The sequence below is a fragment of the Oncorhynchus mykiss genome, chromosome 10 (assembly GCF_057628025.1).
Source record: "Oncorhynchus mykiss isolate SJ-2025 chromosome 10, ASM5762802v1, whole genome shotgun sequence".
Taxonomy (NCBI): Eukaryota; Metazoa; Chordata; class Actinopteri; order Salmoniformes; family Salmonidae; genus Oncorhynchus; species Oncorhynchus mykiss.
In genome coordinates, this window is record NC_143031.1 from 80,841,110 (window position 1) to 80,913,198 (window position 72,089).

General features: G+C 43.4%; 4 protein-coding genes and 1 pseudogene across 5 annotated transcripts; all 5 read right to left on the reverse strand.

Moving 5' to 3' along the window:
- Positions 1–13,858: 13,858 nt before the first annotated feature.
- Positions 13,859–17,625, reverse strand: LOC149980490 (uncharacterized; annotated as a pseudogene). The gene is made up of 2 exons (XR_016483962.1): positions 16,904–17,625; positions 13,859–16,039 (listed from the first exon to the last, which is right to left on the reverse strand). The product of XR_016483962.1 is annotated as an uncharacterized LOC149980490 (transcript).
- A 457-nt stretch (positions 17,626–18,082) lies between these two features.
- On the reverse strand, positions 18,083–21,936 carry LOC149980491 (uncharacterized). Its single transcript, XM_090188078.1, has 2 exons — positions 21,410–21,936; positions 18,083–20,607 (listed from the first exon to the last, which is right to left on the reverse strand). The coding sequence occupies exons 1-2, from the start codon at positions 21,675–21,677 to the stop codon at positions 20,084–20,086; spliced, it is 792 nt and encodes a 263-aa protein (XP_090044204.1). The 5' UTR covers positions 21,678–21,936; the 3' UTR covers positions 18,083–20,083.
- Positions 21,937–37,609: 15,673 nt separating this feature from the next.
- LOC149980492 (CD5 antigen-like) lies at positions 37,610–47,681 on the reverse strand. The gene is made up of 6 exons (XM_090188574.1): positions 47,648–47,681; positions 41,747–41,776; positions 41,207–41,515; positions 40,473–40,778; positions 40,072–40,347; positions 37,610–37,938 (listed from the first exon to the last, which is right to left on the reverse strand). Exons 1-6 carry the CDS (start codon positions 47,679–47,681, stop codon positions 37,610–37,612), a joined length of 1,284 nt encoding a protein of 427 aa, XP_090044700.1.
- Positions 38,231–40,051, reverse strand: LOC149980493 (CD5 antigen-like). Its single transcript, XM_090188718.1, has 3 exons — positions 40,042–40,051; positions 38,793–39,146; positions 38,231–38,667 (listed from the first exon to the last, which is right to left on the reverse strand). The coding sequence occupies exons 1-3, from the start codon at positions 40,049–40,051 to the stop codon at positions 38,312–38,314; spliced, it is 720 nt and encodes a 239-aa protein (XP_090044844.1). The 3' UTR covers positions 38,231–38,311.
- Positions 47,682–68,975: 21,294 nt separating the features above from the next.
- LOC149980494 (scavenger receptor cysteine-rich type 1 protein M130-like) lies at positions 68,976–70,572 on the reverse strand. Its single transcript, XM_090188075.1, has 3 exons — positions 70,264–70,572; positions 69,530–69,835; positions 68,976–69,403 (listed from the first exon to the last, which is right to left on the reverse strand). The coding sequence occupies exons 1-3, from the start codon at positions 70,469–70,471 to the stop codon at positions 68,976–68,978; spliced, it is 942 nt and encodes a 313-aa protein (XP_090044201.1). The 5' UTR covers positions 70,472–70,572.
- Between the last annotated feature and the right edge of the window lie 1,517 nt (positions 70,573–72,089).

A 72,089-nucleotide genomic window follows, 5' to 3' on the forward strand; every position in this document is an offset into this window, starting at 1 on the left:
AGGCTATATACAGGGGGTACCGGTACAGAGTCAATATACAGGGGTACCAGTACAGAGTCAATGTGGAGGCTATATACAGGGGGTACTGGTTCAGAGTCAATGTGGAGGCTATATACAGGGGGTACCGGTACAGAGTCAATGTGGAGGCTATATACAGGGGGTACTGGTACAGAGTCAATGTGGAGGCTATATACAGGGGGTACTGGTACAGAGTCAATGTGGAGGCTATATACAGGGGGTACTGGTACAGAGTCAATGTGGAGGCTATATACAGGGGGTACTGGTTCAGAGTCAATGTGGAGGCTATATACAGGGGGTACCGGTACAGAGTCAATGTGGAGGCTATATACAGGGGGTACTGGTACAGAGTCAATGTGGAGGCTATATACAGGGGGTACCTGTACAATGTGGAGGCTATATACAGGGGGTACCAGTACAATGTGGAGGCTATATACAGGGGGTACCGGTACAGAGTCAATGTGGAGGCTATATACAGGGGGTACCAGTACAATGTGGAGGCTATATACAGGGGGTACCGGTACAGAGTCAATGTGGAGGCTATATACAGGGGGTACCAGTACAATGTGGAGGCTAAATACAGGGCTACTGGTACAGAGTCAATGTGCAGGGGTACATACAGGGGGTACCGGTACAGAGTCAATGTGCAGGGGTACATACAGGGGGTACCGGTACAGAGTCAATGTGCAGGGGTACATACAGGGGGTACCGGTACAGAGTCAATGTGCAGGGGTACATACAGGGGGTACCGGTACAGAATCAATGTGCGGGGGTACATACAGGGGGTACCGGTACAGAGTCAATGTGCAGGGGTACATACAGGGGGTACCGGTACAGAGTCAATGTGCGGGGGTACATACAGGGGGTACCGGTACAGAGTCAATGTGCAGGGGTACATACAGGGGGTACCGGTACAGAGTCAATGTGCGGGGGTACATACAGGGGGAACCGGTACAGAGTCAATGTGCAGGGGTACATACAGGGGGTACCGGTACAGAGTCAATGTGCAGGGGTACATACAGGGGGTACCGGTACAGAGTCAATGTGCAGGGGTACATACAGGGGGTACCGGTACAGAGTCAATGTGCGGGGGTACATACAGGGGGTACCGGTACAGAGTCAATGTGCAGGGGTACATACAGGGGGTACCGGTACAGAGTCAATGTGCGGGGGTACATACAGGGGGTACCGGTACAGAGTCAATGTGCAGGGGTACATACAGGGGGTACCGGTACAGAGTCAATGTGCGGGGGTACATACAGGGGGTACCGGTACAGAGTCACTGTGCAGGGGTACATACAGGGGGTACCGGTACAGAGTCAATGTGTTGGGGTACATACAGGGGGTACCGGTACAGAGTCAATGTGCGGGGGTACATACAGGGGGTACTGGTACAGAGTCAATGTGCAGGGGTACATACAGGGGGTACCGGTACAGAGTCAATGTGCGGGGGTACATACAGGGGGTACCGGTACAGAGTCAATGTGCAGGGGTACATACAGGGGGTACCGGTACAGAGTCAATGTGCAGGGGTACATACAGGGGGTACCGGTACAGAGTCAATGTGCAGGGGTACATACAGGGGGTACCGGTACAGAGTCAATGTGCAGGGGTACATACAGGGGGTACCGGTACAGAGTCAATGTGCAGGGGTACATACAGGGGGTACCGGTACAGAGTCAATGTGCAGGGGTACATACAGGGGGTACCGGTACAGAGTCAATGTGCAGGGGTACATACAGGGGGTACCGGTACAGAGTCAATGTGCGGGGGTACATACAGGGGGTACCGGTACAGAGTCAATGTGCAGGGGTACATACAGGGGGTACCGGTACAGAGTCAATGTGCGGGGGTACATACAGGGGGTACCGGTACAGAGTCAATGTGCGGGGGTACACACAGGGGGTACCGGTTGAGAGTCAATGTGCAGGGGTACATACAGGGGGTATCGGTACAGGGTCAATGTGCGGGGGTACATACAGGGGGTACCGGTACAGAGTCAATGTGCAGGGGTACATACAGGGGGTACCGGTACAGAGTCAATGTGCGGGGGTACATACAGGGGGTACCGGTACAGAGTCAATGTGCGGGGGTACATACAGGGGGTACCGGTACAGAGTCAATGTGCAGGGGTACATACAGGGGGTACCGGTACAGAGTCAATGTGCGGGGGTACATACAGGGGGTACCAGTACAGAGTCAATGTGTGGGGGTACATACAGGGGGTACCGGTACAGAGTCAATGTGCAGGGGTACATACAGGGGGTACCGGTACAGAGTCAATGTGCGGGGGTACATACAGGGGGTACCGGTACAGAGTCAATGTGCGGGGGTACATACAGGGGGTACCGGTACAGAGTCAATGTGCAGGGGTACATACAGGGGGTACCGGTACAGAGTCAATGTGCGGGGGTACATACAGGGGGTACCGGTACAGAGTCAATGTGCGGGGGTACATACAGGGGGTACCGGTACAGAGTCAATGTGCAGGGGTACATACAGGGGGTACCGGTACAGAGTCAATGTGCGGGGGTACATACAGGGGGTACCAGTACAGAGTCAATGTGCGGGGGTACATACAGGGGGTACCGGTACAGAGTCAATGTGCGGGGGTACATACAGGGGGTACCGGTACAGAGTCAATGTGCGGTGGTACATACAGGGGGTACCGGTACAGAGTCAATGTGCAGGGGTACATACAGGGGGTACCGGTACAGAGTCAATGTGTAGGGGTACATACAGGGGGTACCGGTACAGAGTCAATGTGCGGGGGTACATACAGGGGGTACCGGTACAGAGTCAATGTGCAGGGGTACATACAGGGGGTACCGGTACAGAGTCAATGTGCAGGGGGTACATACAGGGGGTACCGGTACAGAGTCAATGTGCAGGGGTACATACAGGGGGTACCGGTACAGAGTCAATGTGCAGGGGTACATACAGGGGGTACCGGTACAGAGTCAATGTGCAGGGGTACATACAGGGGGTACCGGTACAGAGTCAATGTGCGGGGGTACATACAGGGGGTACCGGTACAGAGTCAATGTGCGGGGGTACATACAGGGGGTACCGGTACAGAGTCAATGTGCAGGGGTACATACAGGGGGTACCGGTACAGAGTCAATGTGCAGGGGTACATACAGGGGGTACCGGTACAGAGTCAATGTGCGGGGGTACATACAGGCGGTACCGGTACAGAGTCAATGTGCAGGGGTACATACAGGCGGTACCGGTACAGAGTCAATGTGCAGGGGTACATACAGGGGGTACATAAGGTAATTGAGGTAATATGTATGTAGTGGAGTTATTAAAGGGACTATGTATAGATAATAACAGAGAGTAGCAGCAGCATAGAAGTGTGGGACAAAGAAAACAGTCTGGGAAGCCATTTGATTATCTGTTCAGGAGTCTTATGGCTTGGAGGTAGAAGCTGTTTAGAAGCCTCTAGAACCTAGACTTAGTGCACCAGGACCGCTTGCCGTGCGGTAGCAGAGAGAACAGTCTGACTAGGGTGGCTGGAGTCGTACACAATTTTTAGGGCACTCCTCTGACACCGCCTGGTATAGAAGTCCTGGATGGCAGCAAGCTTGGCCCCAGTGATGTACTGGACCGTACCACTACCCTCTATAGGGCCTTACGCACTACCCTCTATAGGGCCTTACGCACTACCCTCTATAGGGCCGTACCACTACCCTCTATAGGGCCGTACCACTACCCTCTATAGGGCCGTACGCACTACCCTATATAGGGCCGTACACACTACCCTCTATAGGGCCGTACGCACTACCCTCTATAGGGCCGTACGCACTACCCTCTATAGGGCTGTACACACTACCCTCTATAGGGCCGTACACTACCCTCTATAGGGCCGTACGCACTACCCTCTATAGGACCGTACACACTACCCTCTATAGGGCCGTACCACTACCCTCTATAGGGCCGTACCACTACCCTCTATAGGGCCGGACGCACTACCCTCTATAGGGCCGTACACACTACCCTCTATAGGGCCGTACCACTACCCTCTATAGGGCCGTACACACTACCCTCTATAGGGCCGTACACACTACCCTCTATAGGGCCGGACGCACTACCCTCTATACGGCCGTACACACTACCCTCTATAGGGCCGTACACACTACCCTCTACAGGGCCGGACGCACTACCCTCTATAGGGCCGGACGCACTACCCTCTATAGGGCCGTAGGCACTACCCTCTATAGGGCCGGACGCACTACCCTCTATAGGGCCTTGCGGTTGGAGGTCGATCAGTTACCATACCAGGCAGTGTTGCAACCCATCAGGATGCTCTCGATGGTGCAGCTGTAAAACCTTTTGAGGATCTGAGGACCCATGCCAAATCTTAGAAATACAGATAAACCTAGGGTATGGCTAAATGGGGTGTGTAGAAATACAGATAAACCTAGGGTATGGCTAAATGGGGTGTGTAGAAATACAGATAAACCTAGGGTATGGCTAAATGGGGTGTGTAGAAATACAGATAAACCTAGGGAATGGCTAAATGGGGTGTGTAGAAATACAGATAAACCTAGGGAATGGTTAAATGGGGTGTGTAGAAATACTTGTTGGGGTCAGGGAGAGAGTTGAGTTATGTACTAGACTGGTTGGGGTCAGTGAGAGAGTTGAGTTATGTACTAGACTGGTGGGGGTCAGGGAGAGAGTTGAGTTATGTACTAGACTGGTGGGGGTCAAGGAGAGAGTTGAGTTATGTACTAGACTGGTGGGGGTCAGGGAGAGAGTTGAGTTATGTACTAGACTGGTGGGGGTCGGGGAGAGAGTAGAGTTATGTACTAGACTGGTGGGGGTCAGGGAGAGAGTTGAGTTTTGTACTAGACTGGTGGGGGTCGGGGAGAGAGTTGAGTTATGTACTAGACTGGTTGGTGTCAGGGAGAGAGTTGAGTTTTGTACTAGACTGGGGGTCAGGGAGAGAGTTGAGATATATACTAGACTGGAGGGGGTGGGGGAGAGAGTTGAGTTATGTACTAGACTGGTGGGGGTCAGGGAGAGAGTTGAGTTATGTACTAGACTGGTGGGGGTCAGGGAGAGAGTTGAGTTATGTACTAGACTGGTGGGGGTCAGGGAGAGAGTTGAGTTATGTACTAGACTGGTGGGGGTCGGGGAGAGAGTTGAGTTATGTACTAGACTGGGGGTCAGGGAGAGAGTTGAGTTATGTACTAGACTGATGGGGGTCAGAGAGAGAGTTGAGTTATGTACTAGACTGGTGGGGGTCAGGGAGAGAGTTGAGTTTTGTACTAGACTGGTGGGGGTCAGAGAGAGAGTTGAGTTATGTACTAGACTGGTGGGGGTCAGGGAGAGAGTTGAGTTATGTACTAGACTGGTGGGGGTCAGAGAGAGAGTTGAGTTATGTACTAGACTGGTGGGGGTCAGAGAGAGAGTTGAGTTATGTACTAGACTGGAGGGGGTGGGGGAGAGAGTTGAGTTATATACTAGACTGGTTGGTGTCAGGGAGAGAGTTGAGTTATGTACTAGACTGGTGGGGACTGGAGAGAGAGTTGAGTTATATACTAGACTGGTTGGTGTCAGGGAGAGAGTTGAGTTATGTACTAGACTGGTGGGGGTTTTTTGCACGCCCAATTTTTCAGTTATTGATTTGTTAAAAAAGTTTGAAATATCCAATAAATGTCGTTCCACTTCATGATTGTGTCCAACTTGTTGTTGATTCTTCACAAAAAATACAGTTTTATATCTTTATGTTTGAAGCCTGAAATGTGGCAAAGGGTCGCAAAGTTCAAGGGGGCCGAATACTTTCGCAAGGCACTGTATATCCAATGTAAACCCCATTGAATACCTTTAGGGATGAATTGAAACGCTGACTGCGAGCCAGGCCTAATCGCCCAACCTCACTAATGCTGTTGTGGCAGAATGGAAGCAAGTCCCCGCAGCAATGTTCCATCTTCTAGTGGAAAGCCTTCCCAGAACAGTGGAGGCTGTTATAGCAGCAAAGGGGGGGACCAACTCCATATTAATGCCCATGATTTTGGAATGAGATGTTAGATGAGCAGGTGTCCACATACTTTTGGTCATGTAGTGTACATTCCCCTTCCATGTAAATGTGTAACTCTCTTTGCAGATGAGATTAAATCTAATTTAAAAAAAATTTAAATCATTTTTAAATCATTAATATCAGAGGTCAGGGGTCAAGCTGAGCCGGACCAAGAGTGGAAAAGGTTGCTGGTTATGATGACATCACTGGTGAGAAGTCAGTAAAGACAAGATATTCAGTTGACTGCATGTTAGTCTGTCAGCCCTATCTCTGTTGACATCTCACTTTCTCTCCACGCCTTCTCTCTCTCTGACTCTGTTCCTCTCTCTCTCTTCCTGACAGATAGCATCAGACCTGTTGCCTTGGTAACAGACCTCTATCATCTACACCCCCCTTCTCCTACTCTAACATCAGACCTGTTGCCTTGGTAACAGACCTCTATCATCTACACCCCCCTTCTCCTACTCTAACATCAGACCTGTTGCCTTGGTAACAGACCTCTATCATCTACACCTCCCTTCTCCTACTCTAACATCAGACCTGTTGCCTTGGTAACAGACCTCTATCATCTACACCCCCCTTCTCCTACTCTAACATCAGACCTGTTGCCTTGGTAACAGACCTCTATCATCTACACCCCCCTTCTCCTACTCTAACATCAGACCTGTTGCCTTGGTAACAGACCTCTATCATCTACACCCCCCTTCTCCTACTCTAACATCAGACCTGTTGCCTTGGTAACAGACCTCTATCATCTACACCTCCCTTCTCCTACTCTAACATCAGACCTGTTGCCTTGGTAACAGACCTCTATCATCTACACCCCCCTTCTCCTACTCTAACATCAGACCAATATAATATATAATATGTCAAGTATAAGTAGTTCCATAAAACACTACTTGTTATTGGGGTTTAGAATGGTTTGTATGGACACATGACTTTCTCCATGTGGGATAATAAAGTTTACTAATATTGAACTGCTATAATCACTGTAGATTTATACTCTACCTACCTGGTGGGCTGACGCTTTGAGCCTGGAGATCTGAGGAGAAAGAGAGAGAAAGAGGAGAAAGAGAGAGACAGAGGAGAAATAGAGAGAAAGAGACAGAGAGACAGAGTGAAACAAAGGAGAAAGGGAGGAGTCAGGAAGAGAGAGACAGAGGTTAAATGAACATCAACATGACATTTCATGATGTGATGGGGAAGACAGGCTTATCGTTGGTATGGTGCAACAACACCTATGTGTAAACACATTCCCCCTCTCTGCTCTACCCTTCCCTCCCTCCTACCCTCCTCTCCCCTACCCACCTTTCTCCTCAAATCTCTCTCCACTACCCTCCTCTCTTCACTCTCCCCTTCCCTCCTCTACCTTCCTCTCTGTCCCCTACCCTCTATCCCCAACCCTCCAATCTCCCCTCACCTCTCCTCTCTCCTCTACAATTCTCTCTCCTGCCCTCCTCTCCCCTACCCTCCTTTCTCCTTCACAAATCGCTCTCTCCCCTACTCTTCATTACCTCTTCCATCCTCTCGCTCTCTCCTCTACCCTCCTCTCTCCTCCACCCTCCTCTCTCCTCCACCCTTCTCTCTCCTCCTCTACCCTCCACCCTCCCCTACCCTCCACTCTCCTCTACCATCCTCTCTCCTCCACCCTTCTCTCTCCTCCACCCTCCTCTCTCCTCCACCCTTCTCTCTCCTCCTCTACCCTCCACCCTCCCCTACCCTCCTCTCTCCTCTACCATCCTCTCTCCTCCACCCTTCTCTCTCCTCCACCCTCCTCTCTCCTCCACCCTTCTCTCTCCTCCTCTACCCTCCACCCTCCCCTACCCTCCTCTCTCCTCTACCATCCTCTCTCCTCCACCCTTCTCTCTCCTCTACCCTTCTCTCTCCTCTACCCTCCACCCTCCCCTACCATCCTCTCTCCTCCACCCTTCTCTCTCCTCCACCCTTCTCTCTCCTATACCCTCCACCCTCCCCTCCCCTCCTCTCTCCTCCACCCTTCTCTCTCCTTCACCCTCCTCTCTCCTCCACCCTTCTCTCTCCTCTACCCTTCTCTCTCCTCCACCCTCCTCTCTCCTCCACCCTTCTCTCTCCTCTACCCTCCTCTCTCCTCCACCCTCCTCTCTCCACCCTACCCTTCTCTCTCCTCCACCCTCCACCCTCCCCTACCATCCTCTCTCCTCCACCCTTCTCTCTCCTCCACCCTTCTCTCTCCTATACCCTCCACCCTCCCCTAACCTCCTCTCTCCTCCACCCTTCTCTCTCCTTCACCCTCCTCTCTCCTCCACCCTTCTCTCTCCTTCACCCTCCTCTCTCCTCCACCCTTCTCTCTCCTCCACCCTTCTCTCTCCTTCACCCTCCTCTCTCCTCCACCCTTCTCTCTCCTCTACCCTCCACCCTCCCCTACCCTTCTCTCTCCTCCACCCTCCTCTCTCATCCACCGTTCTCTCTCCTCTACCCTCCACCCTACCCTTCTCTCTCCTCCACCCTCCCCTCCCCTCCTCTCTCCTCCACCCTTCTCTCTCCTCTACACCCCACCCTCCTCTCTCCTCCACCCTTCTCTCTCCTCCACCCTTCTCTCTCCTCTACCCTCCACTCTCCCCTACCCTCCTCTCTCCTCCACCCTTCTCTCTCCTCTACCCTCCACTCTCCCCTACCCTCCACTCTCCCCTACCCTCCTCTCTCTCCTCCCCTTCTCTCACCCCTACCATCTGTGCCCTATATTCCTCTCTCCTCTACCTCTTTTTCTAAAACTCTTCTCCTCTCTCCCCTACCTTCCTCTGTCCTCGACATATCTCTCTCACCCCCACCCTCATCTCTCCCCTACCCTTCTCTCTCCCCTCCCCTCCTCTCTCCCCTCCCCTTCTCTCTCCCCTCCCCTTCTCTCTCCCCTACCCTCCTCTCTCCCCTACCAACCTCTCTCCTATACCCTTCTCTCTCCCCTCCCCTCCTCTCTCCCCTCGCCTCCCATCCTCTCTCCCCTCCCCCCGTCTCTCTCCCCTACCCTCCTCTCTCTTCTACCCTCCCCCCCTCCCCTCCTCTCTCCTCAAACATTTTCTCTCTGTCCTATCTTGCTCTATGCCCTCCCCTCCCATCTCTCCTCCCATTCTCTCTCCCCTCCCCTCCCATATCCCCTCCCCTCCCCCCTCCCCTCCCATTCTCTCTCCCCTCCCATCTCTCCTCCTATTCTCTCTCTCCTCCCCTCCCATATCCCCTCCCCTCCCCCCTCCCCTCCCATTCTCTCTCCCCTCCCATCTCTCCTCAAATCTCTCTCCCCACCCTCCTCTCTATTCCATCTCTCTCTTGTTCTCTCTCTCTTCGTGACGTATAGTGTTGGACCTGTTGATCTTGACTCAGCTCATAGAACTCTATCATCTACACCCCTCCCTTCTCCTACTCTAACATAACACCAATATAATATATAATACATAATATATACTCTCATTCATTTACATAGAGACAGATACAATCAATCATTGACACACTGAATATACAACAGTCAGATGCATGACACCATCACAACTTAACTGACATTAGTGCCTGTCCCCAGATGGACAGTTAGACTACAGTAAAGTACATTTACAGGTGATCACATCATTGTCCTGCTTTGAGACACATTTTTACTGTCTGCTTCCAGTTGTATGTTATTTTACTAACCCTGCAAATATTAATATATCTTACAATATTAAATCATATCTCAGTAACTGTCACAAGTGTATATCAGTATAACAGCATCATACCTGTGCTCCACAACAGGGTCATCAGTACCACTGCAGGTATCATGTCTGTCTCTAACTGGGGCTCCACTGACATACACAAGTCACTGTCATGTAGAGAGGACTGAAGACTGGAACGTACTGCTCGGCTATATGACTTCTATGTCATTCGTTCGTTGGGTCTTTGATGTGAGATAAACTTCTTAGCAACTTATCTTGGATCAGTGGTTGAACTCACTACAGCAAACTGAAAAACTCCACAGGAAACTGCTGACAGAGCAGCAACGTTTCACATAGTGTGTCCTATAATATCACCTCTAACTTTCTACTGCTTGAGTTCACCTCTTATAGAATATTGGCTTAATGTTCCAGCACCTAAATATAAACAGTACCAGCACCCCAAATGAGTACTGATGAGGTCTCATGTTAGAGCAGGAGAAGGGGGGATGTGGTGTAGAAGCTAGAAGTCTGTTACCCAAGTCAACTCAACAGGCCTGATGCTATATGTCAGGGTCAGGCTGGGCTGGGACAAGAGAGGAAAAGGATACTGGTTATGATGACATCACTGGTGAGAAGACAGTGATAAAAATATATTCTCTCTCTCTCCCCCTCCTCCCTCTCTACCCTACTTCCCTTCCCCTCCCCTTCTCTGTCTCCCTCCCATCCTTTAATTTATATTAAATAAAGTAAGGGGAGGTAGAAGAAGGGGAAAGGGGGAGAAGAGGAGAGGAGAGGGAGGAGAAGAGGAGAGGGGGAGAAGAGGAGAGGGAGGAGAAGAGGAGAGGGGGAGAGGGGGAGAAGAGGAGAGGGGGAGATGAGGAGAGGAGAGGGAGGAGAAGAGGAGAGGAGAGGAGAGGAGAGGAGAGGGGGAGAAGAGGAGAGGGGGGAAATGAGGAGAGGAGAGGGGGGAGATGAGGAGAGGAGAGGGGGGAGAATAGGAGAGGAGAGAAGGGAGAAGAGGGGGGAGAAGAGGAGAGGAGAGAAGGGAGAAGAGGAGAGGAGAGTAGGGAGAAGAGGAGTGGAGAGGGGGAGAAGAGGAGAAGAGAGGGGGAGAAGAGGAGAGGAGAGAAGGGAGAAGAGGAGAGGGGAGAGAATAGGAGAGGAGAGAAGGGAGAGGAGAGGAGGGAGGAGAGAAGGGAGAAGAGGAGAGGAGAGGGGGGGAGAAGAGGAGAAGAGAGAAGGGAGAAGAGGAGAGGAGGGGGGAGAAGAGGAGAAGAGAGGGGGGAGAAGAGGAGATGAGGGGGGGAAGAGAAGAGTGGGAGAAGAGGAGAGGAGGGCCTGCCTGCCTGCCTGCCTGCCTGCCTGCAGTATATACACGAAATCAACAAAAGTATGTGGGCTCGCAGTCACCGTTCCAATTCATCCCAAAGGTGTTTGACGTTTTTAATGTCAGGGCTTTGTGAAGTTCTTCCACACCAATCTCAACTAACCATTCATGTATTGAACTCACTTTGTGTACAGGGGCGTTGTCATGCTGAAACAGGAAAGGGCCTTCCCCAATCTGTTGCCACAAAGTTGGAAGCACAGATTCCTCTAGAATGTCATTCTATGCTGTAGCATTAAGATTTCCCTGAACTGGAACTAAGGGGCCCAAACCATGAAAAACAGCCCCAGACCATTATTCCTCATCCACCAAACTTTACAGTTGTCACTATGCATTAGGGCAGGTAGCGTTCTCCTGGCATCCTCCAAACCCAGATTAGTGCGTTGGATTGCTAGAAGGTGAAGATGATTCATTACTCCAGAGAATACGTATCCACTGCTCCAGAGTCCAGTGGCTGTGAGTTTTACACCACTCAAGCCGACGCTTGACATTGCCCATATTGATCTTAGGTTTGTATGCAGCTGCTCGGCCGTGGAAACCCATTTCAGGAAGCTCCTGACAAACAGTTTATTGTGCTGATGTTGCTTCCAGAGGCAGTTTGGATCTCGTTAGTGAGTGTTGCAACCAAGTACAGGCGATTTTTACACGTTACACTCTTCAGCACTCGGCGGTCCTGTTCTGTGAGCTTGTGTGGCCCACTACTTCTTGGCTGAGCCGTTGTTGGTCCCAGATGTTTCCACTTCACAATAACAGTACTTACAGTCGACCAGGCAGCTCCAGCAGGGCAGGAATTTGACAAACTGACTTGTTGGAAAGGTGCCATCCTATGACGGTGCCACATTGAATGTTACTGAAAGCTCTTCAGTAAGGCCATTCTACTGCCAATGTTTGTCTATGGAGATTGCATGGCTGTGTGCTTAAATTTAAACACCTGTCAGCAACTGGTGTGGCTGAAATGGCCCAATCTACTAATTTGAAGGGGTGTCCACATACTATTGTATATATAGTGTATTCACCCAGCTGTCTGGTCCAGGAGAATATCACCTGTGATGCTGTCTGGTCCAGGAGAATATCACCTGTGATGCTGTCTGGTCCAGGAGAATACCACCTGTGATGCTGTTTGGTCCAGGATAATATCACCTGTGATGCTGTCTGGTCCAGGAGAATACCACCTGTGATGCTGTTTGGTCCAGGAGAATATCACCTGTGATGCTGTCTGGTCCAGGAGAATATCACCTATGATGCTGTCTGGTCCAGGAGAATACCGCCTGTGATGCTGTCTGGTCCAGGAGAATATCACCTGTGATGCTGTCTGGTCCAGGAGAATATCACCTCTCACAATATTGGGACGGCAGGGTAGATTCATGAAGTGGAGTGATGATGTTATGTAAGGATCAGACTGTATAGGCTATATTACATGTATATAGTGTATTATTGGGGCAGCAGGGTAGTGGTTAGAATGTTATGTAAGGATCAGACTGTATAGGCTATATTACATGTATTTAGTGTATTATTGGGGCAGCAGGGTAGCCTAGTGGTTAGAATGTTATGTAAGGATCAGACTGTATAGGCTATATTACATGTAATTAGTGTATTATTGGGGCAGCAGGGTAGCCTAGTGGTTAGAATGTTATGTAAGGATCAGACTGTATAGGCTATATTACATGTATTTAGTGTATTATTGGGGCAGCAGGGTAGTGGTTAGAATGTTATGTAAGGATCAGACTGTATAGGCTATATTACATGTATTTAGTGTATTATTGGGGCAGCAGCCTAGTGGTTAGAATGTTATGTAAGGATCAGACTGTATAGGCTATATTACATGTATTTAGTGTATTATTGGGGCAGCAGGGTAGCCTAGTGGTTAGAATGTTATGTAAGGATCAGACTGTATAGGCTATATTACATGTATTTAGTGTATTATTGGGGCAGCAGGGTAGTGGTTAGAATGTTATGTAAGGATCAGACTGTATAGGCTATATTACATGTATTTAGTGTATTATTGGGGCAGCAGGGTAGTGGTTAGAAAGTTATGTGAGGATCAGACTGTATAGGCTATATTACATGTGTTTAGTGTAGTATTGGGTCAGCAGGGTAGTGGTTAGAATGTTATGTGAGGATCAGACTGTATAGGCTATATTACATGTGTTTAGTGTAGTATTGGGGCAGCAGGGTAGCCTAGTGGTTAGAATGTTATGTAAGGATCAGACTGTATAGGCTATATTACATGTATTTAGTGTATTATTGGGGCAGCAGGGTAGCCTAGTGGTTAGAATGTTATGTAAGGATCAGACTGTATAGGCTATATTACATGTATTTAGTGTATTATTGGGGCAGCAGGGTAGCCTAGTGGTTAGAATGTTATGTAAGGATCAGACTGTATAGGCTATATTACATGTATTTAGTGTATTATTGGGGCAGCAGGGTAGCCTAGTGGTTAGAATGTTATGTAAGGATCAGACTGTATAAAAGCCAAGTACTAAGAATGAAGAGTCAGTTCTTCCATGGAATTGTTCAGCTTTGTTACTGTTTGTAATAAAGTCTAGTTGAATTCACAGGTTCTGGTTTGGTGAAATAGTTGATTCAATATTTTCAACAACAGTCAATGTGTCTAAACTGCACGAACATTGAAATTAAGTTGTTTTCAAGTCGTTATTAACAACAACCTGAAAATAAATATTTACAACCTTCAACTAAAACCAAACGTATATTGGACGTTGGGTATCGTCTTCTTTTCAACGTCTTTTCAATGACATTTAGCTTGGTGGTACAGCCCAATGTCAAAACACAGCTTTAATGTGTCCAAATGAATAACCAATATGCAGAAACCATTTGTGATACTGAAAACCTCAACATAAAATGTACCATCTGCACAAACATCTGCAACAATAATCATCTTACTGAAACAAGCACCTTTTAAAATGCACCAGCACCAGAAACACTGTTGTTCTGACAAGTAGCAATAAATCACTGATATCAATTAGGGGGGAAATCAGGTTGTTGGTGCTGTTGAAACTAACACGACTAAAAACACATGGAAATGGGAGATATATTTTACCTCCCTGGTTAGAGGACAAATCAGGTTGTAGGTGCTGTTGAAACTAACACAACTAAAAACACATGGAAATGGGAGATATATTTTACCTCCCTGGTTAGAGGACAAATCAGGTTGTTGGTGCTGTTGAAACTAACACAACTAAAAACACATGGAAATGGGAGATATATTTTACCTCCCTGGTTAGAGGACAAATCAGATTGTTGGTGCTGTTGAAACTAACACAACTAAAAACACATGGAAATGGGAGATATATTTTACCTCCCTGGTTAGAGGACAACCTGCAGAAGACAGTCAGCTACATTTTGGAGAGATGCATTTACATTTAGGGGTTGATAAACAAAGGAACGCAAAACACTTATTTTTCATCCCTCATCGATATCATGTTGAAATCATTTGTGTGAGAGTGGGGAGATGAGTTTGTCCTGTTAAAACTAACAGCTCAAAAACCACACGGAATCTGGGAACAATGTGTACATCACTGGTTAGAGGACAACTTGTAGAAAACATCTAGCTACATTTTGATTCCAGTGGGTCACCAATGCTGTAAGTGTAACACAGCTCTTTTTGTGTTAGTCACTTTCTGTTATATCATATAAATAGCACTCTTTCAATTCAGAGCCTGGATTTTCCCCCTGAGGCTAATATCCATATCATGCAGAAATCAATTGAACAGGGGGCAAACGTTTATTGTTCTACATTGTGACATCATTAAAATACTCCTACTACAATGTTAAAACATTCTACATTGTGCCATCATTAAAATACTCCTTCTACAATGTTAAAACATTCTACATTGTGACATCATTAAAATACTCCTTCTACAATGTTAAAACATTCTACATTGTGACATCATTAAAATACTCCTACTACAATGTTAAAACATTCTACATTGTGACATCATTAAAATACTCCTTCTACAATGTTAAAACATTCTACATTGTGACATCATTAAAATACTCCTTCTACAATGTTTAAACATTCTACATTGTGACATTAATTCATTGATATCATGAAACAACTCCATCATTAATGTATTTTCTGATGTTTGATCAGAGATCTGTTATCAGAGTATCTCTTGTCACATTGACCACAGCTATGAGGTTTCTCTCCTGGGTGTGTTCTCTGGTGTATAATCAGATGGCTGGATGTAGTAAAATTCTTCCCACATTGTTCACAGCTATAAGGTTTCTCTCCTGTGTGTGTTCTCTGGTGTATAATCAGATGGCTGGATGTAGTAAAATTCTTCCCACATTGTTCACAACTATAAGGTTTCTCTCCTGTGTGTGTTCTCTGGTGTGATACCAGGTTGCTTGACTGAGTAAAACTCTTCCCACATTGATAACAGCTGTAAGGTTTCTCTCCTGTGTGTGTTCTCTGGTGAGATAACAGGCTGCTTGACTGAGTAAAACTCTTCCCACATTGATAACAGCTGTAAGGTTTCTCTCCTGTGTGTGTTCTCTGGTGAGATAACAGGCTGCTTGACTGAGTAAAACTCTTCCCACATTGATCACAGCTATACGATTTCTCTCCTGTGTGTGTTCTCTGGTGTATAATCCGATGGCTAGATGTAGTAAAACTCTTCCCACATTGATCACAGCTATACGATTTCTCTCCTGTGTGTGTTCTCTGGTGTATAATCCGATGGCTAGATGTAGTAAAACTCTTCCCACATTGATCACAGCTATAAGGTTTCTCTCCAGTGTGAATTCTCATGTGTACTTTTAGTGAATTTGATCTTAAGTAACTCTTCCCACAGTCAGAGCAGCAGTGAGGTTTCTTCCCTGTTGGTCTCCACTGGTGATTCTTGAGGTGATATGATCTGGAGGGACTCTTCCCTGCCTCGTCAGCTTCATGATGTTGTTGAGGCTCCCCAGAGGATCCACGATAGTCACATCTCTCTCCTGTGTGAACAACAAGTCAGACAGATGGTTAAAGGCCCACAACAGCAGAAATCCACTGTAAAAGGTGATGACAACAGCGTAGCCATGATGTTGTACAACAATTGACGTCTGTAATGAATGTTACAATGATTTGACAATTGTCTTAAGACAGTCAAGTGAGCAACAATAGTCATATTTTGTCTTGTTTTCACATTAGTAGTAACATCGATGATTGTCGGCTATAAATAAGTTATTACAGTTGCTGAACCCCTAAGCAGTGTGCCAGACAACCTTTGGTCATCAATATAGGCCCCTTTCTGTGTTTGCTAAAATAGGTGCACGAGGGAAATGAATTGAATGTGAGAGTGGTTACATTTATCCAGCCCCCATCCCTCAGCTGTTTACCAAACCAAGTCTCAGGGCAGGCATTTTGTTGCCGTTTAAATCCTAGGTTGTCCCTTTAAAAAAGCCAAATCAAATCGATCAACCAATCTGCAGATCAAACAATAACAAAGATGTCATTCCACCACTGTTTTGGTAATAAGATGATGGATGGGTCTAGAGAAATGTAACTACTCCCAAATTCATAGACAGACCTACGGATGCAAGGACTGACCATCCATGAAATCAACATGATAGTTTTAACCATGTTGAGGCTCTACAGTGTTGATTCACATTGTTTCTAAACATTGGAGTAAAAAAATCTTATTTGGCAACCTGATGGGGTACAACAGTTGAACTAAGCTCATGAGGTATGTGTTATATTCTTCAAGAATCAATGGCTATAAATAATATAAATGTAGCAATTACATATTTCCCCTTTAACACCACACATCAGTTCAACAACTGCAGAGTTTGTGCCTCTGTTTTTAAGACAGTACTTACTAGTGTTAATCACGGCCCGGTTTCTCAAAACCATCTTACGGCTGAGTTCACCGTTAAAACCATAGGATGCCTTAAGATGCGTTGGGGAAACCGGGCCCAGATATCCAGTTTCCTCCTCTTCGTCCTCCTCCTCCTTTTTCGATGTGACAGTCATCTCCCCCTCCTCCTCTTCGTCCTCCTCCTCCTCTTTCACTCCAAAAACTGCATCCTCCTCTCTCCGCTTCCTCTTCTTTTACTGTAGCATCCTCCTCCTCTTTCACTCTGAACGAGACTTCCTTTTCTTCCACTGAAACGTCTTTCTCTTCTTCTTTCACGGTAACAGCCTCACCCTCTACTTGTTTTTGTATTGTAACATCCTTCTCTTCCTCCTCCTCTTTCAGGAGAACTTCTTTCTCCGTCCAGAAGACCTCTTCTTCTTTAGCAGGAGGAGAGTAACTTAGTGAACTCATGGTCGGAGATGTTCGCTAGCTAGCATTAGCAACTAGCCTAGTTCTAAGCTAATTTAGCAAACCAGCTAGCTGACAAACAACGTAATTATATCATTAAATGGGCCAACACGTACATACGACAGAAGTGTGTTTAATACACAGCGACTAACATACACCAAAACAGTGTAAAGAGAGTGAATGTTGTAGCTATGTTTGCTATAAAGCTACCGAGGTGTCTAACTGTTGTTGTTGAAGGAGCGTCCCGTCCACTAGATTATACGTCACACTGGCAGCGTCGCCTGAACCTAAAAGACGCACATCGCCATCTGCTGACTGGAGTGGCAACGCAGTTGAGGAACCAAAAGTTTATTTTTCATTTATTTCATTAAAGTTGATTATCATATTAAGTCGTTCAAAGAGAAGCATGTGTTGATTGATTCGTGTTTAATGAGTGATAATTTAAAACAAACTCTAGACCCACTACATATTTACATTGAACCATAGTTCTGACATGGATCATTTAGACCCACTACATATTTACATTGAACCATAGTTCTGACATGGATCATTTTGAACTGAGGCATATCTTTTATCACAGCCAAAATGTGGTTCATTCAATTCATCCAATTTTTCATGACTTGTCAATCAACTTGTTCTTAATACATCTAAATCCTGGTTTAGTGTTTCTGTATCAATAAGGACTTTTAACAAATTAAAATCCTTTGGAGTCATTTTGACTCCATCCAAAATCACCTTTGATAAATAGGACGTTTATTTCAAATCAAAATCACATTTTATTGGTCACATACACGTGTTTAGCAAATGTTATTGCAGGTGTAGCAAAATGCTTGTGTTTCTAGCTCCGACACTGCAGTAATATCTAACAAGTAATATCTAATATTTCACAACATATACCCAATACACACAAATCTAAGTATTTGAATGTAGGTTTCTCTGTAGACATGATCCATCCCACCAGAGGGTGGAGGGGCACCTGTATCAGTGGTTTTGACCAGATAGACACCTGCAGACACACAGTATAGTGCCTCCCATGTTCTCTCCTAAGATTGGACTTTCTATACCACGTATCACCTGACTGTGTACAAAACTGCCAATGATAGAAACCTCTTCCAGTGGTATACAGTGTATTCATTAAGTATTCAGACCCCTTCACTTATTCCACATTTAGTTACATTACAGCTTCATTCTAAAATGTAATATGTTTTTCCCCTCATCAACCGACACACAAAACCCCATAATAACAAAACAAAAACAGGTTTGACATTTTTGCAAATGTCTTTACTTAAGTATTCAGACCCTTTGCTATGAGACTCAATATTGAGCTCAGACATCCTGATTCCATTGATCATCCTTGAGATGTTTCTACAACTTGATTGGAGTCCACCTGTGGTAAATTCAATTCATTAGACATGATTTGGAAATGTAGACAGCTGTCTATATATGTCAGAGCAAAAACCAAGCCATGAGGTCAAAGGAATTGTCCGTAGAGCTCTGAGACAGGATTGTGTCGAGGCACAGCTCTGTGGAAAGGTACAAAAAATGTCTGTAGCATTGACGGTCCCCATGAACACAATGGCCGCCATCATTCTTAAATGGAAGAAGTTTGGAACCACCAATACTCTTTCTAGAGCTGGCCACCCGGCCAAACTGAGACATCGGGGGAGAAGGGCCTTGGTCAAGGAGGTGAACAAGAACCCGATGTTCACTCTGACAGAGCTCCAGATTTCCTCTGTGGAGACGGGAGAACCTTCCAGAAGGACAACCATCTCTGCAGCACTCCACCAATCAGGCCTTAATGTAGCAGTGATTAAATTGTCAACATTTATTTCAATGGACAATTATGTGAACTGTTCTGTGAAATGTGTTGGTTAGAGATGAATTGCAGGAGCTTGCAGGGATTTGTAGGCATGTTGTCTACTTTGATGCTAATTAGCATTTTCGAATCTGAGAGTAGAGAGAGACATCCTCATTAGTTCCTGCCAAGGCAGCAGCTACTCTTCCTGGGGTTTATTATGGATCCCCATTAGTTCCTGCCAAGGCAGCAGCTACTCTTCCTGGGGTTTATTATGGATCCCCATTAGTTCCTGCCATGGCAGCATCTACTCTTCCTGGGGTTTAATATGGATCCCCATTAGTTCCTGCCAAGGCAGCAGCTACTCTTCCTGGGGTTTATTATGGATCCCCATTAGTTCCTGCCAAGGCAGCAGCTACTCTTCCTGGGGTTTATTGTGGATCCCCATTAGTTCCTGCCAAGGCAGCAGCTACTCTTCCTGGGATCCAGCTAAAATAAAGGCAGTCATACCATTTTAAAAACATGACAATAAATTGACAACACACTGTGTCCTCAGTCACCTTGTCCCAGAGAGGTTTACATGGTTATCAAAACATCACACCAGGGTGAGTCTAAACAAAACACAGCCCTGTGGGGAAAATGAATGGAACCATCTCCCTGTTTGACCTCTAGTTGTTATGGATATTATGACTCTACAGAGACACACAGTGGACCTGTCAAAATATGTTCCATTGATAAATCACACTTTATTTAACCTCAATGTCATCTTGTGTTTACATGGCATTGTAGATTTTAGCTGTATATAGTATGTATCTTGGATGTTTTCAGTGTGTTTTTAACTCTTTGAGACAATGGATTAATCACAATTAAAAATAGTGCACTAACATTATACGAAGTGAACTCAAGTCTGACAGCCCAAACAAACACACACATTCTCAGTCAAAAACACAAGTCAGAACACAGCCTCTCGATTCTCTCATGTGTTTTCAGGTTCTCTGACTGGGAAAATGTCTTTCCACAATGAGAGCAGTGGTATGTCTTCTCCTCCTGTGTATTTGTATGTATTCTTTCATGCTCTTTCAGGTACCTTAACCGGGTAAATCTCTCTCCACACTGGGAGCAGCGGTACATCTTCTTACCTGTGTGTGTCCTCTCATGCTTGTTCAGGTTTCCTACCTGGCCAAAACTCTTTCCACAATGGGAACATTGGAAAAGCTTTTCCCCTGTGTGTCCCCTCTCATGCGTTTGCAGGCTCCCTAACTGGGTAAACGTCATTCCACATTGGGAACAGTGGTATGGCTTCTCTCCAGTGTGTATTCTCTTATGTGTTCTCAGGCTCCCTAACTGAGTAAAGCGCTTTCCACACTGGGAGCAGTGATGTCGTCCTGCTGGTTTGGACGTCTTGGGGTCTGGTTTCCCTGAAGGACTCTTCCTGCTGTCAGAAGGAGAGTCTGGTCTCTCTCCTGTCAAAGACAAACAGATGATTTAATTAAACAGAGACCTGAATGAAACCTCCACATGATAAAACTTCCTATGATGTTTAATCTAGACTAGATCCCTCAATCACCTGAAGTCAGTTTTCACAAGTGTTATTAAAGCCACTACAAAATGCAGGTCTCTGTGTGGTTCTTAGTCAGAGAGGCCTATAGAATGGTCTAGAATGTCATTGTATGTTGTAGCGTTTACACCAGTCCAGCCTACGCTTGACACTCTAGCAATGATAAAGTACTTTATGATAACGCGAAAATTAAATAAACGATTTGGTATCATTTTTATTATGGAAGATTGAATAAGTGTGCTTCAAACGGTTTGCTTGTAATGATTTGTAGCCATCGTCTCGACAACCTGTGCATGAGAGTCCATTCAACTCAGTTTCCCTACCTGAAAAAAACCGACATTCCGTAAAGTGTATTCGCGCTCGCAAATTCAGGAAGAAACCGAAGAGCAGATGGCCTGACCGCGTTTTGCGACTGTCGGCTCACTTGACCGCAGTCAACGGTGGGCTGGAAATCGCCTCCAGTTTAATACAGTGGAATTGCAGTATTGAATGAAGGCAAGTCCATTCCGTGAGACATTTAAGTTGTGATTTTGGGTGCAAATCCATTAAAGTTTTGTTGTTGGCCAGCTTCTTGATGGTATTCACATCTTACAGTGTAGCTTTATCAATTCCTACATTAAAAAACGGCATTTAAGCTCAGAACTAGAGTAGAATGTCGTTTTAAAACCTCGTATCAGTTCAACAACTATTTTCAAGACAGGACTTACTGGTGTTACTCAGATCTTCTGTCTCCTCCTCTTCTTCCCTCTCCTCGTCCTTCAATATGACAGTTATCTCTCCTTCATTCACTCCAAAAAAAGTATAATCGTTTTCTTCCTCTTCTTTCTGTGTAACAGCCTCACCCTCTACTTCTTCGTTTACTGTGACATCCTCCTCTTCATTCTCCTCTTTCACGACAACGTTCAGCCAAATACCTTCTTTCTCCTTCCAGCAGACCTCTTTTTTAGCAGGAGGGCAGCAGCTTGCTGAGCTCATGGTCGGGGATGTTAGCCAGCTAACCTAGCTAGTTAGTGACTAGCCTAGTGATAGGCTCATTTATCAAGCCAGCTACCGTTACCTGACTAAACGGAAATATGACATGAAATGGGGAAACTAGTTAAAAGACAGAATTATGTTCCAAATACAGAAGTAAATATATACCGAAGCAGTCTGAAAAGCTTGAACGTTTCCGCTAGGAAGCTACCGAGGTGGCTGACGAGATGTTGTTGAAGAATCGTCCCGTCCACTACATTATACGTCACTCTGATAGCGTCGCCTGAAAAACGCATATCGCCATCTGTTGACTGGAGTGGTTAACGCAGATAAATGTTTATTTTATTTCCAGACAAAAAGTGCATTTTTACATTTCTTTCATTAAATAATAATATAATAGTCAGACAACTGCAGATGTGTAATAAGTATGAATTTAAAACCTACTTCCACATTCTACCAACTCAACAGATGTTTCTACTACAGTGAATATTAACCAATGAGGTGGGTCTTTCCACATTCTACCAACCCAACAGATGTTTCTACAGGGAATATTAAACAATGAGGTGGGTCTTTCCACATTCTACCAACCCAGCAGATGTTTCTACTACAGGGAATATTAACCAATGAGGAGGGTCTTTCCACATTCTACCAACTCAACAGATGTTTCTACTACAGTGAATATTAACCAATGAGGTGGGTCTTTCCACATTCTACCAACTCAACAGATGTTTCTACTACAGTGAATATTAACCAATGAGGTGGGTCTTTCCACATTCTACCAACTCAACAGATGTTTCTACTACAGTGAATATTAACCAATGAGGTGGGTCTTTCCACATTCTACCAACTCAACAGATGTTTCTACTACAGTGAATATTAACCAATGAGGTGGGTCTTTCCACATTCTACCAACCCAACAGATGTTTCTACTACAGGGAATATTAACCAATGAGGTGGGTCTTTCCACATTCTACCAACTCAACAGATGTTTCTACTACAGTGAATATTAACCAATGAGGTGGGTCTTTCCACATTCTACCAACCCAACAGATGTTTCTACTACAGGGAATATTAACCAATGAGGTGGGTCTTTCCACATTCTACCAACCCTACAGATGTTCCTACTACCGGGAATATTAACCAATGAGGTGGGTCTTTCCACATTCTACCAACCCAACAGATGTTTATACTATGAACACTTTCAGGTTAATTGAAGTTAAATTCCCCAAAAGCCTAAACAGGTTTGGTCATTATCAGGTATTGGAGCGTTGAAAGATGATGCACAACAACGGTTTCTTCCACGAAACCACGACAACAATAACCACCGCGGTCAAAATAACTGTCAAGTTATTCTCCATCGAAACGACTACCGCTACAATCGACCTGTTCGCAACACATGGGTATTGGATCTAACCTCATTGATCTATCAGTAAGATATGTTTACATGGGTATTGGATCTAACCTCATTGATCTGTCAGTAAGATATGTTTACATGGGTATTGGATCTAACCTCATTGATCTGTCAGTAAGATATGTTTACATGGGTATTGGATCTAACCTCATCGATCTGCCAGTAAGCTATGTTTACATGGGTATTGGATCTAACCTCATTGATCTATCAGTAAGCTATGTTTACATGGGTATTGGATCTAACCTCATTGATCTGTCAGTAAGCTATGTTTACATGGGTATTGGAACTAACCTCATTGATCTGTCAGTAAGCTGTTTACATGGGTATTGGGATCTGACCTCATTGATCTATCAGTAAGCTATGTTTACATGGGTATTGGATCTAACCTCATTGATCTGTCAGTAAGCTATGTTTACATGGGTATTGGGATCTCAGCTATAGTCTAATCCATCAAAGGAGTCCTACCAGCTAGCAGTGTAACGAACCTTGTAGGAAAGTACTACGTGGCTCTGGTGGAAGATCAGACATCACCACCATTTGACTGATGTTGGGGGCGTGTCTTGGATTCTTTAAAACCTCTTAATTAAAGAGGCTGCGAATTTTTGCAGCTTTTTGTTAAAAATCGCGCAAAATTTCAACGTCCTGATACTCATGCCAGGAATATAGTATATGCATATGATTAGTATGTGTGGATAGAAAACACTCCGAAGTCTCTAAAACTGGTTAAATCATGTCTGTGACTATAACAGAACGTGTGTAGGAGGCAAAATCCCAAGGAAAACTGTTCACAAAAAAACACAAAAAATATCCCTCCGCCAGTCTGTATTGTCTATGGCAAGGGAAAATAGATAGCGTCCAGTTTACAATGCCTACAGCTTCCACACGATGTTGCCAGTACTGGCGATTGAGTTGAAGTTTATCCTTGGTGAGATGAGGAATAGGCACTTCCTGTCTTCGGGTACAATTGTGGCTGGTATTGGAGTGGCCATCACAAAGCCCTGACCACAATCGTATAGAACATTTGTGGGCAGAACTGAGAAGAGAATTTTTACTAGGATTAAATGCCAGGAATTGTGATGAGATGAAATGTATTTGGCGAAGGTGTATGTAAACTTTGGACTTCAACTGTAGGTACCGTTACTGTGTTAAAAACAGAGGCAGTTGTGGGACTGATGTGTGTGGTGTTAAAGGGGAAATCTGACATTTGTTTCTAAACATTGGAGTAAAAAAAGAATGACAGCTTTGTTATTGTTTCAACTGCAGATTGGTTGTTTGTTGTGTGGCTTTTTTAAAGGGGCAACCTGGGTTTTAAACAGAAACAAAATGGCAGCCCAGAGACCTGAGCTGTGTTGGAATACTCATACTAACTGTACTATTTGTGACGTACATTGAGTTTGTAGTTTGCTTATTGGTCGTAGTATGATATAGTTGGTTTAGCCAAAAGTTCCCTGGTATGCAAGCATTTCTAAACTTTTATTCACTTTTATGGGGTATTGTGATGTCATTATGGGGTACTGTGATGTCATTATGGGGTATTGTTATGTCATTATGGGGTATTGTGATGTCATTATGGGGTATTGTGATGTCATTATGGGATATTGTGATGTCATTATGGGGTATTGTGATGTCATTATGGGGTATTGTCTGAAGATGGATAATAAATAAAAAAATGTCATCCATTTTAGAATAGTAGCCAAAGAACATTTTACTGGTTGAAGTCGTTTTTAAATATAAAGTAGTACATTTTTGACAAAAACAAACATTATATTAATCAGGACATTCAAATGAACCTTACAATTATAATCCAAAGTAGTGTGAAATGCACTCATAAGCAACCTGGAAATGGAGGCTATATCTGCTGTCAGCCTATGAGAAGTCCCCTGAGTTTTCCCCCACGGGGGTGAATTAGTGAATAGACACAGAGATTAATGTGAGGTTCCTTGAGTAGCATCCTGATCTTGCACTGATAGTGTGTTGTCATATTCAGAATACATCGTGGAAAAACTACAATCTCTGCTCACCTTTTTGCTCCAGGCAGATATACAACATCCATAACTAGTGGTTTCTGCATTAGAAGGGAGGGGTTTCTGCATTAGAAGGGAGGGGTTTCTGCATTAGAAGGGAGTGGTTTCTGCATTAGAAGGGAGGGGTTTCTGCATTAGAAGGGAGGGGTTTCTGCATTAGAAGGGAGGGGTTTCTGCATTAGAAGGGAGGGGTTTCTGCATTAGAAGTGAGGGGTTTCTGCATTAGAAGGGAGGGGTTTCTGCATTAGAAGGGAGGGGTTTCTGCATTAGAAGGGAGGGGTTTCTGCATTAGAAGGGAGGGGTTTCTGCATTAGAAGGGAGGGGTTTCTGCATTAGAAGGGAGGGGTTTCTGCAACCAAATTGCATGTGCATCGCCCTTGTTGCAATTTTAGCAAACACAGAAAGGGGCCTATATAGAAGACCAAAAGTAATCTGGCACACTGCTTAGGATGTCAACCACTTTTACTTTTTTCTAGCCTAAAATCATTGATGTTACTACTAATGTGAAAACAAGACTAAATATGACTATTGTTGCTCACTTGACTGTCTTAAGACAATTCTCAAGTAATTTTAACATTCTTACAGACGTCAATTGTTGTACAACATCATGACTACGCTGTTGGCATCACATTTTACAGTGGATTTCTGCTGTTGTGGGCCTTTAACCATCTGTCTGACTTGTTGTTTACACAGGACAGAGACGTGACTATTGTGGATCCTCTGGGGAGCCTCAACATCATGATGCTAACGAGGCAGAGAAGAGTCTCTCCAGTTTATATCACCTCAAGAATCACCAGCAGGGAATACATCTCATTGCTTCTCAGACCGTGGGAAAGGTTGCAAATCTTCATCAGAATTTAAAATACACCAGCGAGTACACACAGGAGAGAAATCTCACCACTGTTTTGATTGTGGGAAGAGTTACTTAAGATCAGAATCACTAAAAGTACACATGAGAATTCACACTGGAGAGAAACCTTATATAGCTGTGATCAATGTGGGAAGAATTTTACTCACTCAAGCTGCCTGATAGTACATCCGAGAGCACACAAGGGAGAGAAACCATACCACTGCTCTGACTGCGGAAAGAGTTGTTAGTTGAACAGATTTGAAATCACACCAGAAAATACACACAGTAGAGAAACCTTATAACTGTACTCAATGTGGGAAGAGGTTTAATCACTCAAGCAGGCTGATAGTACATCTGAGAGCACACACAGGAGTGAAACCTTATAGCTGTGATCAATGTGGGAATAGTTTTGTTACATCTAGCCATCTGACTATACACCAGAGAACACACACAGGAGAGAAATCTCATAGCTGGGATCAATGTGACAAGAGATGCTCTGATAAAAGATCTCTGATCAAACATCAGAAAATACATACATGAAGTAGTTGTTTCATGATATCAATGAAATGTCACAATGTAGAATGTTTTAACGTTGTAGTAGGGGTATTTTAATGATGTCACAGTGTAGAATGCTTTAACATTGTAGTAGGAGTATTTTAATGATGTCACAATGTAGAATGTTTTAACATTGTAGTAGGTGTATTTTAATGATGTCACAATGTAGAATGTTTTAACATTGTAGTAGGAGTATTTTAATGATGTCACAATGTAGAATGTTTTAACATTGTAGAAGGAGTATTTTAATGATGTCACAATGTAGAATGTTGTAACATTGTAGTGGGAGTATTTTAATGATGTCACAATGTAGAATGTTTTAACATTGTAGTAGGAGTATTTTAATGATGTCACAATGTAGAATGTTTTAACATTGTAGTAGGAGTATTTTAATGATGTCACAATGTAGAATGTTTTAACATTGTAGTAGGAGTATTTTAATGATGTCACAATGTAGAATGTTTTAACATTGTAGTAGGAGTATTTTAATGATGTCACAATGTAGAATGTTTTAACATTGTAGTAGGAGTATTTTAATGATGTCACAATGTAGAATGTTTTAACATTGTAGTAGGAGTACAAAGGATTTTAATTTGTTAAAAGTCCATATTGATACAGAAACACTAAACCAGGATTTAGATGTATTAAGAACAAGCTGATTGACAAAGTCATGAAAAATGGAATAAACCACATTTTGGCTGTGATAAAAGACATGCCTCTGGGGTCAAAACAATCCATGTCAGAACTATGGTTCAATGTAAATATGTAGTGGGTCAAAATGATCCATGTCAGAACTATGGTTCAATGTAAATATGTAGTGGGTCTAAATGATCCATGTCAGAACTATGGTTCAATGTAAATATGTAGTGGGTCTAAATGATCCATGTCAGAACTATGGTTCAATGTAAATATGTAGTGGGTCTAAATGATCCATGTCAGAACTATGGTTCAATGTAAATATGTAGTGGGTCTAAATGATCCATGTCATAACTATGGTTCAATGTAAATATGTAGTGGGTCTAAATGATCCATGTCATAACTATGGTTCAATGTAAATATGTAGTGGGTCTAAATGATCCATGTCAGAACTATGGTTCAATGTAAATATGTAGTGGGTCTAAATGATCCATGTCATAACTATGGTTCAATGTAAATATGTAGTGGGTCAAAATGATCCATGTCAGAACTATGGTTCAATGTAAATATGTAGTGGGTCTAAATGATCCATGTCATAACTATGGTTCAATGTAAATATGTAGTGGGTCAAAATGATCCATGTCAGAACTATGGTTCAATGTAAATATGTAGTGGGTCTAAATGATCCATGTCAGAACTATGGTTCAATGTAAATATGTAGTGGGTCTAAATGATCCATGTCAGAACTATGGTTCAATGTAAATATGTAGTGGGTCTAAATGATCCATGTCAGAACTATGGTTCAATGTAAATATGTAGTGGGTCTAAATGATCCATGTCAGAACTATGGTTCAATGTAAATATGTAGTGGGTCTAAATGATCCATGTCAGAACTATGGTTCAATGTAAATATGTAGTGGGTCAAAATGATCCATGTCAGAACTATGGTTCAATGTAAATATGTAGTGGGTCTAAATGATCCATGTCAGAACTATGGTTCAATGTAAATATGTAGTGGGTCTAAATGATCCATGTCAGAACTATGGTTCAATGTAAATATGTAGTGGGTCAAAATGATCCATGTCAGAACTATGGTTCAATGTAAATATGTAGTGGGTCTAAATGATCCATGTCAGAACTATGGTTCAATGTAAATATGTAGTGGGTCAAAATGATCCATGTCAGAACTATGGTTCAATGTAAATATGTAGTGGGTCTAAATGATCCATGTCAGAACTATGGATCAATGTAAATATGTAGTGGGTCTAAATGATCCATGTCAGAACTATGGTTCAATGTAAATATGTAGTGGGTCTAAAGTTTGTTTTAAATTCTCACTCATTAAACACGAATAAATCAACACATGCTTCTCTAAGAACGACTTAATACAATATTACACTTTTATGAAATAAATGAAAATAAACTTTTGGTTCCTCAACTGTGTTGCCCCTCCAGTCAGCAGATGACGATGTGTCTTTTTATTTTAATTTAATTTTATATATTTATTTTTTGATTCAAAATACAGACCAACAATTTACATTGTTACATCATACAAAACAGAACTAGTATCAACTAGAAAATACTAAAACACACAAAATATCAATGAAGTAATAAAAAATTAACTATTTTAGTGTAGTTGTTATCACTCTGAAAAAATCTTTAATGATTCAGGAAAATGTTTTTCTTGTTGTTATTCACTAGGGTTAATGTTTTAATAAAATATTTAAATTCAATCAGAAAAATGTGTAATTTTGGTATAGAATTTTGGAATGTTTGTTTGTGTACAAAGTATTTGGCAACAAGAATAAAAAATTCACAATCATTTCAGATGTCTTGTTGTCATTGCAACATATTATATCCTCCATGTAAAACATGGGCAGTGTTCATAATGGTAACATATTATATCCTCCATGTAAAACATGGGCAGTGTTCATAATGGTAACATATTATATCCTCCATGTAGAACATGGGCAGTGTTCATAATGGTAACATATTATATCCTCCATGTAGAACATGGGCAGTGTTCATAATGGTAACATATTATATCCTCCATGTAGAACATGGGCAGTGTTCATAATGGTAACATATTATATCCTCCATGTAAAACATGGGCAGTGTTCATAATAGTAACATATTATATCCTCCATGTAGAACATGGGCAGTGTTCATAATAGTAACATATTATATCCTCCATGTAGAACATGGGCAATGTTCATAATGGTAACATATTATATCCTCCATGTAGAACATGGGCAGTGTTCATAATGGTAACATATTATATCCTCCATGTAAAACATGGGCAGTGTTCATAATGGTAACATATTATATCCTCCATGTAAAACATGGGCAGTGTTCATAATGGTAACATATTATATCCTCCATGTTAAACATGGGCAGTGTTCATAATGGTAACATATTATATCCTCCATGTAGAACATGGGCAGTGTTCATAATGGTAACATATTATATCCTCCATGTAAAACATGGGCAGTGTTCATAATAGTAACATATTATATCCTCCATGTAGAACATGGGCAGTGTTCATAATAGTAACATATTATATCCTCCATGTAGAACATGGGCAATGTTCATAATGGTAACATATTATATCCTCCATGTAAAACATGGGCAGTGTTCATAATGGTAACATATTATATCCTCCATGTAAAACATGGGCAGTGTTCATAATAGTAACATATTATATCCTCCATGTTAAACATGGGCAGTGTTCATAATAGTAACATATTATATCCTCCATGTAGAACATGGGCAGTGTTCATAATGGTAACATATTATATCCTCCATGTAGAACATGGGCAGTGTTCATAATGGTAACATATTATATCCTCCATGTTAAACATGGGCAGTGTTCATAATGGTAACATATTATATCCTCCATGTAGAACATGGACAGTGTTCATAATGGTAACATATTATATCCTCCATGTTAAACATGGGCAGTGTTCATAATGGTAACATATTATATCCTCCATGTAGAACATGGGCAGTGTTCATAATGGTAACATATTATATCCTCCATGTAAAACATGGGCAGTGTTCATAATGGTAAATAAGTATCTTGCAAGGTTTTCCCAAAATTCAGACACAAATTTACATCAAAGAACAAGTGGGACAGATTCTCACCTTATTCACAGAAATCACAGATATCATCAACAGCCACACAAGTGGACATCATAGAATGACATGGATATATCTGATGTAACATGTTAAAGTGCCCTTCCTTAACGTTGTTTGTTCTACAGTATTTGTAAGGCCTTAACCAGCCACACATGTGGACATCATAGAATTACATGGATATATCTGATGTAACATGTTAACGTGCCCTTCCTTAACGTTGTTTGTTCTACAGTATTTGTAAGGCCTTAACCAGCCACACATGTGGACATCATAGAATGACATGGATATATCCGATGTAACATGTTAAAGTGCCCTTCCTTAACGTTGTTTGTTCTACAGTATTTGTAAGGCCTTAACCAGGCACACATGTGGACATCATAGAATGACATGGATATATCTGATGTAACATGTTAAAGTGCCCTTCCTTAACGTTGTTTGTTCTACAGTATTTGTAAGGCCTTAACCAGGCACACATGTGGACATCATAGAATGACATGGATATATCTGATGTAACATGTTAAAGTGCCCTTCCTTAACGTTGTTTGTTCTACAGTATTTGTAAGGCCTTAACCAGGCATGTTTCCAGACAAGGTCAGAAATAATAAACAGGTTCCACAAACACTTTCCTCTCGGTGGAAGTTGGTTTTGTGAACGGAGAATTTGTCTTATATATTTATTACAACAAGATCTCTCAAGTAAGCCCACGCCTTCCAATCTGAGTTCTGGATCAACTTTGTGATCATTACCAAAGATAAGATGAGTTTTCATTAGTGTAGTTAGACCCCTGGGAACGGCTTTGACCACAGAAATAAACTCTCTGAAAGGTATTGGAAACCCTTTCAATGTTATAAATTGTTCATATGTGAGAATATAACCTCTGTTGTCAAAAACATCAAGAACAAAGTCGTTATTCCTCTCATGCCAGCTGGGGTAGAACAATGACTGATTCCGTACAGTCATGTCTGAATTATTCCACAAAAGAGCTTTATGTGGGGAAAAATGTGCAGGAAACATATTTTCCAGGCCATTAAAGCTTGTTGGTGAAACCTAACTGACTTTGAGAGTTTACTTAGTGTAGAATTGCTTCAGTTATCTGGTGTTGAAAAGTCCCACACCACACCTTACCATCCCATGGGTAACGGCCAAGCAGAACGTCTGAATCGCACACTGGGTGGGCGAGACTACTGGGTTTCCAACCTTCTCCTTGATGTTCGGACACACCTCTAGGCTGCCGGTAGATGTTATGTTTGAAAGTGTGCTGTTGGATGGGGACACAGTAGATGTGGATAAGTAGGTCCAGTCTCTGGATGGGGACACAGTAGATGTGGATAAGTAGATCCAGTCTCTGGGTGAATGAAATACCATATTGAATCAGTATTGATCAAACATCTTTTCAACCAGTTGATCTTGAAAGTGTTATTTATGTCACAAAGTCCAACACTTCCAGACCTCCTTCAGCTCTTTTATTAGAGGACTCTTTTAGTTTGTGAGATGTATTTTTCCAGATGAAGTCAAGAAAGGTCTTGTTGATCTCTTTACAAGTAGCAGGATTTACACATAAAGATAATGAGGGGTACACAAAACCAGACAGTCCCTCTGCCTTGGACAGAAGTACTCTCCCAAGTATAGAAACATCTCTTTGTAGACAATTATTACATATATTTTTGGTTTTCTTCATTTAAGGAGAGAAATTCATGTGTTGTCTGACTAAGTGTTTTTTGACAGATGTATTCCTAAATATTTAACACAGTCCTTTACAGGAATATTTTATATTTCTTTATCATCAGAGTCAAATAAACACAAGATTTCTGTACTATATAAACACTGCTAATACAACAATAGTGCTAGGTGTCTGTACTATATAAACACTGCTAATCCAACAATAGTGCTAGGTGTCTGTACTATATGAACACTGCTAATCCAACAATAGTGCTAGGTGTCTGTACTATATAAATATAAACACTGCTAATCCAACAATAGTGCTAGGTGTCTGTACTATATAAACACTGCTAATCCAACAATAGTGCTAGGTGTCTGTACTATATGAACACTGCTAATCCAACAATAGTGCTAGGTGTCTGTACTATATAAATATAAACACTGCTAATCCAACAATAGTGCTAGGTGTCTGTACTATATAAACACTGCTAATCCAACAATAGTGCTAGGTGTCTGTACTATATAAACACTGCTAATCCAACAATAGTGCTAGGTGTCTGTACTATATGAACACTGCTAATCCAACAATAGTGCTAGGTGTCTGTACTATATGAACACTGCTAATCCAACAATAGTGCTAGGTGTCTGTACTATATAAACACTGTTAATACAACAATAGTGCTAGGTGTCTGTACTATATAAACACTGCTAATACAACAATAGTGCTAGGTGTCTGTACTATATGAATACTGCTAATCCAACAATAGTGCTAGGTGTCTGTACTATATAAACACTGCTAATACAACAATAGTGCTAGGTGTCTGTACTATATAAACACTGCTAATACAACAATAGTGCTAGGTGTCTGTACTATATAAATATAAATACTGCTAATCCAACAATAGTGCTAGGTGTCTGTACTATATAAACACTGCTAATCCAACAATAGTGCTAGGTGTCTGTACTATATAAATATAAACACTGCTAATCCAACAATAGTGCTAGGTGTCTGTACTATATAAATATAAACACTGCTAATCCAACAATAGTGCTAGGTGTCTGTACTATATAAATATAAACACTGCTAATCCAACAATAGTGCTAGGTGTCTGTACTATATAAACACTGCTAATCCAACAATAGTGCTAGGTGTCTGTACTATATAAATATAAACACTGCTAATCCAACAATAGTGCTAGGTGTCTGTACTATAGAAACACTGCTACTCCAACAATAGTGCTAGGTGTCTGTACTATATAAACACTGCTAATCCAACAATAGTGCTAGGTGTTTGTACTATATAAACACTGCTAATCCAACAATAGTGCTAGGTGTCTGTACTGTATAAACACTGCTAATCCAACAATAGTGCTAGATGTCTGTACTATATAAACACTGCTAATCCAACAATAGTGCTAGGTGTCTGTACTATATAAACACTGCTAATCCAACAATAGTTTAGGTACCTGTACTACATAAACACTGTTAAGCCAACAATAGTGCTAGGTGTCTGTACTATATAAAGGCTGCTAATCCAACAATAGTGCTAGGTGTCTGTACTATATAAACACTGCTAATACAACAATAGTGCTAGGTGTCTGTACTATATAAACACTGCTAATACAACAATAGTGCTAGGTGTCTGTACTATATAAACACTGCTAATCCAACAATAGTGCTAGGTGTCTGTACTATATAAACACTGCTAATACAACATTAGTGCTAGGTGTCTGTACTATATAAACACTGCTAATCCAACACACTTTAATTAAAGGGGAACTACTCTCAAAAATGTAAATTTCTTAGATTTTCCCCAAACCTCAAACGTGGTCTCCTTTTGTAAGTTATGGACTTAGAACAATTGATTGTTTTTCTGTTTAAAAAAAGTCTGACTTTTAGAACAAAAACCTGAAATTCTGAATTTGTGAATTTCTGACTCAGTTTCTCTGTTTCAATAAAATGTCTACTATTATCCTACTGAACAGTACAGCTTGGGTGGGTCTACTATTATCCTACTGAACAGTACAGTTTGGGTTGGTCTACTATTATCCTACTGAACAGTACAGCTTGGGTTGGTCTACTATTATCCTACTGAACAGTACAGCTTGGGTTGGTCTACTATTATCCTACTGAACAGTACAGCTTGGGTTGGTCTACTATTATCCTACTGACCAGTACAGCTTGGGTTGGTCTACTATTATCCTACTGACCAGTACAGCTTGGGTTGGTCTACTATTATCCTACTGAACAGTACAGCTTGGGTTGGTCTACTATTATCCTACTGAACAGTACAGCTTGGGTGGGTCTACTATTATCCTACTAACCAGTACAGTTTGGGTTGGTCTACTATTATCCTACTGAACAGTACAGCTTGGGTTGGTCTACTATTATCCTACTGAACAGTACAGCTTGGGTTGGTCTACTATTATCCTACTGAACAGTACAGCTTGGGTTGGTCTGACTGTGAAAGACCAATATGGGATTCATCATTTAGGTCATTCAGAGTGTATCACTGTTTCTCGTGCTTTTCACACAGGGTGCCTTTCCTTCACTGGGCCGTTTGGAAAATGTTTTGCTATATTAGAGTACTGAATACCCACTCCTCCAGGCACAGCTTGACTTGACCTACACAACAGCTTTCAACATACCAGTATTTAGTTTGGAAACTGTCAAAATAAATGCTGGTATAAATTATACAATATTAAAATATGTCAAATTATCCATTTGTTTCAAAAGTGGTTGCAATGCTGTGAAAAACAGTTGTATTGAACTACAGTGCTAAAATAATCGATATTGTCAAATTTGAGCTTGTCCTTTCAGAGGGACTCTTATTTAGAAAAAAAATATATATATTTGTATAATTTTTTATTTTATAATTTTTTTTATTTAGAAAAAAAATAATATGCTGTGTGCTGCCAACATATTATCCTGCTGCTAGCAGAACGGTAATATCGGCGTTTAACTTTGAATATTTGTACGGTGTGCTGCGAGGTACAAAATGCACAGAAATATAGAGAGAAGGATTATATTACGTTCTTTCCACCAGGGGGCGACAAACGCCAGTTAATATTCCAGAATAGAGCACCACAGAATGTATAGGCTACCTTTGCCAAGAGGTCAATTTGGAAATCAGAGAAGACAGGCTATGTGCCCACAGCCCACAAAATGAGGTGGAAACTGAGATGCACTTCCTAACCTCCTGCCAAATGTATGACCAGTTAATTCATACTGTATGTTGTAGTCTGTCCAAGAGGGGAATCACACAGACTGATCTCAGTTAATTCATACTGTATGTATGTTGTAGTCTGTCCACGAGGGGAATCACACAGACTGATCTCAGTTAATTCATACTGTATGTTGTAGTCTGTCCAAGAGGGGAATCACACAGACTGATCTCAGTTAATTCATACTGTATGTTGTAGTCTGTCCAAGAGGGGAATCACACAGACTGATCTCAGTTAATTCATACTGTATGTTGTAGTCTGTCCAAGAGAGGAATCACACAGACTGATCTCAGTTAATTCATACTGTATGTTGTAGTCTGTCCAAGAGGGGAATCATACAAGACTGATCTCAGTTAATTCATACTGTATGTTGTAGTCTGTCCAAGAGGGGAATCACACAAGACTGATCTCAGTTAACTCATACTGTATGTTGTAGTCTGTCCAAGAGGGGAATCACACAAGACTGATCTCAGTTAACTCATACTGTATGTTGTAGTCTGTCCAAGAGGGGAATCACACAAGACTGATCTCAGTTAATTCATACTGTATGTTGTAGTCTGTCCAAGAGGGGAATCACACAGACTGATCTCAGTTAATTCATACTGTATGTTGTAGTCTGTCTAATAATTAAATCACACAAGATTGACAGCCTGTAATTTTATTAAAAACATTCAGTTGATTACATGACAGTTTAGAGAGCAACATCATAACAATAATCTACATCATAATCAATATAACATTTATAATCAATAACATTATCTATATACTACTAACAACAAAATAGCACTAATCTACATCATAATCAATATCATAACGTTTATAATCAATAACATCATGAGAGGTAAACAACAACAAACCCCTTTATTAAAAAATGTTTAAAAATACAAAGAATGAACAGATGATTATAATAATACCTGGACTAATAATGGAAACACTTCAAGATAAAGAATCTAAGACACTAAATAAGATAAAGAATCTAAGAGACACGAAATAAGATAAAGAATCTAAGAGACACTAAATAAGATAAAGAATCTAAGAGACACTAAATAAGATAAAGAATCTAAGAGACACTAAATAAGATAAAGAATCTAAGAGACACTAAATAAGATAAAGAATCTAAGAGACACTAAATAAGATAAAGACATGAAGACAGAGTCAAAAATAAATACATTCTGGAACACAAAACAGACGTAATTGAGCTTCTCTCTTAAAATTATTAAAACCTCATGTTACCCCAAACTCCATGTTACCCCAAAATCCCATGTTACCCCAAAACCCATGTTACCCCAAACCCCATGTTACCCCAAACCCCCATGTTACCCCAAACTCCATGTTACCCCAAACCCCATGTTACCCCAAACCCCCATGTTACCCCAAACTCCATGTTACCCCAAACCCCATGTTACCCCAAACCCCATGTTACCCCAAACCCCATGTTACCCCAAACCCCCATGTTACCCAAAACCCCATGTTACCCCAAACCCCATGTTACCCCAAACCACATGTTACCCAAAACCCCATGTTACCCAGAACCCCATGTTACCCAAAACCCCATGTTACCCAAAAACCCCATGTTACCAGAACCCCATGTTACCCAGAACCCCATGTTACCCAAAACCTTATGATACCCAAAAACCCCATGTTACCAGAACCCCATGTTACCCAGAACCCAATGTTACCTAAAACCCCATGTTACCCAAAACCCCATGTTACCAAAACCCCATGTTACCCAAACCCCCATCTTATCCAAAACCCCATTATACCCAAAACCCCATGTTACCCAGAACCTCATGTTACCCAGAACGACATGTTACCCCATGATACCAAAACCCATGTTACCAAAACCAATGTTAACCCATACCCCAATTTACCCAATCCCCATGTTACCCAAAATCCCATGTTTTTCTGCTGGTTTGTCACCACATTTTAAACATCAGTCCACTGCTGACCATCGATTTAAAACACAAAACTGACCTAAGATCAGCATGTAGGGTCAGCTTCATTCTACTCCTACTCCGTCCCCTGGGCTGCTCTCTCCTCTCCAGCTTCAGCTCTGGAGCTCAGAGAGACCATCTCCATGGCATTGACATAAAGATCCATGTTGCTCACCCTGTTCACTCTCTTCTGCCTCTTGGTGGGCTAGGGAGACACAGCACCAACAGTCAGACATATCTCCATTCTCTCTCCCTCCCTCTCCCCCTCACCCTCTCCCTCTAGTTTAAATGACTTGTAACGTCTGAGTAAATGTCTTTACCTTGTAGTACAGTTAGGAGGTGGTGATGGCTGTCAGTAGGATCAGCAGCACTACAACGTGTCTGATGATGAAGGCTGGCAGAGGAGAGGCTGCAAACAGAAACACCTTTGATGAGGGGACTGATCATCATCACATAGATCTGTGGGAAATCTGTCAATGACAAAGTTATAAGTCTGGTTCATGTTCAGTTACCTGTGATGGTGAGGGAGAGGAGCTCACTCTCAGAGGAGAAGTTATGAGCGAAAACATAATTGTCATAAACACAGCTGTAGTTCCCTTGGTGGGAGTCATCTGCAGCAGGGAAGAGGAAGGCAGCAGAGTGATTGACAGCTGGCTGGGTCTGGGTTCTGTTGGAGCCGTTGAACGCGAGGAGGAAGGAGCCTCCTGGGTACTGTGGCTGAGTGGAGCAGGTGATGGTGAAGCTGTAGCCCCTGAACACCTCGGGCCCCTGGTGGCCCCTGGAGACCCCTCCCATTGAGTCAGTCAGGAAGATATCAGGCTGGACCAGGAGATCTGTAACAATAAAAGAGAACAAGAAAAACCTCTTCAACTAGTTTCCTATAGATATGACAATAACATCAGCATGTAACAGTGCCAGCCACCCTCCCTCACAGGGCAACATGAGTAGTGGGCCTACAGTCACTGAGACAACATATGTTGATATCAGGCTGAAGCAGGACATCTGGAACAAGAGGAGAGAAAAAGAAAACGTAGCTCCTCAACTACTTTCCTCATTTAGATGTGACAATAACATGACATGTGACAGTGGTAGTGAGTAGAGACGTTCACTGAGATAACACTCAAATACAAAAGCATTCTGGGATATTTAAGTTGTATTTGATTCCTACTTGACTGAGTGATCTATTTAGTAAAGCAGACTGACAAGTTAAACAGTCATCATGAGAGGTGCAGAGGAAGTTGTATGAATGAAGGAAATCAGTTGAAAATGTTTCTTGTTATTACCTGAGCAGATCACTGTGAGTCCAGGAAGGAGATCATCTGATCTTCCACACTCCCTCAGTGAAGACTCAGGACCATAACAGTAAACTCTAAACCCTCTAGTGGTGATTCCAGGTAGTACTGAAACTGTGGAGCCACAACCCAGCTGTCTACACACTACTGCAGCTACATCCTCCTGCTCCCAGTCTTGAGTTCCCACAGTCCTCCAAGCTCCCTGGTCGTACCACTCCACTCCACCAGCACAGCGACTGCCTCCTCCCACCAGCCTCACATCATCAGGCTCTGAGAAAAGAAAAGAGAGAGACAGTAATCTTACTCTTTTCTCACTAAAACACACCTTTATTGTCTCTCATATTCTTCACTCCAGGTGAGAAACAATATTGATTGAGTGACAAACTGTTTCTTACCTGAGCAGGTGAGTCCAACAGCATTACCAGGTGGGCAGGTGTTGTGTTTTCTGTCTGAGGTGTCACAGTCCAGGAGACGGGACTCTTTGCCTTTACACTGGAACTCTTTATCCCAGGTCTGACCCTCACCTCCTCCATAGAGACCCCCCTGTAGAGCTGCAGGAGCCCCACAGCCAAGCTCCACACAGACTACCTCTGCATCCTGCCGGTCAAAGTCAGCTTCACACACTGAGGCCCAGGACTGATTGGACTTCACCTCCACTCTCCCAGAGCAGAGACCAGCTCCATCCACAAGCCGCACAGACTCTGGAGAAAAAGAGTTGGTTGAACATTCAATCAGTTTTGTTGATGACACTGTCAAGGACTAAACACAAATATGTTGGATAAAAGATTGTAGTTTGCTATGTTTGATACTGTAAGAGGTAGAAATGGGTTCTTAGTCACTCAGGATCGGGTTGGGAATAATGCAGGCAGGAGACAGGAATAAGTTCACTTCACTTTATAGAAAATAAACAGCTGGACATCCATCAGGCAGCTTCACTTTCAGTACCATCTGAACTACAAGGTCTGATGCTGTATGTCAGGGTCAGGATGGGCCAAGAGTAGAAAAGGTTACTGGTTATGATGACATCACTGGTGAGAACTTAGTGATAAAAATATATTCTCTCTCCATCTTCCTCTCCTCCTCCCTCATTCTCTCTTTGTGACAGTGGTAGAGGGAAGAGACTTTCACTGAGATAACACTCAAATGCAAAAGCATTCTGGGATATTTAAGTTGTATTTGATTCCTACTTGACTGAGTGATCTATTTAGTAAAGCAGACTGACAAGTTAAACAGTCATCATGAGAGGTGCAGAGGAAGTTGTATGAATGAAGGAAATCAGTTGAATATAATTATAATATCTTGATATTTCCTGATCAGATCACTGTGAATCCAGGAAGGAGATATAATACATGGACTAAAGTATGTGGAACTCAGCAGTGAGTTTTTCATTCGAGGACAGACAATTCTTACACTTCAAGCACTTCAACACTCAGAGGTCCGTTCTGTGAGATTGTTTGACCTTCCACTTCACGGCTGAGCCGTTGTTGCTCCTAGATGTGCCACTTTGAAAGTCACTGAGATCTTCATTAAGGACATTTTACTGACTGTGTTTGTCTATGTGTTTGTATATGCAGATTGCATGGTTGTGTGCTTGATTTTATACACCTGTGGCTGAAATAGCCAAATAAACTAATGTCCACTTACTTTTGGCCATATAGTGTATCTTGTTAATACCTGAGCAGATTACTGTGAGTCCAGGAAGGAGATCATAACTTCTGGAACACTCCCTCAGTGAAGACTCAGACCCAGAACAGTAAACTCCAAACCCTCTAGTGGTGTTTCCAGGTGGTACTGAAACAGTGGAGCCACAACCCAGCTGTCTACACACTACTGCAGCTACATTCTCCTTGTTCCAGTCAGCTCCCACAATCCTCCACTCTCCCTGGTCGTACCGCTCCACTCCACCAGCACAGCGACTGCCTCCTCCCACCAGCCTCACATCATCAGGCTCTGAGAAAAGAAAAGAGAGAGACAGTAATCTTACTATTTTCTCACTAAAACACACCTATATTGGATCTCATATTCTTCACTCCAGGTGAGAAACAATGTTGACTGAGTGACAAACTGTTTCTTACCTGAGCAGGTGAGTCCAACAGCATTACCAGGTGGGCAGGTGTTGTGTTTTCTGTCTGAGGTGTCACAGTCCAGGAGAAGGGACTCATTACCTTTACACTGGAACTCTTTATCCCAGGTCTGACCCCCACCTTCTCCATAGAGCCCCCCCTGTAGAGCTGCAGGAGCCCCACAGCCAACATCCCTACAGACTACCTCTGCATCCTGCCGGTCAAAGTCAGCTTCACACACTGAGGCCCAGGACTGATTGGACTTCACCTCCACTCTCCCAGAGCAGAAACCAGCTCCATCCACAAGCCGCACAGACTCTGGAGAAAAATAGTTGGTTGAACATTCAATCAGTTTTGTTGATGACACTGTCAAGGACTAAACACAAATATGTTGGATAAAAGATTGTAGTTTGCTATGTTTGATACTGTAAGAGGTAGAAATGGGTTCTTAGTCACTCAGGATCAGGTTGGGAATAATGCAGGCAGGAGACAGGAATAAGTTCACTTCACTTTATAGAAAATAAACAGCTGGACATCCATCAGGCAGCTTCACTTCAGTACCATCTGAACTACAATGATCTGCCCATGAACATCTCCCATAAACCAATATGACAAACACAAATATAATGTTTAAATACATCTGACATCTCTCCCTCTATTTAAATGAAATAAAAACACATAAAACATGATACATGGTAATATTGTATAATGTATAAATAAATCTCTCAATATGACCAGTCTCTTACCTGAACAGGTCACAAGACGATAATATCCACCATCACAGACACCACGTCCACCTATGATGTCACACTGTCTAATAGAAGACTCATCTCCATAGCAACTACTATATAGTGTGACTCCTCTTCTTCCATCTTCAAACAGAGGTCCTCTAGATTCAGCTACAGGATTCCCACAACTCAGGTCTCTACACACAACATTAACATCTTTCATGTCCCACAACCTAGAACATAGACCTGACCACTCTCCTTCATTGAAGACTTCCACTGTCCCAGAACAGGAAGTGGTTCCATTCACCAGTCTGACTGAGAGTTCAGCTGTAAACAGCAGAGAGGAAAACACAGTGGTGAGGACAGATGATGACAGTAATTCTGTTATTCTAACAGCAGTAAAGTTTTGTGGTTGACAAGTATTAGTAGTTCCATAAAACACTACTTGTTATTGGGTTTTAGAATGGTTTGTATGGACACATGAATTTCTCCATGTGGGATAATAAAGTTGACTAATATTGAACTGCTATAATCACTGTAGATTTATACTCTACCTACCTGGTGGACTGACGCTTTGAGCCTGGAGATCTGAGGAGAAAGAGAGAGACAGAGGAGAAAGAGAGAGAAAGAGACAGAGAGAGAGAGAGAAACAAAGGAGGAAGAGAGGAGTCAGAGGAAGAGAGAGACAGAGGTTAAATGAACATCAACATGACCTTTCATGATGTGATGGGGAAGACAGGCTTATCGTTGGTATGGTGCAACAACACCCATGTGTACATACACTTTATATACAAAAGTATGTGGACACCCCTTCAAATTAGTGGATACTATTTCAACCTGCCAGATGCATAAAATCAAGCACTCAGCCATGCAATCTCCATAGACAAACATTGTCAGTAAAATGGCCTTAATGAAGAGCTCAGTGACTTTCAACATGGCAACATCATAGGATGCCACCTTTCCAAGTCAGATGGTCAAATGTCTCCCCTGATAGATTTGCCCCGGTTAGCTGTAAGTGCTGTTATTGTGAAGTGGAAACGTCTAGGAGCAACACCGGCTTTCCTCTGTTGCAACACTCACTAACGAGTTTCAAAACTGCCTCTGGAAGCAACGCCAGCACAAGAACTGTTCATTGGGAGCTTCATGAAATGGGTTTCCATGGCCGACCAGCCTCACACAAGCCTTAGATACAAATGGGAAACGCCAAGCGTCAGTTGGAGTGGTGTGAAGATCTCCGACATTGGACTCCGGAGCTTTGACCTCATGTTCTCTGGAGTGATGAATCATGCTTCACCACCTGGCAGTATGACAGACAAATCTGGGTTTGGCTAATGCCAGGAGAAAACTACCTGCCCGAATGCGTAGTGCCAACTGTAAAGTTTGGTGGAGGACGAATCATGGTTTGGGGATGTTTTTCATGGTTCTTAACGCTACAGCAAACAATTTGATAAAAAATATATATTTTTAGTACTCACACATGAATCATATCCTGTTTTCAGGTCATGTGTTGTTTTAAGCCAGCAGTAAAAACACACTGACAGGACAGTTCCTCTTATGGCCACTAGCTGGTAATCTGGTGTCACAGACGCAGGACTGTAGACCAGAAAGAAGCATTGTCCCAATTATCTCTCCTTTCTCCTAATGTGTGCACTTGGTCCCTTCACTGAAATGACTGGTAAACTAAATATGGTAGAAACACATAATTGAACCGCTCTCCTTGAAGTTCTTGATGATCTGATAAATGATTTATTTAGGTGCAATCTTACTGGCAGCAATATCTTGCCTCTTTTTCTGCAAAGCAACGATGACGGCGCGTGTTTCCTTTTAGGTAACCATGGTTGACAGAGGAAGAACAATGATTCCAAGCACCACCCTCCTTTTGAAGCTTCCAGTCTGTTATTTGAACTCAATCAGCATGACAGAGTGATCTCCAGCCTTGTCCTCATCAAGACACACCTGTGTTAACGAGAGAATCACTGACATGATGTCAGCTGGTCCTTTTGTGGCAGGGCTGAAATGCAGTGGAAATGTTGTTTTGGGATTCATTTGCATGGCAAAGAGGGAATTTAATTAATTGGAAATCATCTGGTCACGCTTCATAACATTCTGGAGTATATGCAAATTGCCATCATACAAACTGAGGCAGCAGACTTTGTGAAAATTCATATTTGTGTCATTCTCAAAACTTTTTTTTAGTTAATTACATATACATGATTAGCTCAATCAGGTGATATTAATTACGGATAAATTATTTCATAGAATAGCATGTCATAGCAATTATTCCGGCATAGCCAAAGACACGACAACACACACACACACACACACACACACACACACACACACACACACACACACACACACACACGCACACACACACACACACACACACACACACACACACACACACACACACACACACACACACACACACACACACACACACACACACACGCACACACACACACACACACACACACACACACACACTTTTACATTGACAATTGACTTATTCTGCTCTGTTCTTCATGTACATATCTACCTCAAATACCTTATTATTATCTATCCTGATGTCTAGTCACTTTACCCTGCCTTCATGTACATATCTATACATGATTAGCTCAATCAGGTGATATTAATTACGGATAAATTATTTCATAGAATAGCATGTCATAGCAATTATTCCGGCATAGCCAAAGACACGACAACACACACACACACACACACACACACACACACACACACACACACACACACACACACACACACACACACACACACACACACACACACACACACACACACACACACACACACTTTTACATTGACAATTGACTTATTCTGCTCTGTTCTTCATGTACATATCTACCTCAAATACCTTATTATTATCTATCCTGATGTCTAGTCACTTTACCCTGCCTTCATGTACATATCTACCTCAAATACCTTATTATTATCTATCCTGATGTCTAGTCACTTTACCCTGCCTTCATGTACACGTGCATGCAGACCCTTTGTCTTACAGCCTTATTCTAAAATTAATTATATCAAGCTACACACAATACCCCATAATGACAAACAAAATTGTATTTAGATTTTTTTGCTAATTTATTAAATGTAAAAAAACAGAAATATCTTATTAACATAAGTATTCAGACCCTTTGCTATGAGACTCGAAATTGAGCTCAGATGCATCTTGTTTCCATTGATCATCCATGATTTGGAAAGGCACACACCTGTCTATATAAGGTCCCACAGTTCACAGTGCATGTCAGAGTAAAAATCAAGCCATGAGGTTGAAGGAATTGTCCGTAGAGCTCTGAGAAAGGATTGTGTTGAGACACGGATCTGGGGAAGGGAACCAAAAAATGTCAGGCAGCATTGAAAAGTCCCCATTTAAGTGACTCCATCATTGTTAAATGGAAGTAGTGTGGAACCACCAAGACTCTTCCTAGAGCTGGCCGCCGGCCAAACTGAGCAATCGGGGGAGAAGGGCCCTGGTCAGTGAGATGACCAAGAACCCGATCGTCACCCTGACAGAGCTCCAGTGTTCCTCTGTGGAGATGTGAGAACCTTCCAGAAGGACAATCATCTTTGCAGCACTCCACCAATTAGGTCATTATGGTAGAGTGGCCAGATGGAAGCCACACCTCAGTAAAAGCCACATGGCAGCCGCTTGGAGTTTGACAAAAGGCACATAAAGAATCTCAGACCATGAGAACTGAACTGAATGATGAGCATCATGTCTGGAGGAAGCCTGGCAAGTCAAGTATTATATATCTGTTGTTTATTTTTAATACATTTGCAAACATTTCTAAAAATCATTTTTTTGTTTGTTATTATGGGGAATAGTGATGTTGGTGATGGAGTATAGGGGCGGCAGGTTAGACTAATGGTTAGAGCGTTGGACTAGTAACCAGAAGGTTGCAAGTTCAAATCCCAGAGCTGACAAGGTACAAATCTGTTGTTCTGCCCCTGAACAGGCTGCAACAGAATAAACACTAAAAAACACATCACATTTAAATAGCTGTAATAACTTATCTCTCTGTACACTATTCTGATTAGATGCTATTTAATGCTGAGTTTGGACACAGGTTTCTATAGGAACACTAAGGCACCTGGACCACATATTGAGATGTGCCTTTTGTTAAGTATATCAGTTGTCACATAATGTGACAGTTGTAAGACTGTTAACAAAGTAGCTGAATTGTCAAAGACCGTAGCCCGAGGTCACCCAAAGATAAGTAATCCAGAACTTTCTCTTGTAAAGAATTACAAATCTACCAATTTCATATAAACCCCTCGATACACAGCAGAACACCTACACTGAATCCATCCAACAAACATCCTGATTTGTTTTAATGAACACTTCTTATGACACTAAAATAACCTTCAACTACAGTATATATGAAGGGATTGTTGTCATTGTTACATTATATAGGCTACAGGAAGTTATATTCTTCCATTTTAAATAATTTGAATCCATCCTCCTTTTATGAAAGAAGAACCCTGTTGGAAACCCTTTTTTCTAAGAGTGACATCACAATACCCCATAATGACATCACAATACCCCATAATGACATCACAATACCCCATAACAGCTGAATAACCCTGTTGGAAACCCTTTTTTCTAAGAGTGAATTCAACAAGTTCAACCTGTTCAGGTTCCACCATTTCTGGTGAGAACCTAATAGGGCCACATAACTCACAGTGCACTATCGACTTAACCTCTAGAAAAGGGTTCTAAAGATTCAGAGCTCTAGGTCTGACGGTTCTTTGATAGTTCCAACGAAGAGAACTATTGCAGGCTCTGTGTGTCTCTAAGCCCCTCACTGTCACACCATCCTTGCTGTGTGTGTGTGAGAGTTTTTCTTGGAAATTTGATGGGAGAAATGACTGATTTACAGTTCATGAGGGTTGCCTAATCACACAATTGAAGTTTTGGAAAGATGTGACTTTTTGAACCCTTCAAAACAGCCCCTATGACCCCAATTTAAGGCACTTACGGTTGGCACAGGAAGCTTAAAGTAAACACATATCCTCGTTGGCGTAGGCTTTTACAGAATCCTGAGTTTTAAGTCTTTACGTTAAGAACTGACTGATTTACAGAGGGTTGAATGCAGTGTTTTCACAAATTGCAGGATGGGTATATCAAAACACCTTTAGGGTGAATTTAACCACTTCCGGTTGCTCCAGGAAGCTTAGAATCAACACAGGTAGACCTCATAGTGGCCTGATGGATGGTCATCGAAAACAGGTTCATAAGGCATGGTCGCTGCGGTCAGACTGAGTGAGCTATGGTCAAATGGGGCGTCTCATTGAACTCGGCACGGCCTAGAGACTATGGTGATGCCATTTGTTTCCCTTTCTATGATGATTTAAGCCTCTCCATTTGGGCATTTCAGCACTATTTGATGGTAAAGTTCACATTTCCCCTTTGGGATATGAAGGTGACAATAACATTTTCATGTTGATATCTGTAGAGGCACATGTGACCCTGAATACATGGCAAAAGGAATTTTGAAAATGACCTGCACAAAAGCAGAGTTAGAGGATAACCTGTACACCCATGTTATCCTTAGGGATAAACTTGGATGTGTCAGGCTACATAAACCGGTGCACGCAGCCAGAATAACTCTGTGGCTAGTCCACCCCAACCTCCCCCCGATAAGCCCATTGAAAATGGCGTGTCTCTGTGTAACCCAGATGCCACAATATGTCCAAAACATCATTAAATCCCTACTAGTCAGGCTTCATTCCGGGCCTGTTATTTGCACGGTCGCTACGGTCAGACAGAGCGAGCTACGGTCAAATGGGGCATCTCCATGAACTTGGCACGGCCTAAAGACTACGGTGATGCCATTTTCCAAAACTTTTAGTGTTGACTTCAGTCTGTAATTTTGATGATGGTTGTTCACTGTTTAAACTTATTGCAAATGTACAAAAGTCAGCCAGCAAGTCAGCGTCCATCAGTCAATAAGATATCATTCTGACACCAAACTGATACAAACTGACACTAATCCCACTTTGTCCAACTCGTTTAAAAGCCAACTATCACATATTTCAGAGCAGGCCCAAAATTCACAGCGCCTTCTGTTTAAACCATAATAAAAAAAATAGAACAATTAGTTACATTCTAGTTGCGGGTCCAGTTCTGACATTATGTTTAGGCCTAGCTGAGCTCCGAAACCCGCCTTAACGGATTAGTCTGAACAGTGACATTAATTGGTGCTGAAAATCCACTTTTTCCAGGATTTGCTACGGGGTCCTTGAATGAGATATCGGACAGAAACGTTAGGGTCCGTCTCTATGGGTCGAGGCGGTTTCAATGCACCTAGTCTTGTGACTCTGGGGCATTTGTAAATGTTGTCATTATTGCGATGGTCAAAATGAATTGAAGTCATTGCAAATGTGCAAGGCTGGTTCTCGGGCCCGAGAACCTTCTAGAGCCACATAACTCACCGTGCACGATCGACTTAAGCTCTAGAACATGCATTTAAAGATTCAGAGCTCTAGGTCTGATGGTTCTTTGTGGTTCGAATGCAGGAAACTATTGCAGGCTCTGTCTGTCTGTCAGCCCCACACTGTGTCACTTCCCATTGACTGTGTGTGATTTCAGAAAATCACAGAAAGTCACAGAAATCACGTAGAGCTCCGAAACCCGCCTTAACGGATTAGTCTGAAACCCGCCTTAACGGATTAGTCTGAAACCCGCCTTAACGGATTAGTCTGAAACCCGCCTTAACGGATTAGTCTGAACAGGCCTCAACAGGATCTGTCACTTTTTTAAAGAAAGAAAATACAGTTCTTTAACCATAATCAATTGTACATTGTGTGATGTCTCGTAAATTACGATAGATAAATGGCTTGTTGTCTTTTTCCTAACACCATAGGGTCATGTACTTTGACGTGAAGCGGTCAAATGAGCGCTGTTTTTTACCTTTAATCCCAGAAAATGGGCCATAACTCAAAAAGCGATGAGGCCTCGACGCCATCTTGTTTCTGGGCTCATAGCCCAATTGGCCAAACCCGTGCATACCGAGTTTAATCTTCAAAGTCTTTACCATTTAGGAGAAATGGCCATGTCAAATTGGTGATGTTTTGTACATTTGCAATAAGCAGCCAGTCTCCATCTGGTGGAATTTTCCGGAACAGCGGAACTCGTGGACGTCCAGTAAGGGACAGTACATTTGCAACATGGTCATCCTCATTGATCATATGGCAAATGCTGAAAAGTGCCCTTCATGTTGGAAAGGAAGCATTCTGTGAATACTGAAGCATTGCATCAACAAGGTGGCTCTGATAATATTGAAACATTGTTTAAACGAACAAGGCGGCCCGGAGAAACTGAAACACTTTGTATCAACAAGACAACTCACATTGCAACATAGTAGTCAACACAGAGGCAGCACAAATTTTTCCCCCCCCCGGGCCAGCTTGTCTGTCTGATATTATTGTGTTGAATAAGCAGCATCTGGGTGCTCATTATACTCTAAAAATAGCCCTACATCCACACTATAACTAAATAATTAGGCAAAATGTAATGACGTTATGCCAGCATTATTGATCTGGTCGTCTGTTAATTCAGGAAGGTGGACAAGCAACACTGATGGAGTGAGAGGTGGAAATGCATTATACCAGAGGGAGGTAGACTACAGGTAGGGATGAGGATGCAGACAGAGCAACACTGGTAGACTACAGGTAGGGATTAGGATGCAGACAGAGCAACACTGATGGAGTGAGAGGTGGAAATGCATTATACCAGAGGGAGGTAGACTACAGGTAGGGATGAGGATGCAGACAGAGCAACACTGGTAGACTACAGGTAGGGATTAGGATGCAGACAGAGCAACACTGATGGAGTGAGAGGTAGAAATGCATTATACCAGAGGTAGGTAGACTACAGGTAGGGATTAGGATGACAGAGGATGATGATGTAGGCCCAGAGCAAGAAGTTTATTTTGGGCTCGCTACAGAAGGGTATATCAAACCACTGATACAGTCCTGGACTACTAGGGGGGGAAATGGTTTTCCAAAAAGTAAAGAAAAACTTTTTTGTATTTTTCTGGGGTCACTGCAGCACCCTCATCACACCTACTTCCCTCAGCTATAATCTGTCCCCTCCCCTCCTCTCTCTCTCCACTACTCTCTCCTCTGTCCCCTTCCCTCCTCTCTCTCTCCACTACTCTCTCCTCTGTCCCCTTCCCTCCTCTCTCTCTCCACTACTCTCTCCTCTGTCCCCTCCCCTCCTCTCTCTCTCCACTACTCTCTCCTCTGTCCCCTTCCCTCCTCTCTCTCTCCACTACTCTCTCCTCTGTCCCCTCCCCTCCTCTCTCTCTCCACTACTCTCTCCTCTGTCCCCTTCCCTCCTCTCTCTCTCCACTACTCTCTCCTCTGTCCCCTTCCCTCCTCTCTCTCTCCACTACTCTCTCCTCTGTCCCCTCCCCTCCTCTCTCTCTCCACAACTCTCTCCTCTGTCCCCTCCCCTCCTCTCTCTCTCCACTACTCTCTCCTCTGTCCCCTTCCCTCCTCTCTCTCTCCACTACTCTCTCCTCTGTCCCCTCCCCTCCTCTCTCTCTCCACTACTCTCTCCTCTGTCCCCTTCCCTCCTCTCTCTCTCCACTACTCTCTCCTCTGTCCCCTCCCCTCCTCTCTCTCTCCACTACTCTCTCCTCTGTCCCCTTCCCTCCTCTCTCTCTCCACTACTCTCTCCTCTGTCCCCTTCCCTCCTCTCTCTCTCCACTACTCTCTCCTCTGTCCCCTTCACTCCTCTCTCTCTCCACTACTCTCTCCTCTGTCCCCTTCCCTCCTCTCTCTCTCCACTACTCTCTCCTCTGTCCCCTCCCCTCCTCTCTCGCTCCACTACTCTCTCCTCTGTCCCCTTCCCTCCTCTCTCTCTCCACTACTCTCTCCTCTGTCCCCTCCCCTCCTCTCTCTCTCCACAACTCTCTCCTCTGTCCCCTTCCCTCCTCTCTCTCTCCACTACTCTCTCCTCTGTCCCCTCCCCTCCTCTCTCTCTCCACTACTCTCTCCTCTGTCCCCTTCCCTCCTCTCTCTCTCCACTACTCTCTCCTCTACTCTCTCTCTCCACTACTCTCTCCTCTGTCCCCTTCCCTCCTCTCTCTCTCCACTACTCTCTCCTCTGTCCCACCCCCTCCTTTCACTCTCTCGTTCTCTCTCTCTTCCTGACATATAGCATCAGGCCTGTTGAGCTTGACTCAGGTCACAGACCTCTGCCATCGACACCCCCCTCCTTCTCCTGCTCTAACATAAGACCAATATTAAATATAATATATACTCTCCTTCATTTACATAGAGACAGATACAATCAATCATTGACACACTGAATATACAACAGTCAGATGCATGACACCATCACAACTTAACTGACATTAGTGCCTGTCCCCAGATGGACAGTTAGGCTACAGTAAAGTACATTTACAGGTGATCACATCATTGTCCTGCTTTGAGACACATTTTTACTGTCTGCTTCCAGTTGCATGTTATTTTACTAACCCTGAAAATTATAATATATCTTATAATATCAAATCATATCTCAGTAACTGTTACAAGTGTATATCAGTATAACAGCATCATACCTGTGCTCCACAACAGGGTCATCAGTACCACTGCAGGTATCATATCTGTCTCTAACTGGGGCTCCACTGAGCGAAACAAGTCTACTGTCATGAAGAGAGGACTGAAGAGTGAGAAATACTGCTAGGCTATATGACTTCTATATCATTACTTCCTTACTAATATGATGTGACAAACCTTTAAGCAGATAAGATCAGTTAAACACACCTACCTACAGGAAACACTGACATTTGAAAAACTCCACAGGAAACTGCTGACAGAGCAGCAAAGTTACACATAGTGTCCTATAATATCACCTCTAACTTTCTACTGCTTGAGTTCACCTCTTCTAGAATATTGGCTTAACGTTCCAGCACCTAAATAGAAACAGTACCAGCACCCAAAATGAGTACTGATGAGGTCTCATGTTAGAGCAGGAGAAGGGGGGATGTGGTGTAGAAGCTAGAGGTCTGTTACCCAAGTCAACTCAACAGGCCTGATGCTATATGTCAGGGTCAGGCTGGTCTGGACCAAGAGAGGAAAAGGATACTGATTATGATGACATCACTGGTGAGAAGTCAGTGATACAAATATATTCAGCTGATTTAAATGTGAGTTCTTCTCTCCCTCCTCCCCTGTCTCCTTCTACCAACTCAGTCTGTCAATAAGTCCTATCTCTCTCTCTCTCTCATCTCTCTCTCCCTCCTCCCCTGTCTCCTTCTACCAACCCAGTCTGTCAATAAGTCCTATCTCTCTCTCTCTCTCATCTCTCTCTCCCTCCTCCCCTGTCTCCTTCTACCAACCCAGTCTGTCAGTAAGAACTAAACTCAGCAAAGAAGAAATGTCCTCTCACTGTCAACTGTGTTAATTTTCAGCAAGCTTAACATGCGTAAATATTTGTATGAACATAACAAGATTCAACACCTGAGACATGAACTGAACAAGTTCCACAGACATGTGACTAACAGAAATTGAAAATGTGTCCCTGAACAAAGGGGGGAGAGGGTCAAAATCAAAAGTAACAGGCAATATCTGTTGTGGCCACCAGCTGCATTAAGTACTGTAGTGCATCTCCTCCTCAAAGACTGCACCATATTTGCTAGTTCTTGCTGTGAGATGTTACCCCACTCTTCCACAAAGGCACCTGCAAGTTCCCAGACATTTCAGTTCCCAGACATGCCCTAGACCTCACCCTCCGATCCAACAGGTCCCAGACGTGCTCAATGGGATTGAGATCCGGGCTCTTCGTTGGCCATGGCAGAACACTGATATTCCTGACTTGCAGGAAATCACGCACAGAACGAGCAGTATGGCTGGTGGCATTGTCATACTGGATGGTCATGTAAGGATGAGCATGCAGGAAGGGTACCACATGAGGGAGGAGGATGGCTTCCCTGTAACGCACAGCATTGAGATTGCCTGCAATGACAACAAGCTCAGTCCGATTATGCTGTGACACACTGCCCCAGACCATGACGGACCCTCCACCTCCAATCGATCCCGCTCCAGAGTACAGGCCTCGGTGTAAACGCTCATTCCTTCCTCACCCCTGGTGAGACAAAACAGCGACTCATCAGTGAAGAGCACTTTTGCCAGTCCTGTCTGGTCCAGCGACGGTGGGTTTGTGCCCATAGGCGACGTTGTTGCCAGTGGTGTCTGGTGAGGACCTGCGTTACAACAGGCAAACAAGCCCTCAGTCCAGCCTCTCTCAGCCTATTGCGGACAGTCTGAGCACTGATGGAGGGATTGTGCGTTCCTGGTGTATATCGGGCAGTTGCTGTTGCCATCCTGTACCTGTCCCGTAGGTGTGATGTTCAGATGTACCGATCCTGTGCAGGTGTTGTTACACGTGGTCTGCCACTGCGAGGATCATCAGCTGTCCATCCTGTCTCCCTGTAGAGCTGTCTTAGGCGTCTCACAGTACGGACATTGCAATTCATTGCCCTAGCCACATCTGCAGTTGTCATGCCTCCATGCAGTATGCCTAATGCATGTTCAGGAAGATGAGCAGGGACCCTGGGCATCTTTCTTTTGGTGTTTTTCAGAGTCAGTAGAAAGGCCTCTTTAGTGTCCTAAGTTTTCATAACAGTGACCTTAATTGCCTACCATCTGTAAGCTGTTAGTGTCTTAACGACCGTTACACAGGTGCACGTTCATTAATTGTTTATGGGTCACTGAACAAGCATGAAAAACAGTGTTAAACCCTTTACAATGAAGATCTGTGTAGTTATTTGGATTTTTACGAATTATCTTTGAAAGACAGGGTCCTGAAAAAGGGACATTTATTTTTTAACTGAGTTTCTCTCATCTCTCTTCCTCCTCCCCTGTCTCCTTCTCTCAACCCAGTCTGTCAGTAAGTCCTCTCTCTCTCTCTCTCTCTCTCTCTCTCTCTCTCTTTTCCTCCTCCCTTGTCTCCTTCTCTCAACCCAGTCTGTCAGTAAGTCCTATCTCTCTCTCTCTCTTTTCCTCTTCCCTTGTCTCCTTCTCTCAACCCAGTCTGTCAGTAAGTCCTTTCTCTCTCTCATCCTCCTCCCGTGTCTCCTTCTCCCAACCCAGTCTGTCAGTAAGTCCTCTCTCTCTCTCTCTCTCTCTCTCTCCCTCTCCCTCTCCCTCTCCCTCTCCTGAGATATACTGCTAGGCTATATGACTTCTATCTCATCTCTTCCTTACTTATATGATGTGACAAACCTTTAAGCAGATAAGATCAGTTAAACACACCTACATACAGGAAACACAGACGTTTTAAAAAATCCACAGGAAACTGCTGACAGAGCAGCAAAGTTACACATAGTGTGTCCTATAATATCACCTCTAACTTTCTACTGCTTGAATTCACCTCTTATAGAATATTGGCTTAATGTTCCAGCACCTAAATATAAACAGTACCAGCACCCAAAATGAGTACTGATGAGGTCTCATGTTAGAGCAGGAGAAGGGGGGATGTGGTGTGAAAGCTAGAGGTCTGTTACCCAGGTCAACTCAACAGGCCTGATGCTATATGTCAGGGTCAGGCTGGGCTGGGACAAGAGAGGAAAATGATACTGGTTATGATGACATCACTGGTGAGAAGTCAGTGATACAAATATATTCAGCTGATTTAAATGTCAGTCTTTGTCTCCCTCCTCCCCTGTCTCCTTCTACCAACTCAGTCTGTCAATAAGTCCTATCTCTCTCATCTCTCTCTCCCTCCTCCCCTGTCTCCTTCTACCAACTCAGTCTGTCAATAAGTCCTATCTCTCTCTCTCTCATCTCTCTCTCCCTCCTCCCCTGTCTCCTTCTACCAACTCAGTCTGTCATTAAGTCCTATCTCTCTCTCTCTCTCATCTCTCTCTCCCTCCTCCCCTGTCTCCTTCTACCAACTCAGTCTGTCAATAAGTCCTATTTCTCTCTCTCATCTCTCTCTCCCTCCTCCCCTGTCTCCTTCTACCAACTCAGTCTGTCAATAAGTCATATCTCTCTTTCATCTCTCTCTCCCTCCTCCCCTGTCTCCTTCTACCAACTCAGTCTGTCAATAAGTCCTATCTCTCTCTCTCTCTCTCTCTCTCTCTCTCTCTCTCTCTCTCTCTCTCTATCATCTCTCTCTCCCTCCTCCCCTGTCTCCTTCTACCAACCCAGTCTGTCAGTAAGAACTAAACTCAGCAAAAAAAGAAACGTCCTCTCACTGTCAACTGCCTTTATTTTCAGCAAACTTAACATGCGTAAATATTTGTATGAACATAACAAGATTCAACAACTAAGACATAAACTGAACAAGTTCCACAGACATGTGACTAACAGAAATGTAATATGTGTCCCTGAACAAAGGGGGGAGGGGGTCAAAATCAAAAGTAACAGGCAGTATCAGGTGTGGCCACCAGCTGCATTAAGTACTGCAGTGCATTTCCTCATGGACTGCACCAGATTTACCAGTTATTGCTGTGGGATGTTACCCCACTCTTCCACCAAGGCAAGTTCCCAGACATTTCTGGGGAGAATGGCCCTAGCCCTCACCCTTCTATCCAACAGGTCCCAGACATGCTCAATTGGACTGAGATCTGGGCTCTTCGCTGACCATGGCAGAACACTGGTATTCCTGTCTTGCAGGAAATCATACACAGAACGAGCAGTATGGCTGGTGGCATTGTCAGCTTGTCGTTGTTATTGTCATGGTTGTTCCTGTTGGGTAGCAACTTCACCAGCTTGTTGTTGTTGTCATGGTTGTTCCTGTTGGGTAGCAACTTCACCAGCTTGTTGTTGTTGTCATGGTTGTCCTGTTGGGTAGTAACTTCACCAGCTTGTTGTTGTTGTTTTTCTGAAGCATCTTGTGTGATGTTGGTCTTGAGGGGAGAGGGGGAGAGAAGATGGATTCTGTTCATATGCTGTCCAGCTTCTGAAGAACGTATGGTGCTAGAATGGAGAGGAGATCAGTAAACAACAGAACGCATGGTGCTAGAATGGAGAGGAGATCAGTAAACAACAGAACGTATGGTGCTAGAATGGAGAGGAGATCAGTAAACAACAGAACGTATGGTGCTAGAATGGAGAGGAGATCAGTAAACAACAGAACGTATGGTGCTAGAATGGAGAGGAGATCAGTAAACAACAGAACGTATGGTGCTAGAATGGAGAGGAGATCAGTAAACAACAGAACGTATGGTGCTAGAATGGAGAGGAGATCAATAAACAACAGAACGTATGGTGCTAGAATGGAGAGGAGATCAACAAATAACAGAATGTATGGTGCTAGAATGGAGAGGAGGTCAATAAACAATATATTTAGATTCTCTTCACAACTAGACAGTTACAGTACATTTGACCTTAAAGTAACATCCTAATTGTATATGTACTTACCTATATAGACACACTTCCCAGGTTTGACAGAAAAAAAACTTGCTACAAAGACTATTTTCCTGACTGTCTCTACTGATGGCGTCTAACAGCAGAATAAAATAAGTGGGATATTTAAACAGCACTGAAACAGAGTAGGTTGCTAGTTGACGATGTGTTGTAAATTGTTTCAATGCTGCCGTCTACAGATCTTCTAATGTATTGTAATACCACATGTACCAATACAGTAGAATAGACAGGGACACTGTGTAATGATACAATGACCCTCCATCCAATGTTCTGCTGCTGTTGTGCAACATTGTGACGCCACTGACATGTTTACAGGTTGCCATGCCGACGAAAGAGAAGGTGTTTTCATTCTGTAACAAGGCCTTCACTTCAGTCTGGATGGCTGGTTGACTGCAGACAGGTTACACAGTATCAGTGGAGGTGTTAGGCTGTTTCTGCTCTCCTCCCAACTACTAATGGAATTGTCCTGCCAATGCAACGTATGAAAATGTATCCAGTCACTACTGTAAGTCTCTCTGGATAAGAGCGTCTGCTAAATGACTCACATGTTCAATGTAATGTTCAGTTTGACAATATCAATGGAATAGACCAAAGCAGAGCCATGTATTTAGATATGAACAGATATCTCGATTGAGGATAATGTCAGTATTTAGCTACGTTATTAGCTGTTTTGCTCACCAAAGGTGGAACAAAGTGAAACTGTTGATGTCAAAGCCTCAGTTCCGGGAGAGTAGTGGGTGAAACCATTCACCTCAGGAAAAAGGGTTGATATAAATAATGTTTCCTTTCATTATGTGTTACTGAATTCATTAAAATATTTGCTGCCATTGTAGTAAGGTTGGTAATACGAGAGGTATTCGGACTTACCATTTTTGTATAATTTTCTTTGAAAGAACAACTAGTGTGTTTTGAGTGCTTCTCCCCTATTTGGGAAGTTGGTCTGCCCGCTCCTCAGTCTGACAGATATTCTGAGAGCAGGTTCGAGTCCTCTTCCTCTGTACATAAAAACTGTTTCAAACTGTATAACACAATAGTGGTTTTGGAAAACTGGCTCATATATCCTAAAGTCAATAGCGAATGTGGCTCTGTAGATATTTATTTAGCCGTTCATGAATTGAAGACCTATTTCAGCCAGTTAACCAAGTTGTTGCTGTCTTAGCTAGCCGTGTTAATGACGAGCTAACGAGCACCGTTGGTCTCTGCACTACAATGTCACGCTAGTTATTACCAGCAGGTGATTTACTAGCAGGTGACTTGTTGAAATATTAAGTTAATGTTTATTTTCTTACTACCGTAAAAGGTTTATATAAAAGGGTTGTACTTGTGCTCTGTATTTATGGATTCATATCACTTCACATTGAGGGTTTGAATCAATAACGTTACTGTTGTTCCTATCTAACAGATATCTTGTGTCCTACCTAACCATGTGTCACTGCTGTTGTTCCTATCTAACAGATATCTTGTGTTCTACCTAACCATGTATCACTACTGTTGTTCCTATCTAACAGATATATTGTGTCCTACCTAACCATGTATCACTACTGTTGTTCCTATCTAACAGATATCTTGTGTCCTACCTAACCATGTATCACTACTGTTGTTCCTATCTAACAGATATCTTGTGTTCTACCTAACCATGTATCACTACTGTTGTTCCTATCTAACAGATATCTTGTGTTCTACCTAACCATGTATCACTACTGTTGTTCCTATCTAACAGATATATTGTGTCCTACCTAACCATGTATCACTACTGTTGTTCCTATCTAACAGATATCTTGTGTCCTACCTAACCATGTATCACTACTGTTGTTCCTATCTAACAGATATCTTGTGTTCTACCTAACCATGTGTCACTACTGTTGTTCCTATCTAACAGATATCTTGTGTCCTACCTAACCATGTATCACTACTGTTGTTCCTATCTAACATATATCTTGTGTCCTACCTAACCATGTGTCACTACTGTTGTTCCTATCTAACAGATATACTGTGTCCTACCTAACCATGTGTCACTACTGTTGTTCCTATCTAACATATATATTGTGTCCTACCTAACCATGTGTCACTACTGTTGTTCCTATCTAACAGATATCTTGTGTCCTACCTAACCATGTGTCACTACTGTTGTTCCTATCTAACAGATATCTTGTGTCCTACCTAACCATGTATCACGACTGTTGCTATTATATTACTGAACAGTACAGCTTGGGTTGGTCTACTATTATCCTACTGAACAGTACAGATTGGGTTTGTCTACTATTATCCTACTGAACAGTACAGCTTGGGTTGGTCTACTATTATCCTACTGAACAGTGCAGCTTGGGTTGGTCTACTATTATCCTACTGAACAGTACAGCTTGGGTTGGTCTACTATTATCCTACTGAACAGTACAGCTTGGGTTGGTCTACTATTATCCTACTGAACTGTACAGCTTGGGTTGGTCTACTATTGTCATACTGAACAGTACAGCTTGGGTTGGTCTACTATTATCCTACTGAACAGTACAGCTTGGGTTGGTGTACTATTATCCTACTGAACAGTACAGCTTGGGTTGGTCTACTATTATCCTACTGAACAGTTCAGCTTGGGTGGGTCTACTATTATCCTACTGAACAGTACAGCTTGGGTGGGTCTACTATTATCCTACTGAACAGTACAGCTTGGGTGGGTCTACTATTATCCTACTGAACAGTACAGCTTGGGTTGGTCTACTATTATTCTACTGAACAGTACAGCTTGGGTTGGTCTACTATTATCCTACTGAACAGTACAGCTTGGATTGGTCTACTATTATCCTACTGAACAGTACAGCTTGGGTTGGTCTACTATTATCCTACTGAACAGTACAGCTTGGGTTGGTCTACTATTATCCTGCTGAACAGTACAGCTTGGGTTGGTCTACTATTATCCTACTGAACAGTACAGCTTGGGTTGGTCTACTATTATCCTACTGAACAGTACAGCTTGGGTTGGTCTACTATTATCCTACTGAACAGTACCACTTGGGTTGGTCTACTATTATCCTACTGAACAGTACCACTTGGGTTGGTCTACTATTATCCTACTGAACAGTACAGCTTGGGTTGGTCTACTATTATCCTACTGAACAGTACAGCTTGGGTTGGTCTACTATTATCCTACTGAACAGTACAACTTGGGTTGGTCTACTATTATCCTGAACAGTACAGCTTGGGTTGGTCTACTATTATCCTACTGAACAGTACCACTTGGGTTGGTCTACTATTATCCTACTGAACAGTACAGCTTGGGTTGGTCTACTATTATCCTACTGAACAGAACAGCTTGGGTTGGTCTACTATTATCCTACTGAACAGTACAGCTTGAGTTGGTCTACTATTATCCTACTGAACAGTACAGCTTGGGTTGGTCTACTATTATCCTGCTGAAAAGTACAGCTTGGGTTGGTCTACTATTATCCTACTGAACAGTACAGCTTGGGTTGGTCTACTATTATCCTACTGAACAGTACAGCTTGGGTTTGTCTACTATTATCCTACTGAACAGTACAGCTTGGGTTGGTCTACTATTATCCTACTGAACAGTACAGCTTGGGTTGGTCTACTATTATCCTACTGAACAGTACAGCTTGGGTTGGTCTACTATTATCCTACTGACCAGTACCACTTGGGTTGGTCTACTATTATCCTACTGAACAGTACCACTTGGGTTGGTCTACTATTATCCTACTGAACAGTACCACTTGGGTTGGTCTACTATTATCCTACTGAACAGTACCACTTGGGTTGGTCTACTATTATCCTACTGAACAGTACAGCTTGTGTTGGTCTACTATTATCCTACTGAACAGTACAGCTTGTGTTGGTCTACTATTATCCTACTGAACAGTACCACTTGGGTTGGTCTACTATTATCCTACTGAACAGTACAGCTTGTGTTGGTCTACTATTATCCTACTGAACAGTACAGCTTGTGTTGGTCTACTATTATCCTACTGAACAGTACCACTTGGGTTGGTCTACTATTATCCTACTGAACAGTACCACTTGGGTTGGCCTGTAACAAGTAATTAAAGAGTAAAAAGTAATTAAAGAGCAGCAGTAAAATAACAATAGCAGGACTATATACAGGTCAGTACCTGGCTCTCCAGAGAAGACAGGCTATGTGCACACAACCCACAAAATGAGGTGGAAACTGAGATGCACTTCCTATCCTCCTGCCAAATGTATGACCAGTTAATTCATACTGTATGTTGTAGTCTGTCCAAGAGGGGAATCACACAGACTGATCTCAGTTAGACTACAACATACAGTATGAATTAACTGAGATCAGTCTGTGTGATTCCCCTCTTGGACAGACTACAACATACAGTATGAATTGTCTAATAATTAAATCACACAAGATTGACAGCCTGTAATTTTATTAAAAGCATTTAGTTGATTACATTGCAGTTTAGAGAGCAACATCAAAACAACAATCTACATCATAACCAATATCATAACGTTTATAATCAATAACATTATCTCTATACTACTAACAACATAACAATAATCTACATCATAATCAATATCATAACGTTTATAATCAATAACATCATGAGAGGTAAACAACAACAACAAACCCCTTTATTAAAAAAACGTTTCAAAATACAAAGAATGAACAGATGATTATAATAATACCTGGACTAATAATGGAAACACTTCAAGATAAAGAATCTAAGAGACACTAAATAAGATAAAGAATCTGACACTAAATAAGATAAAGAATCTAAGAGACACTAAATAAGATAAAGAATCTAAGAGACACTAAATAAGATAAAGAATCTTAGAGGCACTAAATAGGATAAAGAATCTAAGAGACACTAAATAAGACAAAAAATAAAGATAAGAAGCAATACTGGAACATGAAACAGACGTAATTGAGCTGCTCTCTTAAAATAATTAAAAACCGATTGTTACCAAAATCCCATGTTACCCAGAACCCCATGTTACCCAAAACCCCATGTTACCCAAAACCCCATGTTACCCAAAACCCCATGTTACCCCAAACCCCATGTTACCCAGAACCCCATGTTACCCAAAACCCCATGTTACCCAAAACCCCATGTTACCCAAAACCCCATGTTACCCCAAAACCCCATGTTACCCCAGAACCCCATGTTACCAAAACCCCATGTTACCCAAAACCCCATGTTACCCAAACCCCATGTTACCCAAAACCCCATGTTACCCAAAACCCCATGTTACCCAAAATCCCATTTTACCCCAAAACCTCATGTTACCCCATAACCCCATGTTACCCAGAACCCCATGTTTCCCAAAACCCCATGTTACCCCATAACCCCATGTTACCCAAAACCCCATGTTACCCAAAACCCCATGTTACCCAAAACCCCATGTTACCCAAAACCCCATGTTACCCAAAACCCCATGTTACCCATAACCCCATGTTACCCAAAACCCCATGTTACCCAAAACCCCATGTTACCCCATAACCCCATGTTACCCATAACCCCATGTTACCCAAAATCCCATTTTTCCCAAAACCCCATGTTACCCCATAACCCCATGTTACCCCAAACCCCATGTTACCCCATAACCCCATGTTACCCAAAACCCCATGTTACCCAAAACCCCATGTTACCCAAAATCCCATGTTACCCAAAACCCCATGTTACCCCACAATCCCATGTTACCCAAAACCCCATGTTACCCCAAAACCCCATGTTACCCAAAATCCCATGTTACCCAAAACCCCATGTTACCCCCAAACCCCATGTTACCCAAAACCCCATGTTACCCCATAACCCCATGTTACCCAAAACCCCAATGTTACCCCATAACCCCATGTTACCCAAAACCCCATGTTACCCCAAACCCCATGTTACGCTATATAACCCCATGTTACCCAAAAAACCCATGTTACCAAAACCCCATGTTACCCCAAACCCCATGTTACCAAAACCCCATGTTACCAAAACCCCATGTTACCCAAACCCCATGTTACCCCAAAACCCCATGTTGCCCCAAAACCCCATGTTACCACACCCCATGTTACCCACAACCCCATGTTACCCAAAGCCCATGTTACCCAAAACCCCATGTTACCCAAAACCCCATGTTACCCAAAACCCCATGTTACCCAAACCCCATGTTACCCAAAACCCCATGTTACCCAAAACCCCATGTTACCCAAAACCCCATGTTACCCATAACCCCATGATACCCAAAACCCCATGTTACCCAAACCCCATGTTACCAAAACCCCATGTTACCCAAAACCCCATGTTACCCAAACCCCATGTTACCCAAAACCCCATGTTACCCAAAACCCCATGTTACCCAAAATCCCATGTTACCCCAAAACCTCATGTTACCCCATAACCCCATGTTACCCAGAACCCCATGTTTCCCAAAACCCCATGTTACCCCATAACCCCATGTTACCCAAAACCCCATGTTACCCAAAACCCCATGTTACCCAAAACCCCATGTTACCCCAAAACCTCATGTTACCCCATAACCCCATGTTACCCAAAACCCCATGTTACCCAAAACCCCATGTTACCCAAAACCCCATGTTACCCAAACCCCATGTTACCCAAAACCCCATGTTACCCAAAACCCCATGTTACCCAAAACCCCATGTTACCCATAACCCCATGATACCCAAAACCCCATGTTACCCAAACCCCATGTTACCAAAACCCCATGTTACCCAAAACCCCATGTTACCCAAACCCCATGTTACCCAAAACCCCATGTTACCCAAAACCCCATGTTACCCAAAATCCCATGTTACCCCAAAACCTCATGTTACCCCATAACCCCATGTTACCCAGAACCCCATGTTTCCCAAAACCCCATGTTACCCCATAACCCCATGTTACCCAAAACCCCATGTTACCCAAAACCCCATGTTACCCAAAACCCCATGTTACCCAAAACCCCATGTTACCCATAACCCCATGTTACCCCAAACCCCATGTTACCCAAAACCCCATGTTACCCCATAACCCCATGTTACCCATAACCCCATGTTACCCAAAATCCCATTTTTCCCAAAACCCCATGTTACCCCATAACCCCATGTTACCCCAAACCCCATGTTACCCCATAACCCCATGTTACCCAAAACCCCATGTTACCCAAAACCCCATGTTACCCAAAATCCCATGTTACCCAAAACCCCATGTTACCCCACAATCCCATGTTACCCAAAACCCCATGTTACCCCAAAACCCCATGTTACCCAAAATCCCATGTTACCCAAAACCCCATGTTACCCCCAAACCCCATGTTACCCAAAACCCCATGTTACCCCATAACCCCATGTTACCCAAAACCCCAATGTTACCCCATAACCCCATGTTACCCAAAACCCCATGTTACCCCAAACCCCATGTTACGCTATATAACCCCATGTTACCCAAAAAACCCATGTTACCAAAACCCCATGTTACCCCAAACCCCATGTTACCAAAACCCCATGTTACCAAAACCCCATGTTACCCAAACCCCATGTTACCCCAAAACCCCATGTTGCCCCAAAACCCCATGTTACCACACCCCATGTTACCCAGAACCCCATGTTACCCAAAGCCCATGTTACCCAAAACCCCATGTTACCCAAAACCCCATGTTACCCCAAAACCCCATGTTACCCAAAACCCCATGTTACCCAAAACCCCATGTTACCCAAACCCCATGTTACCCAAAACCCCATGTTACCCAAAACCCCATGTTACCCAAAACCCCATGTTACCCAAAACCCCATGTTACCCAAAACCCCATGTTACCAAAACCCCATGTTACCCAAAATCCCATGTTACCCCAAAACCTCATGTTACCCCATAACCCCATGTTACCCAGAACCCCATGTTTCCCAAAACCCCATGTTACCCCATAACCCCATGTTACCCAGAACCCCATGTTTCCCAAAACCCCATGTTACCCCATAACCCCATGTTACCCAAAACCCCATGTTACCCAAAACCCCATGTTACCCAAAACCCCATGTTACCCAAAACCCCATGTTACCCATAACCCCATGTTACCCAAAACCCCATGTTACCCAAAACCCCATGTTACCCCATAACCCCATGTTACCCATAACCCCATGTTACCCAAAATCCCATTTTTCCCAAAACCCCATGTTACCCCATAACCCCATGTTACCCCAAACCCCATGTTACCCCATAACCCCATGTTACCCAAAACCCCATGTTACCCAAAACCCCATGTTACCCAAAATCCCATGTTACCCAAAACCCCATGTTACCCCACAATCCCATGTTACCCAAAACCCCATGTTACCCCAAAACCCCATGTTACCCAAAATCCCATGTTACCCAAAACCCCATGTTACCCCCAAACCCCATGTTACCCAAAACCCCATGTTACCCCATAACCCCATGTTACCCAAAACCCCAATGTTACCCCATAACCCCATGTTACCCAAAACCCCATGTTACCCCAAACCCCATGTTACGCTATATAACCCCATGTTACCCAAAAAACCCATGTTACCAAAACCCCATGTTACCCCAAACCCCATGTTACCAAAACCCCATGTTACCAAAACCCCATGTTACCCAAACCCCATGTTACCCCAAAACCCCATGTTGCCCCAAAACCCCATGTTACCACACCCCATGTTACCCAGAACCCCATGTTACCCAAAGCCCATGTTACCCAAAACCCCATGTTACCCAAAACCCCATGTTACCCAAAACCCCATGTTACCCAAACCCCATGTTACCCAAAACCCCATGTTACCCAAAACCCCATGTTACCCAAAACCCCATGTTACCCATAACCCCATGATACCCAAAACCCCATGTTACCCAAACCCCATGTTACCAAAACCCCATGTTACCCAAAACCCCATGTTACCCAAACCCCATGTTACCCAAAACCCCATGTTACCCAAAACCCCATGTTACCCAAAATCCCATGTTACCCCAAAACCTCATGTTACCCCATAACCCCATGTTACCCAGAACCCCATGTTTCCCAAAACCCCATGTTACCCCATAACCCCATGTTACCCAAAACCCCATGTTACCCAAAACCCCATGTTACCCAAAACCCCATGTTACCCAAAACCCCATGTTACCCAAAACCCCATGTTACCCATAACCCCATGTTACCCAAAACCCCATGTTACCCAAAACCCCATGTTACCCCATAACCCCATGTTACCCATAACCCCATGTTACCCAAAATCCCATTTTTCCCAAAACCCCATGTTACCCCATAACCCCATGTTACCCCAAACCCCATGTTACCCCATAACCCCATGTTACCCAAAACCCCATGTTACCCAAAACCCCATGTTACCCAAAATCCCATGTTACCCAAAACCCCATGTTACCCCACAATCCCATGTTACCCAAAACCCCATGTTACCCCAAAACCCCATGTTACCCAAAATCCCATTTTACCCAAAACCCCATGTTACCCCCAAACCCCATGTTACCCAAAACCCCATGTTACCCCATAACCCCATGTTACCCAAAACCCCAATGTTACCCCATAACCCCATGTTACCCAAAACCCCATGTTACCCCAAACCCCATGTTACGCTATATAACCCCATGTTACCCAAAAAACCCATGTTACCAAAACCCCATGTTACCCCAAACCCCATGTTACCAAAACCCCATGTTACCAAAACCCCATGTTACCCAAACCCCATGTTACCCCAAAACCCCATGTTGCCCCAAAACCCCATGTTACCACACCCCATGTTACCCAGAACCCCATGTTACCCAAAGCCCATGTTACCCAAAACCCCATGTTACCCAAAACCCCATGTTACCCCAAAACCCCATGTTACCCAAAACCCCATGTTACCCAAAACCCCATGTTACCCAAAACCCCATGTTACCCAAAACCCCATGTTACCCAAAACCCCATGTTACCCAAAACCCCATGTTACCCAAAACCCCATGTTACCAAAACCCCATGTTACCCAAAATCCCATGTTACCCCAAAACCTCATGTTACCCCATAACCCCATGTTACCCAGAACCCCATGTTTCCCAAAACCCCATGTTACCCCATAACCCCATGTTACCCAAAACCCCATGTTACCCAAAACCCCATGTTACCCAAAACCCCATGTTACCCAAAACCCCATGTTACCCATAACCCCATGTTACCCAAAACCCCATGTTACCCCAAACCCCATGTTACGCTATATAACCCCATGTTACCCAAAAAACCCATGTTACCAAAACCCCATGTTACCCCAAACCCCATGTTACCAAAACCCCATGTTACCAAAACCCCATGTTACCCAAACCCATGTTACCCCAAAACCCCATGTTGCCCCAAAACCCCATGTTACCACACCCCATGTTACCCAGAACCCCATGTTACCCAAAGCCCATGTTACCCAAAACCCCATGTTACCCAAAACCCCATGTTACCCCAAAACCCCATGTTACCCAAAACCCCATGTTACCCAAAACCCCATGTTACCCAAACCCCATGTTACCCAAAACCCCATGTTACCCAAAACCCCATGTTACCCAAAACCCCATGTTACCCAAAACCCCATGTTACCCAAAACCCCATGTTACCAAAACCCCCATGTTACCCAAAACCCCATGTTACCCAGAACCCCATGTTTCTCTGGTGGTAAAAACCAAACTAAATGAATAATGGTGGTTGCAGTCACTCCTTTTAGATTTCTTCCAAGGTTCTAGAAAGAGAAACTATTTCTGAACTTGTTATTAAAATTAGAACCACTTCAGGTTTGTCACCACATTTGAAACACCAGTCCACTGCTGACCATCGATTTAAAACACAAAACTGACCTAAGATCAGCATGTAGGATCAGCTTCATTCTACTCCTACTCCGTCCCCTGGGCTGCTCTCTCCTCTCCCGGTCCAGCTTCAGCTCTGGAGCTCAGAGAGACCATCTCCATGGCATTGACATAAAGATCCATGCTGCTCACCCTGTTCACTCTCTTCTGCCTCCTGGTGGGCTAGGGAGATACAGCACCAACAGTCAGACATTTACTCTCTAGTATCTCCATTCTCTCCCCCTCACCCTCTCCCTCTAGTTTAAATGACTTGTAACGTCTGAGTAAATGTCTTTACCTTGTAGTACAGGTAGGAGGTGGTGATGGCTGTCAGTAGGATCAGCAGCACTACAACGTGTCTGATGATGAAGGCTGGCAGAGGAGAGGCTGCAAACAGAAACACCTTTGATGAGGGGACTGATCATCATCACATAGATCTGTGGGAAATCTGTCAATGACAAAGTTATAAGTCTGGTTGGTTCATGTTCACTTACCTGTGATGGTGAGGGAGAGGAGCTCACTCTCAGAGGAGAAGTTATGAGAGAAAACATAATTGTCATAAACACAGATGTAGTTCCCTTGGTGGGAGTCATCTGCAGCAGGGAAGAGGAAGGCAGCAGAGTGATTGACAGCTGGCAGGGTCTGGGTTCTGTTGGAGCCGGTGAACGTGAGGAGGAAGGAGCCTCCTGGGTACTGTGGCTGAGTGGAGCAGGTGATGGTGAAGTTGTAGCCCCTGAACATCTCAGGCCCCTGGTGACCCCTGGAGACCCCTCCCATTGAGTCAGTCAGGAAGATATCAGGCTGGACCAGGAGATCTGTAACAATAAAAGAGAACAAGAAAAACCTCTTCAACTAGTTTCCTATAGATATGACAATAACATCAGCATGTAACAGTGCCAGCCACCCTCCCTCACAGGGCAACATGAGTAGTGGGCCTACTGTTTTTCAAAGCAGACTGACAAGTTAAACAGTCATCATTAGAGGTGCAGAGGAAGTTGTATGAATGAAGGAAATCAGTTGAATGTAATTATAATATGTTATAATATGTTGTTATTACCTGAGCAGATCACTGTGAGTCCAGGAAGGCGATCATCCATTCTCCAACACCTCCTTATTGAAGACTCAGACCCAGAACAGATAACTCCAACCCCTCTAGTGGTGTTTCCAGGTAGTGCTGAAACAGTGGAGCCACAACCCAGCTGTCTACACACTACTGCAGCTACATCCCTCTGGTTCCAGCCAGCTCCCACAGTCCTCCACTCTCCCTGGTCGTACCACTCCACTCCACCAGCACAGCGACTGTCTCTTCCCACCAGCCTCACATCATCAGGCTCTGAGAAAAGAAAAGAGAGAGACAGTAATCTTACTATTTTATCACTAAAACACACCTATATTGTCTCTCATATTCTTCTCTCCAGGTGAGAAACAATGTTGATTGAGTGACAAACTGTTTCTTACCTGAGCAGGTGAGTCCAACAGCATTACCAGGTAGGCAGGTGTTGTTCTCTCTGTCTGAGGTGTCACAGTCCAGGAGAAGGGACTCTTTGCCTTTACACTGGAACTCTTTATCCCAAGTCTGACCCTCACCTTCTCCATAGAGCCCCCCCTGTAGAGCTGCAGGAGCCCCACAGCCAAGCTCCCCACAGACTACCTCTGCATCCTGTCGGTCAAAGTCAGCTTCACACACTGAGGCCCAGGACTGATTGGACTTCACCTCCACTCTCCCAGAGCAGAGACCAGCTCCATCCACAAGCCGCACAGACTCTGGAGAAAAAGAGTTGGTTGAACATTCAATCAGTTTTGTTGATGACACTGTCAAGGACTAAACACAAATATGTTGGATAAAAGATTGTAGTTTGCTATGTTTGATACTGTAAGAGGTAGAAATGGGTTCTTAGTCACTCAGGATAGGGTTGGGAATAATGCAGGCAGGAGACAGGAATAAGTTCACTTCACTTTCTAGAAAATAAACAGCTGGACATCCATCAGGCAGCTTCACTTCAGTAACATCTGATCTACAAGGTCTGATGCTGTATGTCAGGGTCAGGATGGGCCAAGAGTAGAAAAGGTTACTGGTTATGATGACATCACTGGTGAGAACTCAGTGATAAAAATATATTTGATCTCTCCCATATCTCCCTCTTCCTCTCCTCCTCCCTCCTCCTCTCTTTGTTACAGTCGTTGTGAGTAGAGACGTTCACTTAGAAAACACTCAAATACAAAAGCATTCTGGGATATTTAAGTTGTATTTGATTCCTACTTGACTGAGTGATCTATTTAGTAAAGCAGACTGACAAGCTAAACAGTCATCATGAGAGGTGCAGAGGAAGTTGTATGAATGAAGGAAATCAGTTGAATATAATTATAATATGTTGATATTTCCTGAGCAGATCACTGTGAGTCCAGGAAGGAGATATAATACATGGACAAAAGTATGTGGAACTCAGCAGTGAGTTTTACAATCATATATTTTTATGCTTTATGTGCTTCTGAGGTTCGTTCTGTGAGTTTTTGTGGTCTACCACTTCGCAGCTGAGCCGTTGTTGCTCCTAGATGTGCAACGTTGAAAGTCACTGAGATCTTCAGTAAGAACATTTTACTGCCAATGTTTGTCTATGGAGATTGCATGGCTGTGTGCTCAATTTTATACACATGTCAGCTACAGGTGTGGCTGAAATAGCCGAACCCACTAATGTCCACTTACTTTTGGCCATATAGTGAAACTTGTTATTACCTGAGCAGATCACTGTGAGTCCAGGAAGGAGATCATAACTTCTGGAACATTCCCTCAGTGAAGACTCAGACCCAGAACAGATAACTCTAAACCCTCTATTGGTGTTTCCAGGTGGTACTGAAACAGTGGAACCACAACCCAGCTGTCTACACACTACTGCAGCTACATCCTCCTGATTCCTGTCAGCTCCCACAGTCCACCACTCTCCCTGGTCGTACCACTCCACTCCACCAGCACAGCGACTGCCTCCTCCCACCAGCCTCACATCATCAGGCTCTGAGAAAATAAAAGAGAGAGACAGTAATCTTACTATTTTCTCAATTAAAACACACCTATATTGCCTCTCATATTCTTCACTCCAGGTGAGAAACAATGTTGACTGAGTGACAAACTGTTTCTTACCTGAGCAGGTGAGTCCAACAGCATTACCAGGTGGGCAGGTGTTGTTTTCTCTGTCTGAGGTGTCACAGTACAGGAGAAGGGACTCTTTGCCTTTACACTGGAACTCTTTATCCCAGGTCTGACCCTCACCTTCTCCATAGAGCCCCCCCTGTAGAGCTGCAGGAGCCCCACAGCCAACATCCCTACAGACTACCTCTGCATCCTGCCGGTCAAAGTCAGCTTCACACACTGAGGCCCAGGACTGATTGGACTTCACCTCCACTCTCCCAGAGCAGAGACCAGCTCCACCCACAAGCCGCACAGACTCTGGAGAAAAAGAGTTGGTTGAACATTCAATCAGTTTTGTTGATGACACTGTCAAGGACTAAACACAAATATGTTGGATAAAAGATTGTAGTTTGCTATGTTTGATACTGTAAGAGGTAGAAATGGGTTCTTAGTCACTCAGGATCGGGTTGGGAATAATGCAGGCAGGAGACAGGAATAAGTTCACTTCACTTTATAGAAAATAAACAGCTGGACATCCATCAGGCAGCTTCACTTCAGTACCATCTGAACTACAATGATCTGCCCATGAACATCTCCCATAAACCAATATGACAAACACAAATATAATGTTTAAATACATCTGACATCTCTCCCTCTATTTAAATGAAATAAAAACACATAAAACATGATACATGGTAATATTGTATAATGTATAAATAAATCTCTCAATATGACCAGTCTCTTACCTGAACAGGTCACATGACGATAATATTCACCATTACAGCCACCAGGATATATTTCTGTGATGTCACACTGTCTAATAGAAGACTCATCTCCCCTGCAACCATGTATATATAGTCTGACTCCTCTTCTTCCATCTTCAATCAGAACTCCAGATTCAGCTACAGGATTCCCACAGTCCAGCTCTCTACACACAACCTTGGCCTCTTTCATTCTCCACCACCCAGGACATAGACTCAACCACTTTCCTCTGTAGAAGACTTCCACTGTCCCAGAACAGGAAGTGGTCCCATCCACCAGTCTGACTGATTGTTCAGCTGTAAACAGCAGAGAGGAAAACACAGTGGGGAGGACAGATGATGACAGTGATTCTGTTATTCTAACAGCAGTAATGCTTTGTGGTTGACAAGTATTAGTAGTTCCATAAAACACTACTTGTTATTGGGTTTTAGAATGGTTTGTATGGACACGTGAATTTCTCCATGTGGGATAATAAAGTTGACTAATATTGAACTGCTATAATCACTGTAGATTTATACTCTACCTACCTGGTGGACTGACGCTTTGAGCCTGGAGATCTGAGGAGAAAGAGAGAGAAAGAGAGAAACAAAGGAGAAAGGGAGGAGTCAGAGGAAGAGAGAGACAGAGGTTAAATGAACATCAACATGACCTTTCATGATGTGATGGGGAAGACATGCTTATCGTTGGTATGGTGCATCAACACCCATGTGTACATACACTATATATACAAAAGTATGTGGACACCCCTTCAAATTAGTGGATTCTATTTCAGCCACACCCCTTCTAACAGATGTATAAAATCAAGCACTCAGCCATGCAATCTCCATAGACAAACATCCTCCCACCTCTACTCTTCTCCCCATCTCCTACTCTCTTCCCCTCTTCTCCCCCTCTCTTCCCCTCTTCTCCCCTCTCTTCTCCCCCTTCTCCCCCTCTCTTCTCCCCCTTCTCCCCCCTCTCCTCTGCTCCCCCTTCTCCCCCTCTCTCTTCATCTTCTCCCCCCTCTCCCCTTCTCCCCCCTCCTCCTTTTCACCACCTCTCTTCTCCCTTCTCTCCCTCTCTTCTCCTCAACTCCCCCCTCTACTCTTCTCCCACTCTCCTCTTCTCCCCCTCTACTCTTCTCTCCCTCTCTTATCCCCCTTCTCCCCCCTCTCCTCTTCTCTCCCTTCTCCCCCTCTCTTTTCATCTTCTCCCCCTCTCCCCATCTCCCCCTTCTCCCCCCTCCTCCTTTTCACCACCTCTCTTCTCCCTTCTCTCCCTCTCTTCTCCTCAACTCCCCCCTCTACTCTTCTCCCACTCTCCTCTTCTCCCCCTCTACTCTTCTCTCCCTCTCTTCTCTTTTTCTCTCCCTCTCCTCTTCAGACCCTCTATTCTCCTCTACTCATTTACCAGTCTCTCTTCTCCTACCCCTCCCCTCTTCTCCCCCTCCCCTCTCCTTTTCTCCCAGTCTCTCTTCTCCTCTTCTCCCCCTCTCTTCTTCTTCCCCTCCCTCCTCTCCTCTTCTCACACTTCTCCCCCTCTCCTCTTCTTCCCCTGCCATCCCCCTGTCCTCTTCTCCCCCTTTCCGCTTCTCTCCCTTTCCTCTTCTTCCCTTCTCCCTCTCTGTTCTCCTCTTCTCCCCCTCTCTTCTCCTCTTCTCCACCTTCTCCCTTTCTCCTCTCCTCCCCCTCTCCTCTTTTTCCCCTCCCCTCCCTTCCCCTCCCCTCTCTCTTCTCCTCTTCTCCCCTCTCTTCTCCTCTTCTCCCCATCTCTTCTCCTCTTCTCCCCTTCTCCTCTTCTCTTCTCCCTCTCTCGTCTTCTCCACTCCCCC

What these genes read in the sequence shown, in the direction of transcription:
- LOC149980491 (XM_090188078.1), bottom strand. Translation starts at nt 21,677, where the DNA reads ATGAGCTCAGCAAGCTGCTGCCCTCCTGCTAAAAAAGAGGTCTGCTGG. An exon ending in AGAAGATCTGAGTAACACCA is followed by an intron (nt 20,608 to 21,409) that starts GTAAGTCCTGTC and finishes TGTCTTTGACAG; the next exon opens with GAGAGAGACCAGACTCTCCT.
- LOC149980493 (XM_090188718.1), bottom strand. An exon ending in TGTTGGACTCACCTGCTCAG is followed by an intron (nt 38,668 to 38,792) that starts GTAAGAAACAGT and finishes TTCTTTTCTCAG; the next exon opens with AGCCTGATGATGTGAGGCTG.
- LOC149980492 (XM_090188574.1), bottom strand. Translation starts at nt 47,681, where the DNA reads ATGCATGTTCTAGAGCTTAAGTCGATCGTGCACG. An exon ending in GCTTAAGTCGATCGTGCACG is followed by an intron (nt 41,777 to 47,647) that starts GTGAGTTATGTG and finishes CTTTCTCCTCAG; the next exon opens with ATCTCCAGGCTCAAAGCGTC. An exon ending in TCGTCTTGTGACCTGTTCAG is followed by an intron (nt 40,779 to 41,206) that starts GTAAGAGACTGG and finishes ATTTTTCTCCAG; the next exon opens with AGTCTGTGCGGCTTGTGGAT.
- LOC149980494 (XM_090188075.1), bottom strand. Translation starts at nt 70,471, where the DNA reads ATGAAAGAGGCCAAGGTTGTGTGTAGAGAGCTGGACTGTGGGAATCCT. An exon ending in TCGTCATGTGACCTGTTCAG is followed by an intron (nt 69,836 to 70,263) that starts GTAAGAGACTGG and finishes CTTTTTCTCCAG; the next exon opens with AGTCTGTGCGGCTTGTGGGT. An exon ending in TGTTGGACTCACCTGCTCAG is followed by an intron (nt 69,404 to 69,529) that starts GTAAGAAACAGT and finishes TTATTTTCTCAG; the next exon opens with AGCCTGATGATGTGAGGCTG.